A 72,089-nucleotide genomic window follows, 5' to 3' on the forward strand; every position below is an offset into this window, starting at 1 on the left:
ATTATGGGCCTGACTAATTATCATGGGTCTTTGTGATGGGTTTTGATACATAAAATAGATAGTTTTTCATAAAAACTGGCAACGGAAGCTATAAAATTTTTAAGTATATAACAAAACCAAAACCATCATGGATCCTTTTAAAGAGGTTAGAATGATATAAAACAACCATAGGGTGTTTAGAAATGACAACCTTTGAAGACTTTGGACCCTCTTGGATTTGGGGTGTTAAAGTAGATGGAAAGAACAAGAAGCTTGATCTTCTCTACAAGTATTCCACCAACAAAGATAAGGTACCCAAAATGCTAGTTTTCTTCTTGTGTGACTTTGTTCTTTAAACCTTAAGTGTTTAAACAATTAAGCACTAAAAGGAAGACACAAAGTAAACTTCAAAAGCCAACTAACAGCTTCAAAGGATGGAAGAGTCTCTTCTTATGGTACTCACGACTTTTTGAGAGAAAAGATAAGAAGTTGAAGGCCAAAAAAACTACTTCCTTTTTCATGCATAAGACCCTTTTTATATATCCCACGCAAAGTAAAGCCTTTCCAATAAAATACTCTAAATTATTAGCTAGAAAGAGAGGCATGGAGGACAAGAGGATGAAGGTTGACAAGCAACCTTCATCCCCTTAAAAGTTTCGGCCATATGGCTTAATGGAGACAAAAAATGTTTGCTAGTCTTTTAACTATTTTAGAGTAAGTCATTTATTTAAACATGGTTAACTAAAGTGTCCAAAACGTTGTACATGACTTATTATATGATACCATATAATATAATGACTAGTTTTCTACTTCTTATAATATTGTTTTCATAAAACAATAACTTTTTTCTAATTAAATATAGGAGTTTAATTTATTTATTAATAACCAATTACTTAATAAATATCCAATAAGTACCAACTTGATTAAGGTGTAACCCTATAAGTGTTAGATTAGGTGTCTAAGCCCATAACTATAATTGGTATGTACTTGACCCTGTAGTAGCATGGTCCTTTTGGGTTGCCTTCATCGGAGCAATTTGATAGGATGGACATTTGAGAAAGAAGTTATTTGTGATTTATTAATATATTATATGAATAATATATTAATTGAGAAATCATATTATTTAATTGGTATTCATCAAGAATTAATTTGGAATTAATTTAGTGATAAAAAGTGACTGATTAAATTTGCAGAGACTGATTAGGTAAGTCAGTAATACTTATAGTTTGGGCTAATGATCCATGTTGATTAAGGGATGGGCTAAATATATGTGAGAGTCCATGAAGAGTTAGTCCAAAGGACCTATCAAATGGATCATTGGAATACCTAAAAGGTTTAGGTAAATTAGGGTTTTGTGTATGAAACCCTAGGAATTCCATAATATAAATACTAACCCTTGCACTCCAAAATCGGCACTTGTCTTCTAAGAAGAAACCCTAGCCATTTTTGGTGCTTCCTAACCTCTCTCTCATATTCCTCTATTTTCTTTTGGTGTTTGTAACTTATTAGAGGTATCACACTTTAGGTACTAAGCTCTTCAAAGGCCAAGAACTACAAGCTATAACAAAGAGGTATTCATCTAACTAGTTTTTATGTTGTATGTAACGCCCGTGTTTCTAGGCTAGGCATTAATGATGATGTAATAGGCTAGGTTAACCTTTGTAACATGTTTTGAAATAATAAAAATGTATTATTTGAGTATTATATGTTTTATGCTTAATTGTTGTGATTTAAATGAATTATGAATAAAAATAAGCGTCGAAAAATAAGCGTTAAATAAACCCGATATCTATGAAGAAAGTTGTAGTGGTCGTGACAAGGATTCCGAATATATAAAGAATGCCGAAATCCGAGTTATAACGAAGGAGTTATATGACCTGTCGAAGTTTTGCGACAGATGCGGCACGACACTGCGTGACGTAAACAGTGAATTTACGATAGAACGATTTTTAGCCCTAGTAATCTAAACGAAAGTCGTAGAGTGCTTTAATCCGAGAGTGTGCATAAAAAGAACGCCCAAATCTGACTTCGTATGAGGAAGTTATGATTTTTCTAAATTTCAACTTAGCAGTATGCAGCCCAAAACTCGAAATTTAGATCAAGTGATTTTTAGCCGAAACAACCTAAACGAGAATCGAAGATCTTGTTGATAGTAATTCAACAGTAAAACGACAGACGAAAACGAACGTCAGATGAAGAAGTTATGAATTTTTAACGAACTTTTCATGTCTCGGCCCGTTAAAAATATAATATTAAAAATAAAGTCAAAATTAGCCAATGGAGTCTAAAAGAAAGTTGTAGAGCATAATTTCACCTACGCGTGGATATAAAGAACGTCAAAAACGGAGTTCATATGCGAAAGATATGAATTTCTGAAGTTTAGAGCCAAACTTCGAGACCTGACTGCGTTCACGACGTGAACTCAATGAACGACACCTTTCGAGCCTAGAAGACACACGACAAGCCTAGGGGATGACCAAGATCAAAAGTCATGTCACACCCCCGAACCAGACGGCGGAAACGTCTGAGGGCTCGCGCGTGACTTCATCTTGAAATATCATTACAGTGAATATAAATGAAACATAACATCATCATCATCACACATGTAATATAACAACATTCATGGTTTACATTGAGTATTATATTTGAATATTACATGCCAAAATAGTAAGAGTTTGATGAAACAAAATATAACACAATATCCATTAGTTTGTTTCGTTCATCCTGCTTCAACGGTTTTCTGAGAATACAAGTTATTTTGAAAAACGTCAACATATATAATGTTGGTGAGTTCATAAGCATGTTTGTGAAAATGATTTGTATAACTTTGAAAACCACCAGAAAATCCGATATTTTCTGCAAACTGTTTAGTGTGTTTGTGTCAGATCTTGTATTAATGCATGTATGTTTTTGTTTATTTGACTAAAAGGGGTAAAGAGAATGTAAAGACCATGTAAAGAGAATGTTCCCAGACAACCCGATGTTGTCTGTAAAAGAGAAAGCTGCCATACCAACCCTCGAGGTTGAGTACCAGTACAAGAATGTTTCCGAGTGATCCAAAAGAAAAGAGAAGGGTCTTCCGTAAACTTCATGACGTTAATTCCTCTAAGTGAGCCGTCATAACCATACTAAATAATGACAATTTCGCCTGTCTTGGCGTTGTTGGACGCCGGTTTTGATTTTTGATTATAAGGTTTTCGTCACCCTAGACTGAGTTATGCTAACTGTAGCAAACAGCTCAGGTATGGGGTGTCATCCCCGTATAGATCTATACACAAATCCCCGCTCTCCCTCCAAGAGACTCTGGTTATAACTACAGGCTACGATCGTACATTTAATAGGTGCCAACCGACATAACTCACTAGATCCTTAATCGAATTTACGCGAAGAAAGGTATAATGTCATTTCCAGACCCAATGAACCATGTAAGTGAACCACTAAGGCATCGCTAAACATGTAAATCATTTAAAGGCCCAAATTGGAAGGAAATTTTATAACATAGGCCCGAAATATATATATATATATATATATATATATATATATATATATATATATATATATATATATATATATATATATATATATATATATATATATATATGAAAGGACAACTAAAGCCCATTTCACATGTAAGGTATTTACAGGCCCAAATAACACACAAATGGTATCCAAGGTCCGTCGCACATGTTAACGGGTCAATGAGGCCCAATAAACATGTAAATAGTATACAGGACCTATCACACATAAAAATGGGCCCCTAAGGCCCCATAATCTAGAAAATGATCAAAATAATCCGTTTGTTAGTTATCGTTGGTTTTGGTTCAAGTGTTCACTAAAATAGCAAAAGAAAGAAGAACACATATAAAACTCATTCTCAGGCCCAATAAACATGTAAGTGGACCACTAAGGCCCACTATACGTGTCTATTATTTTCAGGCTCAAAGGAATATGAATGTCTATCCTAAGCCCAATATACATGTAAAAGGACACTAAGGCCCACAACATGCATATTATTTCCAGGCCCAATAAGGATATGAATATCGTTTTTAACCCGTTTGCTATTGTTTTGTTTATTTTAGCTTGATTATTTACAAAGTTGATATAAAAAGCCCACCTTTTTGTAAAAATGACGTTCTTGGCCCAATAAGCCAAAAATTTACAATTAAGGCCCAATTTTTGTAAGAATAACACTTTAGTCTCCATTTTGTTCAAAACTTGTGATGATGACTAGTTTGTGGTAAAAATAACATTTTAAACCCATTTTTGTCAAAATATCAAGTTTGGCTTGATTTTTGTGGAAATACACATTTTTCTGGTTTTGGGCTTTTCCGACCTAGTTGTTGAAAAATTCGTAGAAAAATCATCGTAAGTCGAAATTTGGATCCGTAAATTCTGGAAGTTTGGAAAATTTGTCTACTTTGTTCGCAATTTTTCTCATAATTTTTAATCGCTTCTAACAAGTGTGAAATTTCTCGCCTTCACAGGCTGGTCTGAAATTATTTCAAATCTGATAGACAGTTTTGTAAAATTCGCCAAAAATTGTAGAAAAATCGTATGAAAATGTGAGAATAGTCATTTTAAAGGTATAAATCTGAACTTTAGCCATGTAAAACAGTTTTGAAAAATACTTCCATTAAGAGGGTCAAAACAGTCCGAGATTAGACCAAAACTTTTCTGTCAAGGGCTGTTTTATGAGTTTAATTTATAGATCTTAGAACACAACACTCATTTTTGCTATTTAAAGTGTATAAATCCCAGATCTACTAGTCTATATGTAATATATGTGATAAAACATACTTTTCTCAAAGTTCTTAACATATTTTTAGATTAATGAAGTAATCAACACATAATCACCAAATAATTCATGGAAAACACACATAGCCATGCATATACACATAGATCTACACAAAGCAACTTGTATTCTCCCCCAAAAACAAGTAAAAACCAAAACAAGGGGGGTATGAACTCACTTTTGCTTTGATGTTTCGGTTTTGAAGAAGTGATGAAGATATTTTTGGTTCCTAGCACCACCTTGATGAGGATTTCGAGTTTATGAAGTTTCTAAGGAGTATGATCACCAAAAGCTTGTTTAGAAGGAGTAATCTAACATGAGAAAGAAGTTATATAACTTGGATATGTAGAGACTTACCAAGAATGAGGATTTTTGGTGCTGAAGACCTTGTTGAAGATGCTCAAAATCTCGAAAATTTGAGGGGAAAGGAAGAGTTGTTTTCTTGAGAGTGTTTGAGAGTTTATTGGAGAGAATTTCAAATGAAGTGTGTGTGTTTGCGATTCTCGGCCAAGGGATAAGGAGAAGAGGGAGTGATATGATTTTGCAAGGAAACATGAGATGACTTAGTTGTGTGAGGTGTAATATGCTTGGTTGTCCATGTCACACCCCAAAACCATGAATGGCGGAAACATTCTGGGGCGGAGGACGTCATGTACAGTATCACAACAATGAATAGTAGTAAACAAGCAACAACATCATCCATTGCATTAATAATATAATTTCATACATGTGTATTCTGTCAAAGTTATAGACACCAAAAATATACATATCAAAATAAAAGATGAGTCTTGTACGAACTCCATCTTCTCAAAAGTCTGGCACCTGTACCTGTCTAGTGGTGACCTGAGAATACAAGTTATTTTGAAAGCGAGTATCAGCTTTAGAGATGGTGAGATCATAAGTATATTAGTGTCTTAGTTTGTATGAAAGCATTTGTAAGATGTAATGTATAAGTTTTGTAAAGTTTGTGTTTATTTGAACTATCCTAGAAAACCGTATGTTTCCTACTAAGAGTAGCCTTCTACCAAGGCATCTAGTAACTGTGTGTGTGTCTCTTGTAAGAGTGTGTATTTTCCTAAATCTGACTATCATTAACCAAAAATATAGTTTTTACATTACCGTACATCGTGTGAATGTTCACGAAGTGAATGTAATGGGATAAATATTATAGTACTGTAGTGTTGTATTAAGTAACTACCGCTATACCAACTACCTTAAACCAATTGTTATTTAAAGTACCATGTGATCAGCCTATACCCTGCTACTGACTCAATAGTAAAACGACGATGTAAGACGCTGTAAGAAATGACATTTGGCACCTGTAGACTTGCAAGTCCCACTGTAGCGAGCAGCAAGGTGTAGGATAGTCAATCCAGTATAGATCTATATGCAAACTCATACGCTCCCCGATTAAGGAGATTCTGGATACAAAAACTGTCATGGCAGGTAGTGCCATGACCCGTTTAATGGCTCACATAACTGAATGTAATGTATATGTAATGTATGTGCTAGCTGTATTGTGTGTTCTTCCTCTGTCTAGCCTGTATGTTTGTTTCTCATCACTATGTATTCTGTTTGTTTCTCATTAGTATGTATAATGTTTGTTTCTCATCACTATGTATTCTGTTTGTTTCTCATTACTATGTATAATGTCTGTTTCTCATCACTATGTGTTATGTTTTCTTCTCATCACTATGTATAATGTTTGTTTCTCATTACTATGTATAATGTTTGTTTCTCATTACTATTTATAATGTTTGTTTCTCATTACTATGTATAATGTTTGTTTCTCATCACTATGTATTATGACTCATGTATGAACTGTCTCTTGGTATGATTCATTGTTCTTGTATTAGTATTAGTAAAACCCTAAACTACGCCTATTGTAGTTTACTAGTAATATAACTTGTACGTATGAACATGGAAGTACACCCTTGCTACCCAAGGGTATTGAATTTACTGGAAAGACCTTTTATGACTATATATGTACACATGTTATATAACTAATATTTAAACGGCCTTCGGACGGACGCCCGATACCCCACCAGACCACATCTTAACGGCGAAAAGGAAATAAGGCAGGCAGGCCTTCCTAAGCCTTTTAAACATTTCTTATATAACTATACATACATGGACATGCAATTGATAATAAGTATAACCGAGTTTAAGTAAAACAGTTTGAAGTAAACAGTTTGATAAACAGTTTGAACAGTAAGAAAATCACTGGTTTTGTAGTTATTAATCACATGTGATTGATGTAATAACTATAAGTATTCAACTTGTATCCCCCCCATAAAAGCATTTAAAAACATTTAGATCACTGATTAGGGGTATGAACTCACCTGTAGTGAGTGGTACGGTGTAGGATTGCTAGGTGTCAAGTGAAGTCTTGAACACACTCTATGATCCTAGTTAACATATAATCACACGTATATGTATCCAATTAGCTTTAAACTACTAATTGAACATGTTTAGACCTCCTAGAACATGTTAAACACCTATAATAAGTGTTATTAGCCCTAAGGATTGCATCTAAGTTGTTGTAGGAGACGGCTAGTGAGTTTAGGTTTCCAAAGGACCCCATTCTTGAGTTTACTCTCCAAGAATCATCACACAATGAATTTACGGTCGTAAACCCTTGATTTTACGGCCGTAAGCTCCTAAGCCTTAGGTTATTTGGTGTTTTGAAGTTCTAAATGTTCCCTAGAAGCATTCCTACTTGGTGGTTTAGTCCGTGGAAGAGATCAGGGCACCTTTCAACTCCTTAGAGGATTTCTGTCACACCCCAAAACCGATAACGGCGGAATACGTTTCGGGGTGGATGACGTAGTGTACGATATCATCACAATTACATAATAGTAAAAACAAGAAACATACAACCATTGCACTTACATAGTGAATTTAATTACAAGTGTGTTTTGTAATGGTTAACAATCACCCAAAAGTAAATCAAAAATAAGAGATGGGTCTTGTGTGCTCCACCTTCTCCAAAAATGTTGCGTCTGTACCTGTCTATCTTTGACCTGAAGATACAAGTTATTTTGAAAACGAATATCAGCATAAAGCTGGTGAGTTCATAAGAGTTTAGTGTGAGTTTTTGTATACAAAGCATTAGTGCGAAAAATGTGTCATTTATATTCATAAGTAGTAGAAACCTAGAAAATCCCATATTTTCCAAAAAATACATTGTAAGTGAAAATCTGTTAAAAGTATGCATTCTTCCTTTTTGAAAACAGTTTATTGTAAAAGTATATTAGCAATTCTCCAAATAGTAATGTGATAGAATAGGTTGAGCCTGTAATCATTGATAGAGGTGCAAGCTTCCTTTTAGTGATAGATACTTACTTACTTCGGGGTGTAGTTTAGCGTTTAGTGTAATATTTTAGTGTAGTTATAGCGTATTCCTTGTATATTACTAATAGTGAGGATAATAGAGGATCCCATGACCTTCCCAGTCATGCACAGTATAGTGAAGTAGTGGCATCCCTGGGCCTGCACGGCGCAGACTGAAATTAACAGTCGGGATGTAATAGCGTCTGCCCCGTATAGATCTATACATGTAGCGTCGTCTTCCTGCCGGAAAACTCCGGGCGTAGTGGGTAGCGAATAGAGTATCTCGTAGTGGGTTAGTGTATTATTGTTTGTTTAGTGTTTTCTCTTCTGTTATAGTGTAGTAATCTTTTAGTATGATCATAGTGTATTCTCTTACTAGTGTATTGTCTGGTAATAGTGAGTATTATAGTGTAGAGAGTAGTGACTTTAGCGAGTAGTAGCAGCAGCAACATTAACTATACCTATTATAGTTATCGTAGTGTGGATGGTTCTTGACATGTTAGTGACTTTAGTATTTTAGTGAAAAGAGAATTATTCGTATCCCATACTAATATACAAGTTATATAACTAAGAAATCAACGACAGTCGGACAGATAACTACTACCCTAAGCCCACAATCAAACAAGAACAGGAAATAAGGCGAGATATCGGTCCTAAGTCCTCCAAGTCTTACTTATATAAATATATCAGAGTGGTTACATTTTATAAGTAAATTGATTTAATAAAAGTATTTTCCAAAAGAACATTTAAAATCTGGCTTGCTGTCTAAAAATAGTTTTGAAAATGTATAAACTTGTTTATAAGGCATAGTGATAAATCACATGTGATTTGAACTAAGGATAGTGAATCACATGTGATTAATCCTTGTAACGTGGAAAATCGTTCTGTAAAACTTTCCATAAACATCTATAAGCAGCTTGTATCTCCCCCCTAAAACATTTAAAACATTTGAAAGGTTCATTAAAGGGGTATGAACTCACCTGAATTCGCGTAAATCAGGTGAATCGGGTAAATCGGGTAAAAGTGTCGGTTGAGCGTTTTGTTCCAAACGATGACTTGTACACCTTTTAGGACCCTAATGTCATATGAAAATATGTATTTTACAAGAAATTAATCATTTTATGCTTTCCGTTTAAGTATTGAGGCATTCTAGCATCAATTCGGGGTTTTAGGGCCTAGAAGGGGTTCCCGAGAGTGGTTTAAGGCTACGAATGATTTACGGGAGGGTCCATGAGCTCACTCCCTTGGAGTTTACGGCCCAAAGGCCACTCCTTGGGAGTTTATGGCCGTAAGCCCCCTAGGCTTGGCCGTAAACTCATGTGGTCCTCCAAATTTTATGTTTAAGGCCTTATTTCACTTCCTTACTTTAATGGTATGAGTCTTGGACCAATATGGAGGGATTAAACTCTTATTTTTGTGACATTTTGGGGAGTTTACGGCCAAGGCTTGTTCTTAGGCCGTAAACTCCATTTAATCCATCAAAATGGGTGTTTAAATGGTACAACATGTTCTCATTCACCTTAGATAAATCCTAGAAGGCCTTAAAATGAGTTTTGGGACAATTTGGCATGAAAATTGGGGAGTTTACGGCCCAAGAATATCCTTGGCCATAAACTCTTCATTTGGCCTCAAAATGGGAAGTTTAATGGTACAACACACATCCAAGGGCCTTAGCTAAATTCCTTACATGCATTAGAGAAGTTTTGGGACTTGTTTGACACAAAAACTTGGGTGTTTAAGGCCCAAGCTTAGCCTTGGCTGTAAACTCCTCTTTTTGTCTTTAAATGATGTTGTTTGATGCATTTAAACCTTCCTTAGTGTCAAGTCTAAATCACCAAACACCTTAGATGAGTTTTTGGGGCCTTAAACAAGGATTTTTGGGGTTTTTGGGGTGTTTACGGCCTAAGCACAAACTTGGGCTGTAAACTCCTTTTTAAGCTTCAATTCCTTGTGTTTTAGTGTCCAAAATCTCCTAGGTATATGCCTTAATTAGTCCATAAGCTTAAAGGAAGGGAAAATGAGGTTTTTGGCAAGTTTCTAGGGGTTTACGGCCTAAGGGGCTTCTTAGGCCGTAAACTCCTTTTTGGTCCTTGATTTCTATGATTTTGGCCTCTAAATACAGTGAAGTATGTCTAGATTAAGATAGGGAATGAGTCCTTACGTTTGGAAGCCGGAAATTCGCGAATTTGGGGTCGATTTCGGGTCTAGAGAGAGAAAGTAGTGAGAGAGAGTGAATGTGTGGTAAAAGAATGTTCAAATGTTGTTTACACTCATTTCATATGCCTCGGGTATCGTACCCGATACACGGCTACCCGATGCTTAAAGTTTAACAGAGTTAAAACTTTTTACCCGGGTGAAGTGGTTGAAAAAGTAATATAACTCTATTAGGTTAAACGGGGTTAACACATACAAGTTATATTCACTTATGATAATATCAAGACATGCATATAACTAGATATTCGGTTATTGACGATTCCAAATATTACAGAAAATAGCGTATAGTGACGCATTTCGTTTGCTTGACCTCTCGGTCCATGATCTTTACTGATTCCTCCACGAAGTTGAGGCTATCGATGATCTCGATCTCGTCGAGTGGAATATCAAGAGTCTCTTCGGACAGACACTTTTTCAAGTTCGATACGTGGAAGGTAGAGTGTACGTTACTAAGTTCGCGCGGTAAGTTAAGTTTGTAAGCTATAGGGCCGATTCTTGCGAGAATCTCAAAAGGCCCAATGTACCTTGGATTTAGCTTTCCACGCTTTCCGAAGCTTATCAAGCCCTTCCAGGGTGAGACCTTCAATAGAACACGGTCACCCACCTGGATTTCCAACGGTTTCCTACGTTTATCAGCGTAGCTTTTCTGTCGGTCTCTGGAGGCTTTCAATCGTTAATGGATTTGAACGATCTTCTCCGTTGTTTCCCGTATGATCTCCGGACCTGTAAGAGTGCTTTCAAGAACTTGTCCTTTAGCTAACTGAGTATCACCCACCTCAGCCCATCACAGAGGGGATTTGCACTTTCGGCCATAAAGGGCCTCGAATGGAGCAGCCTTTATGCTCATGTGATAATTGTTGTTGTAGGAAAATTCGACAAGGGGTAAATGAGTATCCCATGCTTTCCCGAAGTCTATCACACAGGCTCGCAAAATATCTTCCAAGGTTTGGATAGTTCTCTCACTTTGCTCGTCGGTCTGTGGATGGTAGGCTGTACTCATGTCCAGCCTAGTTCCTAGGGAACTTTGTAACGACTGCCAGAACCTCGAAGTGAATCTACTATCTCTGTCCGAGATAATGGATAAGGGAACACTGTGCAGTCTTACAATCTACCTAATGTAGGTTCTTGTAAGTTTCTCCATCTTGTCTGTTTCTTTGATCAGCAAGAAGTGTGCAGACTTGGTCAGTCTATCGACGATGACCCATATGGAATCAAGTCCACCCGTAGTCTTGGGCAACTTGGTTATGAAATCCATAGTTATCCGCTCCCACTTCCATTCTGGTATCGCAGGCTGTTGTAGATGACCGGAGGGTTTCTGGTATTCGACCTTGACCTTTGCGCAAGTAAGGCATTTACTCACGAAGGTAGGAATCTCTGCTTTCATGTTAGGCCACCAGTATAACTTTTTGAGGTCCAGATACATCTTATCTGATCCCGGGTGCACGGAATAACGAGTGTTGTGCGCCTCGTTGATGAACAAGTCTCTGAAACCACTGATTTTCGGGGTCCAGATCCGGTCCATGAAATAATAAGCTCCGCCACCCCTAACCTCCAAGTTCTTATCCATCCCTCTTAGGGATTCACCCGCCACATTTTCAGGTTTCAAAGTGTCAAGCTGAGCTGCCTTTATTTGTGTGGACAAGTGTGAATGGATAGTCATAGTCAATGATTTGACTCTACGACCAAAATATTCCTTCCGACTCAGGGCGTCCGCTACTACGTTGGCTTTACCCGGATGATAACGAATTTTGCATTCGTAATCACCGAGTAGCTCGACCTACCGTTGTTGTCTCATGTTGAGCTCCTTCTGGTCGAAGATGTGTTGTAAGCTCTTGTGGTCTGTAAAGATAGTGCTTTTTGTTCCGTACAAGTAATGTCTCCAGATCTTCAGAGCAAACACAACTGCTCTTAGTTCAAGATCGTGGGTCGTGTAGTTGACCTCATGTGTCTTCAGCTGTCTCGAGGCATAGGCGATGACCTTACCTCGCTGCATCAGAACACATCCGAGTCCTTGATTCGATGCATCGCAATAGACAACAAAGTCTTCTATTCCTTCGGGAAGGGATAGTATTGGTGTGGTGCACAAGGCTCGTTTGAGCGTTTGGAATGCTCTCTCCTGCTTCTCTTCCCAGTCAAAGGCCACGCCCTTCTGGGCCAGTGTTGTAAGAGGTTTCACTATGCGGGAGAAGTTCTGAATGAACCTGCGATAATAGCCAGCGAGGCCTAGAAATTGACGAATTTCTGTAGGCGTCTTCGGTGCTGACCAGTTCTCAATGGCCTTGATTTTGGAAGAGTCCACGTGTATACCTTCTTCGCTAACCACGTGCCCTAGGAATTCGACTCGTTGAATCCAAAATTCGCATTTCGAGAACTTCACGTAGAGCTTCTCCGAACGTAATGTTTCGAGGACTTGACGCGGATGTTGACTATGCTCCTCCTTACTTCGAGAGTAGATAAGTATGTCATCGATGAAGACGATGACGAACTGATCCAAGTAAGGACGACACACTCTATTCATTAAGTCCATGAATACAGCAGGCGTGTTTGTCAATCTGAACGGCATCACTACGAATTTGTAGTGCGCATAACGAGTTCGGAAGGCTGTCTTTGGAACATCCTCCCCTAGCACTCGTAGTTGGTGATATCCAGATCTCAAGTCGATTTTTGAAAAGAAGTTCGCCCCTTGGAGTTGGTCAAACAAATCATCGATCCGAGGCAAAGGATAACAATTTTTGACTGTCAGCTTGTTGAGCTCCCTATAGTCGATGCACATACGAAACGATCCGTCTTTCTTCTTGACGAACAAGACTGGAGCTCCCCAGGGTGAGAAGCTTGGTATTATAAAGCCCTTGCTGAGCAGTTCGTTAAGTTGACAGGACAATTCTTGCATCTCTGCAGGTGCTAGACGATAGGGCATTTTGGCTACGGGGGTAGCCCCTGGAACTAAGTCGATTCGGAATTCGACTTGACGTTGCGGAGGTAATCCTAGGAGATCTTCTGGAAAGATGTCGGGAAAGTCGCGTACTACTGGAATGTTCTGAATGTCCTTCGTTTCTTGGCTCACATCGACCACATGAGCAAGGAATGGACGACATTCCTTCTGCAAGAATTTCCGAGCTTGGATGCTCGAGATGATACGAAGGTTCGTGTCGGGTTTGTTGCCATAAACTATTAAGGTTTCGCCAGACGGTAGATTTAGGCGAACAGCCTTTTCATAACACATGATATCGACACGTGAAGACTCAACAATCCATGCCAAAAATGACGTCGAAAATTTTAATTGAGACCGACATGAGATCGATAGAAAGTGAATGGTTATCTAAAGTTAGGGTACACCCTATGAATATACAGCTAGTGCTCTATGTCTTCCCATTAGCCATTTCTACAGTGAACGTTTCATTAAGTGCTCATGATTTTTGCTTAATTAAATGAGCAAATTTTTGGTTCACGAAACTCCTCTCCGCTCCACTATCAAATAGAAGGCATGCATATGCATTATCTAGGAGGAGCGTACCAGTGACCACTGTGGGGTCGGCAACCACTTCCTTATGGCCTATGGCCAGAACTCTTGCCACTGCACCGGCAATCCCTGCCTTCGGGCAGTTCCTTTTGTAGTGGCCTACTTCGCCACATCCGTAGCAAGCTTGGCCACTTCTGCCCCAGGGACTTGGTTGATTGGCTTCGCCGGAGCTTTACAAAAACGGGCAGTGTACCCCTTCCTATTGCAGTTCATACACTGCATTTCCCGGAAGGCGCCGACATGATGGAAGTTGCATTTGTTGCACTTGGGCAAACTTTCAGAATACTGCTTTACTGGAGCAGCAACGGCAGGTGCTATCGCAGCATGCACTGCCACAACCTGCTGCATTTTGGCAGCCTTAGCTTTCTTCTTGTCATCCCAGAACTTCCGCTTGGAGTCAGCGGTTCTACGACGGACAGGGTAGTTGTTGTTGTGGCCGGGGTACGAACCCCATGGTCTATGAGCCGCTGTGCCAATCGCTTGGCACTATCAAATGTAGTGGGGTGTGATGCCAAGACATTTCCCTGGTACGGTGGCACCAGTCCCCATATGTAACGCTCAATATTCTTTCCCTCTGTATGAAGCATGTTGGGACAGAGAGCCACCAGTTCGCAGAATCTGGCGGTATAAGCGGTTACGTTGGAGCCTTTCATGGTTAGGCTCCATAGCTCTTCCTCCAGCTTTTGGATTTCGCCCGTCGGGCAGTACTCCTCAATCATGAGGTCTTTCAAAGTATCCCAACCCATAGCATTAGCCACTATAAGAGATAGTGACTTAACATGGCCGTTCCACCATGTTAGGGCTTTAGTTTCGAAGGTGCAAGCAGCGAACTTCAGACAAGAGCATATTTTGAAAACCGATTCGGTTTTCTCGAACCATTGCGAGAGGGAAATGACTCCGCCAGTCCCCTTGAAGGACAAAGGCTTACAGTTCGTGAAGTCCTTATAGGAGCACTCTCTCGAGCGCACAGGAGTTTCAACCTGAACAGACTGAACAGGGGTTCCTCCTCCAACGAAACCAGATGATTGATACTGAGCCATGGTTGTAGCCATAGCTGCAGCTACATCAGCATTTAAGGCTGCAGTGTCGAACTGAGGAGTAGGTGGTGTTTTGTTATTGAGGTTTCTCCGCGGATTTCTGCGAGGCGGCATCTTTGATCTATAGATTATGAAGATGAAAATAATGATAAGAATTTAATGGAAGAATTGATGAGAATGACTCATGGACTAACTCTCCATAGTCCAACGATACGACTGAATGGAAATCTAGAACTAATAAGTGATCACATTTGGATATAAATTCCCATAAGATTAGGTACCTGCCAATATTACTGGAATTACAGATGTAACAAGTTCGGGAAAAACGGCCAACAGAAATAGGCCTTACATCAACCAAAATGGGAAAATTCTGACAGAATTACAACCTACTAAGACCTAACAGGTCTACGATTTACAAAGATAGGGAATTTGACTTGAGTTTTACATAACTAGTTTATATCCAAAAGAGAGAAGTTGATGAGAATCTATCGGTGACGAGAACTACCAGAGTGAGTTCTTGATCTCGACAGAAGACGTTCTATGTCCCTCATGCGCATGTCAGCTCTTGCTTGCTGAGCTCGAAGTTCTCTGACTTCAGCTCGCGTTTCAGTGAGTTCTCTCTGAAGAGCTGCATTGTGAACCAGATCCCTTTCATGAGTAGACTCTAGTTGGCGAATGTGGACAATGTTAACACCAGTGTTGGCATCAATCTCCAAGATTCGATTGATAGATGATTGACCCAGTATCGTGTTCCGAGACATCCTACTAACCATGATGGGTAAGACTCTATCAGCAGAACCTCCATTAGTGAGGTTGTAGAAACTTCTGTCTCCATTGTAGGGAATGGGTTGGCCCTGTTCATGGCTCTAGGTATTTAAGTTTGTTTCCCATAGAGGTGTGGGTCCTTGGAATGCAGATCGGGGGTTGTTATTCGGAGCCTGACCTACTTGAGGTAGGTTGTTGACTTCATGCTCGGAGTCAGATCCATTCGAGAAGCCTTCAGCTTGATGATCATCCAAAGGGATTTGATGCTCATCATCGGACTCTACTTCAAGCCATCCAACATTGCCGTTGGGTGGAAAGTACGGGTCGTCATGATGATGAAATCCAACCATTATATCTATGCGAGAAAAGGGGTAAGGAAATAATTAATAGACGGTTTAACTAGATAATTATAAGGTGATCTCTATCAGTTACCCCAATACTTGACTTGGGCTTACTAATAAAGACCTTTAGTTCTCAGGTAAATAATCATAGTAACACAGAATACTCCTATAGTATTTAAAGTTTAATGTTATGTTCTACTGTTCTTATTGTGGTAGTGTTGGTAAGTTTTTAGACTTGTTGCAACCTCACAACCATCATTAGGCACATGCTAGTCACCCCTCAGATGATGTAGTTGATCAGGCTACATCTTCCCAGGATTGACCATATGTCTCTAATTCTACTTGTGTTGCCCAACAATGATAATACTTTTGTACTGTCTTAGTGACATTGATTTTAGTATGAATGCAGGCACGTATACTTAATTAAATATTTTAAATATTTAAAGTATAAACTCTTAGTCAGAGTATTTTAATCCCAATGTATTTATAGTTAGTATATCTTTTATGGGTTGATATACTCAATTCACTATAAACAATGCTCTGATACCAATCTGTCACACCCCAAAACCAAGAATGGCAGAAACATTCTGCGGCGGAGGACGTCATGTACAGTATCACAACAATGAATAGTAGTAAACAAGCAACAACATTATCCATTGCATTAATAATATAATTTCATACATGTGTGTTCTGTCAAAGTTATAGACACCAAAAATATACATATCAAAATAAAAGATGAGTCTTATACGAACTCCGTCTTCTCAAAAGTCTGGCACTTGTACCTGTCTAGTGGTGACCTGAGAATACAAGTTATTTTGAAAGCGAGTATCAGCTTTAGAGCTGGTGAGATCATAAGTATATTAGTGTCTTAGTTTGTATGAAAGCATTTGTAAGATGTAATGTATAAGTTTTGTAAAGTTTGTGTTTGTTTGAACTATCCTAGAAAACCGTATGTTTCCTACTAAGAGTAGCCTTCTACCAAGGCATCTAGTAACTATGTGTGTGTCACTTGTAAGAGTGTGTATTTTCCCAAATCCGACTATCATTAACCAAAAATATAGTTTTTACATTACCGTGCATCGTGTGAATGTTCACGAAGTGAATGTAATGGGATAAATATTATAGTACTATAGTGTTGTATTAAGTAACTACTGCTGTACTAACTACCTTAAACCAATTTTTATTTAAAGTACCATGTGATCGGCCTGTACCCTGCTACTGACTCAATAGTAAAACGACGATGTAAGACGCCATAAGAAATGAAGATGGAAAGTTTGTATATGCTCACATATTGGAGATGAAGTTGCATATTGACAGACTGGGAATGTTGGGTGTCGCTTTTCCGAGGAAGTTAACTGTTGACTTGGTTCTTCAGTCACTTCCCGAGTCGTATGGTCAGTTTGTTAAAGACTACTATATGACAGATCACGACGTGACCCTTATTGATCTTACATATTTACTAATTACTTCTGAATCAGCAATGATTTGGCGCACTGGTCAAGCGAATTTGATTGGAAGATCTACATCCCAAATTGCCATGGACATAGGCAATGCCATAGACATCCCAAAAATGATTCCTTCTCCTAAGGGAAAGGAATTGGCCATGGTCAAAAGATTTGACCATAAGAGAAAATCCAATTCTAAGATAGTTTCATGTGCGAATGCCAAAGAGTCCATTTGTTTCTACTGCCATTTAAAGGGACATTGGAATCAAAGCTGCCCTGACTACCTGAGATATCTAAGAGAGGGTAAAATCAAATTATATGGTTCTACTTCAGATAAGTCCACTATCTAACTCTATTAAGTTCCTATTTATAGATTTTTAATACATGATGTGATAAGATTACATTTTGATGTTCTATAGGATCGAAGAAAAGAAAGGAAGCTTAAAGGAAAAGTGAGTTGAGTCTGGTCGCGAAGAGATGGATCTCGATCGCATGGTTCGATGATCAAATTTTTGAGTTGCTGTTTTGGAGTTATGATAGATTGCTTAAGAATATTTAGAAACATAGTTTTCATATGTATTTGCATTGTAAGGACAAGTTTTCCGCATTTTATAAATAAATAAAATTTTGATTTTATCTTATTTTATATTTGCTTGCAATGACAAAATTGGTGTTTATATATTTTTTAGCAATAGATTTTATTCTATCGTCAGTGGTAATGTCATAATTTACCAAATAAGGACAGGTTCTTGTCACCCAAGTTTCAATTTGATTCTATCGTTAGTGGTGATGTATGAGAATCTTCATCTTTGGGAAATTAAGACTAATTCCTTGTCCACATGTAGATGTGAGTCAAGTGAAAGACTTAAGGATCAAGTGCACATTTATGTGTACTAATCAGATCTACCACAAGAGTGATAAAGACTATTCGTCATGATTTACTAATGGTTCAGTAAATATGGTTATGCTTACAAGTTTAAGTATAATTCTAATACCTTGAAAAGTTTCAAAGTATAAGCAGAATGAATAAGAAGAATCAATTAGAGTAACAACCTAAAAATACGATCCAAAATTTTCATTTTAAAATCATTTAAGAAAGCCATAATCCATCAAACATCACAATAAAAATCATAAGTTATGTGTCTCAATTCATCATACAAAATGCTATGTCAAAATCATTCCTCAAAATATCAGAGTATAAACACCCCAGGCTGAACAAATGGTGTGTGCACAGTAATCAGCCCGAGCTCTTCCCCTTGCTATCGAAAGTACCTGAAACCAAAACTGAAAACTATAAGCACAAAGCTTAGTGAGTCTCTCCAAACTAACACATACCGTATGTATAACATGCAACTAGGAGATACGGGCCCCGCCCACTCTCATGGAGATTCGGGCCCTGCCCACTCTCTGCTGTCTAGGAGATTCGGGTCCCGCCCACACTCTGATGGCTTTGAGATTCGGGCCTACCCCACACTCCGCTGACTATGAGATTCGAGCCCTACCCACACTAAACTACTATCATACATGCAAGTATCACGCAGACAAAAAGTTTCTCTATCTCTATCAAGAAATCATATAACTATACTCAAACAATGCTACAAGATTCGGGCCCCGTCCACACTCGGCTACGAAAATATCACATATACGGGCCGGCCTTGGTGCCTTTGACCCGTTCCTACTGAAAGGAAACTCACCTCTCAAACTGGGTGCTGAACTCTCGTGTGAGGAATCTCTGCTGGCTACTCCCATGACTCCCCCACTATAAATTCAGAATGAACACTGAATCAAAAACTAAAAATCCTTTTAAGGATAAAATGAACATTTTACCCTGGTCAAAGTCAACGGTCTATTCAAAGTCAAAGTCAAGGTCAAATTCCAGTTGAATTAACTCGTCAAGTTACCTTCCAACTCATCGAGTTCCTATGCTACTCAGATTCGTGATGAACCGAGTCAACTTGTCGAGTCCCTTTATAGACTCGTCGAGTCCCACCTGATATAGAATCAGGACAAATTGACTCAACTCGTCGAGTCTCCCTCTATACTCGTCGAGTCCCCTCGTCTGTTTGGGCCATCTTGTTGGATTAAGCCCCTACATTTCAGATCCAAGCTTTATGCTTCACATAAACCTCGAAAAATGTCATTTTAAGGGTAAAGTTTCCAACTTTACCCGTTAATACCTCTCTTTAATGCGTCTAGCTCAAACCATAACTTCTTGGGGATCTAAAACTAGATTCTTAAGCCATCCAAACACCAAACTAGAACTTACGACCACAGATCTAAGCCCCTAGCACTACTTGGACACGTAAAGCTCCCATCTTTCTCTTCATGCATGGCTTTTTTTAGCTAAAGAGGACAAAATAACACTCTATGGCTTGCAAGGGGACTCCTATGGCATAAAGTTTGCACCTTTATGCCATATTAGTCCTTCAAGATACTAGACCTGGAATAGTACCCACTTGGGTCGTCCATTCTTCACATACTAGCTTACTTGGACCAAAACCCTCATAAAGATGAAAAGAAAAGATTAAAGAAACCATTGAGCAAGGTTGGAACTTTCTTACTCGGAAATGTAGAAAATGATGAGTAGTTTCTGGATCTACTTTTCCCCTATTGAGCCCTCTAGCTTTCTCTTCTTCCACACGCTTCAAAACACATAAGAATCACTCAAAAAGGCTCACAATCTCAAGCATAGCACTAGGGTTTCATAGATTAGGGTTTTGGGACTTGGAGGATGTAAATGAAGTTGAGGGGTGTAGATTAAGATGCTTAAATAGGGTGCAAAACCCCGAAATTAGGGTTTCATCCTGGCAGGCCTACTCGCCGAGTTGAGGGCTCTCAACTCATCAAGTAGATGGCTTTAAACCCGTGTCTAATCGTGCTTCTACTCGACGATTCCGGGGCTCCCAACTCATCGAGCAGCTCTACAAAATAAATAAAATACAATTTAAATGTGTACCAGGAATGAGGCGTTATAATTAGGCAGAAAGATAAAAGTTTCTCCAATCTGAAAGGAAAGGAGAGTACTTTAGTATCATGTTTTATGATCATCCTAATGATTATGGAACCATGTCACAATTGATCCTCTAAGGACACCTTAGTGCATATGCATGACTAAGAAGAGGAATCGGAAATTGTTGAAATGGTTGAATAAAAAAGGGTGAGTTATACTTCGTTCCAAAATCAAGTCTTAGAGTCATACTCCAAGATTGTGTCTTGAGTGATATATCCTTAGTAGGTTTATAACACATCATGAAATGTGGAGTAGAAAAGTTTTCTTACTCATGCACATTTGAGATTAGTAGTTGTGATGTTTTGGATAAAATAAAAGACCAAACTAAGACCGATTGTATGAAGTGTTTTTCTTGATAAGAACCCACACTAACTCTTAAATATTTGTTTGTCAAGGAATGTTTCTTGACAAGAGAATCTTATATGTAAAGAGGTCAGTAGGAGTCTTAATGATCTTGAATAGTTTCAAGAACTAATTAACAATAAACCTATTGTTTATTACTAGCACGCGACTTGAGGTTGGTAACCTATCGTGTTGACATATTCTTTTTTCTGTGTCATTCCTATTCAGTTAACTATGCATATGAGTCCTATGAATTCTCACTTGACTGTGTAAGGCAAAGCACCTTGATCAGTGAAAATTTCATTGGTTAATGAGGGTGAGCTGCTCAATAACTTGGAAGCAATGGTAGGTTGTTGCGCTATCAAATGGAAAGGAATTAAGATAAGAAAGTTCAGTCCATATGAGTTTGGATTTTTCATAAACCTTGTCGTATGACAGTGGTTGGAAATGACAAATTTACATGGATAGGAAAACATACACCTTAAAAATCTAAGTGGTAAGAGGTTTCTCTCTACTTCATGAAAATGATTGTGAGGAAACACTTACACGAGTAGATTTTAAAGGATTAGAGTAAGCAGTTGTGATAATTGCGTTCTCAAATTCGAGTATGATTACGATATCCCTCTTCATAGTTCGAATTATGAGAAACGGAAAAGATCTTCGTGTTGGATTAGGTGTCTAAGCCCATAAATTTATTTGGTATGTACTTGACCCAAGAGTAGCATGGTCCATATCGGGTTGCATATCACCAGGACAATTTGATAGGATGGATACTTGAGTAAGAGGTTACTTATGATTTATTAATATATTATAAGTTCTAATATATTAATATGAAATCATATTATTTAACTAGTATTGATCAAGAATTAATTTGGAATTAATTATGTGATCAAAAGAGACTAATTAAATATATGGGGATTGATTTGGTAAATCAATGATTGTTATAGTGTTGGTCAATTGTTATTTAGGATGGGCTAAACCATTATGGTAGTACATGGATAGTCCATGGAGTTTTAACCAATGGGGCCTAAGTAATATGAAAGGTCATGGGCATTAGGGTTTGCATAGATGTAACCCTAGACTTTTCCACACTATAAAAGGACTCCCTTAGCACCCAAAATCGGGCACTAGAGTTCTTGGAGTTCATTAGAGCCGATTTTGGAGCTAGCAACATCTCTCCGAAGTTCTCCTTTGTCCTAGGTGTGTTGTGAACCATTTGAGGCATAAAACTTGAGGTGCTAAGTTCTTAAAGTCCAAATGCAACAACTAGTATTTTATGTTGTTTATGTCAATTGTATGCTAGTTGTAGGCTTAATGCTTTGGAAACAATATTGCATATATAATTAGAGAAAACATAGATCCAAAGCATTTAGGATTGTATGTGCACCATAAGATGTTGTAGTATACTAAAACCCAACAGTGGTATCAGAGACTAGGATTGTTTTCTATTATATTTGATGCAAATGTTTGATTTTCAGAGTTGAAAAGAAAACATGAAGTTTGTCAAATTTTAAGATAATTACTTGATTTTATGAAAAACTAATTATTTGTAAAATTTGAGTCATTTTACTACAAGAGTTGAATTAGGTTAATTTATTAAAAGATAGAATGATATGATTAATTTATTTGTTTTAAAAGTTTGATCTAAATGTTTTTAAGGTGTTACAAATTTTGTCATAAAATTTTGGAACTCAAAAGTCTTTTTTAAAAGTTATGATCTTAAGAGTTTTGAAACTTCCATAAGTTATGGATGTGAAAAGTCTCATTCATTAACTCTTTAAGTTATGAATTCCAAGAGTCTTCAAAGGTTACAAAATTTTTTATAAATGACTTTGAAGAGTTTCATAACTTGCCCTTAAGTTATGGAACTTGGAAAGTCTCTTTTATGGAATTCTAAAAGTTTTCAAGAGTTACAAAACTTTCCCTCAGGTTTTGGAATTTGAAAAGTTTTTTTTATGAGATATTGAATTCTAAAACTAAAGTTATTTGAAAAGTTTTCAAAAGTGTAACTCATGGGTTCATAACTTAATAATAAATTAAATAGTTTTAATTTTGTTTTAGCATCTTGATGTTTTGGATAATTCATATTACATCTTTATGGACTTTATTAGTAGTTAATTAAAGTGTTTAATTAAAAGAAAATTAATAATTTCATAATGACATGGTTTAAGTTTAATTAAATTACGAGTATAGTTTAATTAATAGATTATACCACTTAGTATTTTAAAAGTTTAAAATACACCCTTATACTATTATAATATTAAAAGTTTAATATATTATATGTATAAGTAAAAAGTCGGTCTTAACGTTAGTAGGCCTCATTCACGAAGTCGGTCTATAAGGGGGTATAAGGTTACTGCCTATAAACTGGCGGTTTAATGGGTGTCCACTCTCACCCACCGCTTCCCTGACTGGTGGAGGGTTGTTAGCCGAACGAGTATGATAGGACATTAATTCTCATTAAAAGTATAATGAAAATACCAAGTAAGTAAACACTTATAAATTCCCAATCTTAGTTACTTAGGAAAAATGTGAATTTGGTGCTAACCCATGAAATTGCACTGTGAACCTTTTTAAGCCGTTAGTGGAGCACGTGTGGTTAACCGACACACTAATCTGGGACTGACAGTGTGTAGCAAATGGTAGCTTGATGTTAATCATAGATTAATGGAGCGTGCGTGGTTAACCGGCACATTGATTAGGAGATCTGTAACATTAAGTGTACCAAGCTAATTTGAATGGTTATTCACACCTTGTTTGTGATCCTCGACATCCCAGTCACAAACTTGAAGGGCACAATTAAGATTTAAAAATTCCATTGAAAAGTTCAATGAATCTCAAAGGATCTAGTATTTTCAAACCAATTAAAACTTAATGATCAATTTCGTTTTTCATGATGGAAATTGGTAAATCGTCATTTACCTACCTTCAAATATTTTACAACTGGATTATGGCATCCCTCTTCCGAATTGTAAAATATTGTGTTTGGTCCTAGCCTTAATATTTCATTTGGGTGTTTTATTAAGGAATTAAATCAACTAACTTGAATTTCTCCCTTGTAGATGTCTAGTTCAGACAACTATGGTCTTCCCAAATCTTTTGGAATAATCTTTCCTCTTGAAGACGATGTTCCACGATTGGATCGTGGAAGTGGAAATCATACTTCACTTCCTCCACATCCTCCAATTATTCTCAATGACACACAAGCTCGAAGACTTGAAAAGTTTAAGATCACTCAATCCTTATTGGCTAGTAAACACAAAGATGGAAAGTCTATATATGCTCATGTCTCGGACATGAAGTTGCATATTGACAAGCTCGGAATGTTGGGTGTCACATTCCCAAGGAAGTTGGCTATTGACTTGGTTCTTCAGTCACTTCCCAATTCATATAGTGAGTTCGTTAAAGACTACTATGTGACAGATCACGCCATCACCCTTATTGATCTTACCTATTTGCTAATTGTTGCTGAATCACTAATGATTTGGCGCAATGGTCAAGCAAATTTGATTGGAAGATCCACATCTCAAACTGACATGGACATCCCAGAAATGATTCCTTCTCCTAAAGGAAAGGAATTGGCCATGGTCAAAAGTTTGATCATAAGGCTATGTGGACGCGGATGCGGAGAGGCGTACGCCCAATGTACGTTCAGAATGCGCAAAACCTAATTTTAGGGTTAATCCCTATATAAAGAGCCTTATGTCTCGAAGGCCAGCCTCCATTTTGACCCTAAAAGAGCTACCACAAAACCCTAATCCATATTTGTGTGTTATTGGAGCTTAGAAGGCCTCTAGAGAGAATTTTGGTGTTGTGGGTCCACTTTCCAAACAAGAAAGGAGCAAAGCAAGGTGGTGGTTCAAAGGAGAGGTTATAGATTGGGGATTGTGGCTTCATTTTTGACCATTTCAAGGTATAAAGATCTAAACTTGGTGATTACTTCCTTAGATCTCTTAGGTTGAGTTTTTGGACCATTTTTGTGACATCCTCAAATTCACGGTCATTTTAAAAATTTTAATTATGATTATTTTAAAATTAGAGTAACCTTTTAAAGAAAAATGTTGTGGAATTTGTTCCCAGAAAAACACGATAAATATGTTATTAAAGCATTTCTGAAGAAATGTATTTTATTCATTTTAAAACTTTGGGATGTCATTGTCAATACAGAAACATAAGCATAAACTGAACTTACATTCGTTTACACTAGTGTCTACACCTCTTTAATCTCTCGGTGTAGTGTAGCTTTATATCGACACCTGTGATACAAATAAACTGAGTGGGTCAGGTTAGAAAACATGGTGAGTACATAGGGTTTTCAACCCATAATAATATAGTTATGTTTAATCATTAAACAATCAACCCAATTACCCATCCCCATTATCTTCTTTATTTCTTAAGGATCTACCCTAAGAATCATTTATCATTCACTCATTCAGTCCTAAGGAGTCTCCTAATGAGTAGGCACGAAGTCCATCATTGCCAATGACATAACTTTCAGTATTATCTATCAAGCCCAGGTGCCAATATTATCATTTAGGTGCAGCTGCCGGAATTGTGACATTCTCTATTAGGCGTAGCTGCCAATTTTATAATGTTCTCTATTAGGCGCAACTGCCGATACTATCCTTAGAGCGCAACTGCTAGGATGTTTAGAGTACATCATATATCAAAACATCTACAGGTTGTGGCATATCTGCCAATGCTCATCTATAGGGTACTAGGTCCATTGCTGTCAATGTTCACCTATAGGGGACTATGTCCATACTGCTAATGTTCCTCTATATCAGCTTTCATCCCTCCTCATTCATCTACCCATGTTTTACCTAACATATTTTGTAGATATAAAATACATATACAATTTAAATCATTTAAAACATGTATAAAATCATTCATCCAGCATAAATAGCAAGTATACAGATAATATGCACACATAGCACGTAATTTATATAAAATATTTCATATTTATGTGTAAGATAAAAGTAACTATGCACTCACTTTTTACAGTGACGACTCGAAATTCGAGCAGCGCTTTGCTTCTTAACAATATGATTTCCTTCGACAAAACCTAGTACTATTACCACTAGATTTTAGTCTAATATTTATTGTGACTAATTATTAATCTAGATTCATCATTAACTCAGAGTCTACTTCATGATCTATCAGGTAAGGATCAGCCAGGCAGGATAGTTTGGGAGGCAGAACCATTTCGGCATATAGCTTTTCTGAAATCCAACAACAAACCCAACGTGACCATTCTAGACACCTCTCCCTTATGTAGTTTAATCAGTATAATAAATTTAAATCACTGATAAATCTTATCTATATGTTCATAATAACGATATTATATTTATATATAAGCTATATTTAAAGTATGGTAGACGTATCTTACTTACAACGGGTTTTTATAAAAACTTAGGCTTCGCTGGAGCAGCATTTCTGAGCCGAAAGCTCTTCTTTTCGGAGTCATCGGGAGCTTCGGGGCTTCCTTATCGTGCTAGGGAGTTACCTTAGACTTTGGGAGGCTAGAGAGAGAAAGAAAGGATGAAAGGTGTGAGAAATGTGCTTGCCCCACACTTCTATTTATATGATGTGAAATAGCCCAACTCGTCGAGTTGTGACTCCAACTCGTCGAGTCCATGTGAGATGTCATCATCTGGTGGTTAGCCTTAGGGAGGAAGCAACGGCCATGATTTCGTCACGTCACCCGATTTCGTACAGCTCATACACGACTTAGAAAATTCACAACTTTCACATACGGGCTCCATTTTTGACGTTCTTTAGATCCACACGTAGGTGAGATTATACTCTACAACTTTCGTTTAGACTCTGCTCGCTAATTTTGATTTAATTTTTAAAGTTATATTTTTAACATGTTGGGACAGGAAAAGTCCGTTAAAAATTTATAACTTCTTCATACGACGTCCATTTTCATCTATATTTTTACCGTTGTGCTACTAATAATGAGATCTTCAATTCTCATTTAGGTTGCGTTGGCCAAAAACCGCTCGATCTAAAATTCGAATTATGGGCTGTGCACCGCTATGCCAAATCTGAGAAAAATCATAACTTCCTCATACGAAGTCAGATTTGAGCGTTCTTTTTATGCAGGCTCTAGGTTTAGTGTATACTATGACTTTCATTTAGATCTCTAAGGCTAAAAAGTAGTTTATCAAAAAAACCATTTTTACGATTCCCGGTGTCGTGCCGGTTTTGCCGTAAAACTTCGATAAGTCATAACTTCTTCGTTATAACTCGGATTTCGGCGTTCTTTATATGTACGGAACCCTTGTGACATATAGTATAACTTGGATAAGATTATTTATTATAAATTATATTTTATTAAAGATTCATTTTTGAAGCTTATTTTCTCTAAATTGACTAGCCCGAATCTGCGGGCGTTACAATTTTGGTCCAAAGGATGGAGCTTTATGGCTCAAATCTAATCCCTAGACTTGGACTTGCCACTCAAAGTACTAAATGAGTCCCTAAGATAGAAATTTGCTATCTTGGATGTCCTATTGGGGTCATACATGAGTTAAGATCACTTTTATGAGAATAGAATGCCATTTTGGAGCTTTAGCTTATTAGGGTCATGTTAAGTCACCAAGTCAGTGACTTTTTTGATTAAGATGTTGAAGAGGACGTGGATCCATGTTTATAACCGTTGGAATAGAGTATGGAGTGCTTAATGGAAAAGTGACTTAATAGGGAAGTACGTTGGCGTACATGCAGGTACGCGCAACGTACTCACCATGTAGCTGGTACGCTTAGCGTACAGAGGTGTACACCCCGCATACTCATCAAATATGGGATTGGTATGTTTTGGGCCTTGGATTGGGCCATGTAGTGGATTTTGGTTCCTTGGGCCTTAGTGGGCCATCAAAAGTTAGATCATTTGGGCCAAAAATATGTTTGGGCCTAGGGTAAAGCCTATTAGATGGATTGGGCCCAATTTAGAAAATTAGGCCATTAGTGGGCCACATATGGGCTTGGGAAGCGTACCTAGTGTTGGGCCTTTTATATTATGTTTTGGGCTTTAGTTATGGACCATGTTAGACTAGGGGTAAAATGGTCATTTTACCCTAAGGAAAGTTATTGGTTTAGACTAATTGTTATTTTGGGATTATGGTAGATCAGGGAGCCGAGAGGTCAGCAGTTCGGGAATCTGTCAGCTAGCAGCGATGAGTTATTCGTAGGATTCTACAGTTAACTTGTGAGGTGAGTTTTCTCCAATAGGAACGGGTCGAAGGCACCAATGCCAACCCATTTATATATGTGAGTGTATACTGGATTTAGACTCGATGTCGGGGTTATCCTGATACAGTTATATGTTCCGGATTTCGGTCCGATGTCGGGCGAGGCCCGAGGAAGATTTATATGTATGTTTCTGAAGTATGGTTCGATGTCGGGTGGTACCTGAGGTAGTAGTGCACATTTAGTTATACTTGTTGTCTTTGTGATACTTGTATGTGCCTGGTAGAGAGATGAGTGTGGGTGGGGGCCCATACCTCATCACTAGTTGAGTGTGGAGGGGCTTCCATATCTCATTAGTAGCATAGTAGGGGCAGGGCCCAAGATAGGCAGGGTCTTGAGACTAGTAGTTATAGTATAGTGATTGTTTGTTATGTGTTATCATGATTATATGTTACTGTTTGTATGTGTATAGTGGGCGGGGCCCGAGGTAGCGGGCTAGGCCCAATGTTTGCAATATGTGGCTATGTGTATGGTATGTGGTAGTATGCGGAGACTCACTAAGCTTCGTGCTTACAGTTTTCAGTTTTGGTTTCAGGTACTTCTGGTAGCGGAGAGAAGAGCTCGGGATGACTACATCGCACACACCAAGATGTTTTAGCCTGGATGTTTACTCTGATATTTTGAAACTCTGATAACAATGTTTGAGATGATATAACTTATGTTTTGATGAAATTGATTGATAACTGTGGTTTTACTATTAAATTAAAATGAAAATTTTGGACCGTATTTTTGAGATGTTTCAGGAAGCTTAAAGGAAGAGTATGTTGAGTCTTATCGCGAATAGATGGATTTTGATTGCATGGATCAATGATCAGATTTTTGTGCTGCTGCTTAAGAGTTATGATAGATTGCTTAGAAATATTTTGGAACATAGTTTTCATTTGTAACTGCATTGTAAGGAAATGTTTTTTCCGCGCTTTACAAATAAATAAAGTTATGATTTTATCTTGTTTTATATTTCCTTGCAATGACATTTGTGAGAAATTGATGTTTGTATGTTTCTGTTGTTAGCAATGTTGGAAAATGGATTTGATTATTTCGTTTGTGCTAGTGTCAAAATTTACCAAATAAGGAAAGATTCTCGTCACCCAAGTTTCAACTGGACAGAAACTTGGAATCATGCGACTTGTATTGTGTGATGAATGAGAACCTTCGTCTTTGGGAAATTAAGACTAATTCCTTGTTCACATATATATATGAGTCAAGTGAAGGACTCGGGGATGAGGTACACTTGGTTGTGCATTGATCATGTCCACCACAAAGAACGATAATACTAATCATTATGATTTACTAAAAGTTTAGTACACATGGTTATACTTACAAGATTAAGTGTAATTCTGAATCATTGGAAAAGTTTCAATGTGTGGTAGAACGAATAAGAAGAATCAAATTAGGTAGAAAGATGAAAGTTTCTTCAATCAGAAAGGAAGGGGGAGTACCTGAGTATCGTCTTTCATGATCATCTTAGTGATTATGGAACCATATCTTAATTGATCCTCTAAGGACATCTTAGTGCACTTATATGGCTAAGAAGAGGAATCGTGAATTGTTGAAAAGGTTAAATCAAGAAGATGAGTCATACTTCGTTCCAAAGTCAAGTCTTAGAGTCATACGCCAAGATCGAGCCTTGAGTGACATAATCTTAAGAAAGGTTTATAACACATATCAAATCTATAGTAAAATGTTTCTTACTCTTGTAAATTTGAATTTGGTAAGTTGTGATGTCTTGGATAAGACAAAGACCAACTAAAACCAATTGTGTGAAGTGTTTATCTTGATAAGAATCTGTACTAACTCTTGAATATTTTTTTTGTCAATGGTTCATGACAAGAGAATCTTATATGTCAAGAGGGCAGTGGGAGTCTTAAATATCTTAAAAAAGTTTCAAGAACTAATCAAGAATAAAACCTATTGTTTAACTCTAGCACACAACTTGAGGGTTTGAAAAGTTGTTTTGCTATCATTAAGGGAGAGGAATTCATTGATTAGTATGCGTGAGCTGCTTAACAACATGGAAGACATGGTAGGCCCTTGTGCTACCAAGTGGCAGGAAATTAAGATTAAACAAGTTCAGTCCATATGAGTTTGGATTTGTCACAAACCTTGTCTTATGATTATGGTTTGACAAATTCACATGGATAGCAACACATACACCATAAAATCTAAGTGTCATAATGTTTATCTCCGTATCATGAAAATGATTGTGAGAAAATGCTTTCACTAAGTAGATTCTAAGGAGATAGCAATTGTAGTACTTGCATTCTCAAATTCAATTATGATTACGACATCCCTCTTCATAGTTCGAATTGTGAGAAAGGGAAAAGGTCTAAACATCTAAGACTTATTGTTGTAAGTTTTAAAATTGTTTAAACACACATGTGATCTATCTAAGGAAAGGTGTATGAGTTTGAGAAGCCTAGATAAAGTCTTATCGAAGCATCTCGTATCAGAAATCTAACATTTGGTAATGAAAGTCAATAAGTATTGATTTCTAAAGGTCCAACTGATTTCTGGGTACATGTCAAAGCTAGTGGGAGCATAAGTGTTATGCAAATAAGAATATAATTATTATGCTAGTGGGAGCGTAATTATTATGGTAAGTGTTGGAAGTTAGCAATATTAATTATAGAAAACAAAAGTATCAAATTGCACAGTTGCAGGGTTTGAAAAGTTGTTTTGCTATCATTAAGAGAGAGGAATTCATACTTCATTTCAAATCTAAAAGCTTAGATTGAGATTTTAATCAAATTTAGTCAAGAACATATATGGATGTTATGTTGAAATGGTTCAACATAAGGAAATTCTATATGTGGAAATATTGTAGCAAGATACTGGTAAAGTATCACGTTTTTATGTGAGACATTATGAATCGTATACCATATGCTTTGGGTATAGGATCGATTGCACATGCTATAATATTGAAGTGTTCCATTTTCAAATGCCTAGGGCATTAAGAGGGAAAAGGACTAGAATTGGATATGACTAAAATGATTAAGCAATTGTCAAGGACAATCTGAGGTTTACCAAAGATTAATTGCTCATGGCAGTTGGAAGTATATTAATGGATGGACCATATTGACATTATTATGAATAGACAAGATTCTATTGATAATGAATTGTCATATGGAGAATATGGAAGTGTTTCCATATTGGGAGTTGGATATTAAGAATCTATATGTTGGTTAGAAACTTTTATGCAAAAAGGATGTTCAAAGGAATATACTTTGAATTTGAGACTTCATTTCCATGGAATTGCTCTCCATTGGAATACTTTGTAAGGTATGTTTCCAAGTCTCTGTGACTCTTGTGCATAGTCATTACAAGATGATCATTGCATATAAGTTTAGAATCTAACAAATTATAGTAAATGGAAAGAATTTGGTATTCTTACATTTACTGTAAGGATTTGGAACTGTGAAATGAGTTTCATTGAAGATATGTGCAATTGATCTATTTCAAAAACGAAGGACCATAGGCAAACATAGTGTGCATGCTTGGAGCATGGCATAACTGTTGTTTTAATTCAAGTATTAAGTTGATTAATCAAAACATTATACAATGAATAATGTGTAATCAATATGGTGATTAAATAAAAGGTGTTTTATTTATATTCATAAGTTCTGAGACCATATTGGATTCGATTATTCTTGTGTTTCATTTTGCATATTTTAACTTCCCGAATAATAAGATTATTCAAACTATCCACAGTCGATCATACTTTGAAAGTAAGTATTGATGCAAGATTGTCATGAATGGGTTTGTAAGATTGTCTAAAGTGTTAGACATAGCACAAGTTTGCTACAATATTCATGAGTACTCCTGTAATAAGATTTGAGTATTGGATTCAACCCACGCTCATTTGAATCACTTCATGGATTTTATCACGAGTGATTATGAGATGATAACATCTTATATTCTTGAAACCAAGACATGTGAGTTGTAATTTACTAATCGGTTGCACATTGACATATGTAAACGCACCAGTAACTTGGTGGTATAAAACATATTGTTGTGTGCGATTTGATGAGTAAGTACAAGCAAGCATATGATTCAAAGTTTATCCATTCCTTTTACCCTTAGAGGGATAAAAGCGATATTTGTGGGCCCCTCGATGATTTAGTAATGACAACCCTAAGTGCTTGGCTAAGCCTGGACTGATTTGATTTGTTCAATTAGTCGGTCGTCATAAATCGGAAATCAAAAAACAATAGATGGATAGAGAGAATGATTATAATCCATGTCTCATGTCCATATGATATCTAGAATGGAGGAATATATGATCCCTTATCTAATGGACGCGTCATTGACTAGGTCATATTTCGACAACGGCTTTTAAAAGCTATGATTGCTAGTCAGGATTTTGGATTAGTGCTTGCAATAATAGTTATTAGACTTATCCAAATGGGAGACTGTTGGATTAGGCGTCTAACCCCATAACTATAATTGGTATGTACTTGACCCAAGAGTAGCATGGTCCATTTCGGATTGCATATCATCAGGACAATTTGATAGGATGGATACTTGAGTAAGAGGTTACTTATGATTTATTAATATATTATAAGTTCTAATATATTAATATGAAATGATATTATTTAATTATTATTGATCAAGAATTAATTTGGAATTAATTATTTGATCAAAAGAGACTAATTAAATATATGGGTGTTGATTTCGTAAATCATTGATTCTTATAGTGTGGGCCAATTGTTATTCAGGATGGGCTAAACCAATATGGTAGTCCATAGAGGTTTAACCCATGGAGCCTAAGTAATATGAAAGGTCATGGGCATTTGGGTTTGCATGGATGTAACCCTAGACTTTGCCACACTATAAAAGGACTCCCTTAGCACCCAAAATCGGGCACTAGAGTTCTTGGAGTTCATTAGAGCTGATTTTGGAGCTAGCAACATCTCTCTCAAGTTATCTTTTGTCCTAGGTGTGTTGTGAACCGTTTGAGGCATCACACTTGAGGTGCTAAAATCTTAAAGGCCAAATACAACAAGTTATACAAGCTACATAAAGAGGTAAACTCCTAACTAGTATTTTATGTTATTTATGTTAATTGTATGCTAGTTGTAGGCTTAATGCTTTGGAAACAATATTACATGTATAATTAGAGAAAACATAGATACAAAGCATTTAGGGTTGTATGTGCACCATAGGATGTTGTAGTATACTAAAACCTAACAGTTTGAACATTTGGGACTTATCACTATAAGTTCTGAAAAGGTTTAGACACACATGTGAGTTGTCTAATGAATGGCGTATAAACTTGAGAAGCGTAGATAAAGGCTTATCGAATCATCTCGTATCAGAAATCTGAACTTTGGCAAGAAAGTCAATAAGTATTGATTTCTAGAAGTCCTGCTGATTTCTAGGTATATGTCGAAGCTAGTGGGAGCATAAGTGTTATGCTTGAAAGTATGTAATCATTATACTAGTAGGAGCACAATTATAACATTGAGTGTTGCAAGTTAGCAATGCAATATATATAGGAAACAAAGTTTTAATTTGCAAAGTTGCAGAGTTTGAAAAGTTGTCTCGCTATAATAGGATTTAAGGGAGAAGATACGCGTACTTCATTTCAAATCTAAAAACTTAGATTGGAATTTTAATAGAACTTAGTCATGGATATATGTGAATGTTGTGTTGAAATGTTTCAACATTTGAAATTCCATATATAGAAATATTATAGCAAGAGACTGGTCTAGTATCATGTCTTTTTGTGAGACATTATGAATCGTATCCCATATGCTTCGGGTATAGGATTGATTGCATATGATATAATATTCACCTGTTCTGATTTTTCCAAATGCCTGGCGCATTAAGAGGGAAAAAGGACCAGAACTTGATATGAATAAAGTTGTTAAACAATTGTCAAGGACAATCTGAGGTTCACCGAAGATTGGTTGCTTGTGAACAGTTAGAGGTATAGTAATTGATGGACCATATTAATATAATTCAGAATAGATAGGATTCTGTTTAGAATAGATAGTTATATGCAATTATGGAAATGTTTCCATAATGGGAGTTGCATATTAATAATCTTTGTGTGAGTTAGAAACTTTAATGCAAGAAGGATGTTCAAGGAATGCTCTTTGAATGTGAGATTTCAATTCTAGGGAATTGTCTTGTAACATTCTCAAATGGAATAATTTGTAATATCATTTCTCAGTGACTTTTGTGCCTAGACATTACAAAAGGATCAATGCATGTAAGTTTAGACTTGAACAGATTCTAGTAGTGGCAAGAATCTGGTATTCTTACATTGTGATCAGGATTAGGGAAATGTGAAATGAGCCTCATTGGAAATATGTTCAATTGATCTGTTTCATAAAGGAAAGGACCATAGATGAACATAGTATGCATGCTTGGAGCATGTGATAACTATTGTTTTAATTCAATTATTAAGTTGATTGTTCGAAAATGAGTAAGTTCTAATAAATATGGTGATTAAATAATAAGTGTTTTATTTATATTCAAAAGTTTTGAGACCATATTTGATTGTTTTATTCTTGTGTTTCACTTCGCATGTTTTACTTCCCGAATAATAAGATTATTCAAACATCCACAGTCGATCATACTATGGAAGTAAGTAATGAGGCAAGACTGTCATGAATCCGACTGTAGATTTTCTAAGTGCTTAGAGATGTCACAAGTTTGCTGCAATGTTCATGAGTACTCTACGCTCATTTGAATCACTTCATGGATTTTATCACGAGTGATTGTGAGATGATAATATCATATATTCTTGAAACTGAGAGATATGAGTTGTTGTTTACAAGTCGGTTGCACATTGATAATACGTAAACGCATCAGTAAATTTATGTTATAAAACGTATTGTTGTGTGTGATTTGATGAGTAAATAGTACAAGCATATGAGGAGAAGTTTATTCGTTCCTTTTATCCTAAGAGGATAAAAGCGATATATGTGGTCCCCTCAAGGATTTAGTGATGACACCTGAAGCGCTTGGCCAAGCCTAAACTAAGTTCATGTGTTCAATTATAGTCAATCATCATAAATCAGAAATCGGGAAATAACACATGGACAGAGAGAATGATTATAAATCCATGTCTCATGTCTAAATTATATCTTGTAGAATGGAGGAATATTTGATCCCTTATCTAAAGGACGCGTTATTGATAAGATCAGAGTTCGATAGAGACTTTTGAGAGTTATGATTGATAATCAGATTTTGAAGTTACATTGGCAGTTATAGTTATTAGACTTATCCAAGTGGGAGACTTTTGGATTAGGTGTCTAAGCCCATAACTATAATTGGTATGTACTTGACCCTATAGTAGCATCGTCCTTTTGGTTTGCCTTCACCGGAGCAATTTGATAGGATGGAAATTTGAGAAAGAAGTTATTTGTAATTTATTAATATATTATATGAATAATATATTAATTGAGAAACCGTATTATTTAATTGGTATTGATCAAGAATTAATTTGGAATTAATTTAGTGATCAAAAGAGACTGATTAAATTTACAGGGACTGATTAGGTAAATCAACAATACTTATAGTTTGGGCTAATGATCCATGTTGATTAAGGGATGGGCTAAATCTATGTGAGATTCCATGAAGAGTTAGTCCAAAGGGCCTATCATATGGATCATTGGAATACCTAAAGGTTTAGGTAAATTAGGGTTTTATGTATGAAACAGTAGGAATTCCACACTATAAATAGTAACCCTTGCACTCCAAAATCGGCACTTGTGTTTTAAGAAGAAACCCTAGCAATTTTTTATGCTTCCTAATCTCTCTCTCATATTCCTATATTTGCTTTTGGTGTTTGTAACTTATTAGAGGTATCACACTTGAGGTACTAAGCTCTTGAAATGCCAAGAACTACAAGCTATAACAAAGAGGTATTCATCTAACTATTTTTTATGTTGTATATCTCCAATTGCATGCTAGCTAGGGTATATGATTTGGATAAAATGAAATTGCATGTATAACTTGAGAAAACTTAGATCCAAAGCATTAGGGTTGTATGTGCACCATAGGGATGTTATAGTGCTCAAAACCCAACAATAAGATCATGTCATTAGCAATATCACTTAATAATGATTCTTGAGAATATAGATCCAAAAATATCCCACTTGCATAAGATTCATTAAATACTCACATAAACAGTAGTTGGTGTCTAGTAACGGGCTACTGACCCTAACAACACACAAAAGGTGCAATCAGTCAACATCTAATTCTAGGACTTTACTAGCTACAATTGACGTACGGGGTGAGTGTATCAATATTCTTTTTGCTACACATATCATGTTGGATATCAGACATAGAACGTGATCATTCTCAATTACCATGCAAATTTTAAGTAAGGTGCCTTATATGTCTAAATTTCAACATATAAGAGGAACATATCCCATCTTGACTACAAACAGCCTCTCATATAGTTCATGTTACACCCAACAAAAGCTTTTATGACTACACATTTACGAACAACGTTTAACCATGTCAAATTATAACAATCTCCGTACTTGAGCTCTCTAATATGTATCTCAGGTCGAAAAGACATAAATATATTTACATGTGTTCAACATTCACTTATGATAAAGATAATTCTTTTTTTACACACGTCATGTTGGATATGAGACATGAAACATGATCATAGTCATTTGACATTCAATTTTTAAGTAAGGCGCCTTAGATGTCTAACTTTCAACCTATAAGAGGAACAAATCCCATCTTGACTACGTATACACTCTCATACATTTCATGTTACACCTACCAAAAGCTTTTATGATTGCATAGTTACGAGCAACGTTTAACTGTGTCAAAGTATAACAATATCCATACTTGAGCTCTCCAATATGTATCTCAGGTCGAAAAGACATAAAGATATTTACATGTGTTCAAGATTCACTTATGATAACGATCCATGAAGTGATTCTTGACATGGGTCATATCCAATAGTTTTTCTCTAACATGTACATATGAATTTGGATGCAACACTTTGCTATTTCATTGCTTGAAATCAACCAAGCCAATTCATATTAGTCTTAATTCACATTTGCTCCCACAATAGTGACTGATTACGGACAATTTTGAATAAGTACATTATTCAATTATTAAATAACATGCTAACATAGAATCATAATAATATCAAATATAAAAGAGATTACATATCATTGCTACATAGTTCTAAATATCAAGACATTTGTAACACCTGGTTCCTGGTATGTATTTAAACTTATAAATTATTCAATTTTGTAGAGCAACTCGACGAGTTGATAGCCCCAACTCATCGTGTTGAAAGGTTGTGGACCGCGTGTTTTAAGTGATAAACTCGATGATTTGGGAGGTCTCAACTCGACGAGTTGGCTGGAAGGAATGAAACCCTAATTCCGGGGTTTTGCACCCTATTTAAACAACTTAAGCCCCATAAGTTGGCCTCATTTCCAGCCTCCACTGTCCTGAACCCTAACCTCGAAACCCTAAGGCATCTTTGAGTGATTGTAAGCCATTTTTGAGTACGTGGTGTGTGTTTGAAGCCATTGGAAGAAAGGGGAGCTTGAAGATACAAGAAGGAGCTTCTAGATCTAGAATCCTTGCTTCATTTTCGACATCTTTCTAGTAAAAGTCTCATCCTTGCTTTGTGGTTACTTAGATCTTCATCCTAGTGTTCTTTTGCTTTTTTTCGTCCAAATGAAGTGGTCATTGGGAGTTGGACGTCCCATTTGGACAAACCCTTTCAGATCCACAGTCTTAAGGAGCTTTCATGGCATAGACTTGCCAACCTTATGGCCCTAAGATCTCCATGCACTTTCTAAGCCCTTGTTTTGGCCTCTTAAGCTTCTTTTGGTCATGCATTTGAGTAAAGTTGATGACTTTACCTGACCTTTTAGCCTTTAAGGTCTAAGTCTATGTTCATAACCTCTATCTTGAATATATGGTGATTTTTAGATTAAGATATAAGCCTTTTTGGATTAGTGTTTGAGCTTAATGCCTTTAGGGTGGTTCTTCATGGGTAAAAGTTGGAAACTTTACCCTTCTAGATGGATTATCAGTCTTGATCTGGAAGATAGGGATTTGGTTTGAATAATAGTTGCTTAATGCATTAAGTGGGTTGGCTGATCGAAGAACTCGACGAGTTCTTAAGGGAACTTAGCAAGTTGGGTTGGGGTTGTCCCAATTGTGTTGAAAAAGGAGGAATTCGACGAGTTAAAGGAACACTCTGCGAGTTGGATCGAAATATCACGATTCTGTGCTTGTTGGAGACTCAATAAGTTATGGAATAACTCGACGAGTTGATTCAACTCGGAGCATTGACTTTGGCTTTGACTTTGACTTTGGCCAAGTTTAAGCTTTTATGGGTTTTGAAGTATGGATCGGTATCTAAGGAATTGTTTCTGTTTAGGGGTTGAGTAGAGTTGTTTTTGGGGCCGGGGATTTATCCAGTTATCTATTAGATTTCGAGGTGAGTTTCCTTACCGCGTTTAGAGGGTTGAAGGCACCAAGGCCGACCCATGTTTACATTATGTTGGTAGTATGCTAGTTGTCTCCGTGACTCATGCATATGCTATATTTATATGTTATTCCGGGTCAAGGCCTGATGCCGGGAGGGGCCCGATGGATATTTGTATGCTATGTATGAGACAACTCGATACTTTCCAAGCCAAAAAATGTTAATTCTATTAAATAAAATTTCGAAATATATTTATTCCGTTAAGTTCGTAAGGGTTAGAAAAAAATCTAAATTATAGAAATAAAATTTATAAGTGTCTAAAATAAAATGACTCAAAAAATATAGTTTTCCCTCGAAAAACAACTAAAACTTGTTCAGCCCCTAGTTTGCGGCTGAAAACCCTTGGGCCGTAAACAGCTCTCGACCGAGAACCCATCTCCGACCGAAAACCCAACCGGTATAAAGGTTTTTCATCCAAAAAATCCTCATTTCTCATTCTTTTTATTCGAAAACTATTCCATTTCTCTCCCTCGGATCATCTAAGAACACTCTCATCTTCAAGAAGGAGTCTTCAAAGTTTCATATTTTTCCTCAAGAACACCAAGAACAACCTTCATATCTTCAAGGAGCCGAAAACACCAGCAGAACCGAACACCTGATTTCGGCTGAAAACAGTTTCTGATCGAAAAACCCTTTGAACCGAGAATCCTGTTCTCGAGTTGAGCTTGACCAAAAACCCTTCCTTCCGTTTCAAGCGATTTTCAGTTACCGTTAATTCTGCATACTTCAACTCGAGGGTCATCTTCCCCATCTCACTGTCAAGCACGCGCACATAACCAAATTTAAGTTCATACTATAGAGGTTGAAGTTAGTTGTAAGATGTCGAAACTTTGTAATGTTCGTTATTTTGTGTAATGTTATTTACAAAGGCATTTTAGTTTCGAAATTGTAATGCTTAGTCCTTTGTATTTTTTGTAGGCTTTTCTGTTCTCCTATAAATAGGAGTTAGTACTTAGAGTTAGATAAGAGCTTTCCCATTATATCTGTCTAAACACTCTTTGTACTCAGAAGCATAATTGAGCTGAAACCAAATATTATTTACTCCCTGTGTTCTTAATTGATTGATAACTTTGATTTCATTTTCATTACTCGATTAAATTGCTTCTACAATTGGTATCAAAGCAGGAATCATTTTTTTGTGATCTGATTTTCACTATGGATTTTGAATCACTTTTTGGATTCAAAACTTCCGCATCCTTTTTTTTTTTATTGATAATCATCTTAGATTTACAGTTGTGATTCGATTATGTAACTGAGTTGTTTGATCGAGTATTCTGTTTGAAAATTCTAATTGTTTCATCCGATTGTTTTCAAAATTACTGAAATTTTTCTGACAATCACATATGTATATTCATGGCAAACTTCAACATGAACACCATGACATCGTTTTCTCATCTACTAGGATCTTCAACGAAGATTCCTATGCTTATCGTTGATTACTATGATCAATGGGCAGATCACATGCAAGACTACTTAAATGGAATAGATGAAGAGCTATGGGATTGCATTGAAGGAAACAATCTTCCACCACGAAATGTTCAAAACATTGGCTCATCTGCATCACCTCCAATAGTTACTGATCAGACTGAAAAACTGAAGAAGAAAGAGAAAAGATGTATGAGAGATTTTCTTGGTGCATTGCCTCTGGTTGTTTACAACTATGTCAGGAGTTGTAAATCTGTTAAGGAAATCTGGAATACTCTCAAAGAAAAATTTCAAGGAAATGAAAAGATGAAGATTAATTTAGTGAAGCACTGTTTGATTGAGTTAAAAGAGTTCAAACAGAAGGATGGTGAATCCATTGAAGGCTATTATGATCTGTTGAATGAACTTATCTACAAGTGTAACCGTTATGGAATCACAAGATCAAACATGGAGTTCAATCTCACTTTCATCATGGGTTTACGCAAAGAGTGGAGGAATGTTAGTTTGATGGTTAAAACACAACAGAGTTTCGACACTTCAACACTAAATGACTTGTACAATCTGCTAAAAAGTCATGAAGGTGATGTTAATGAAATTGCTGAAGAGTCGAAAATGAGTCTTGGAGGTCCATTATCCTTGATTTCGAAAGCTACTGAGAAGGAGATATTTGAGAAGGAAGATTTTGAAGAATAAGGATTTTGGTGAATTCTGATGATGAAGCTTTTGCATTTTACTCGAATAATAGAGTAAAGAAGTTCTTTAAGAAACCATTTAATCCAAAATCAAAATCTGGTGATGGAAAATGAAATTTCATGACTAAAGTTGGAGGAGAGGAGAAGAAAAAAAGTGAGAAGATTGAGGTGAAAGTCGAAGAGATGAAGATCGAAAAGAAACTTAAAGAAGACTCTGGAATCGATTGTCACTATTGTGATGGAGCTAATCACATGGTAAGTGACTGTATGCTCAGGAAGAAGGAAGAAAAGAAAAACAAAGTAAAAGATGAAGCATACTATGTCGAACGTCTGGAGGAAGTGAGGGAAAAAGAAAAAGGAATGTCTCTGGTGGCAAAATGGGAAGATGAAGATGAAGGGGCTTATCAAATTTGGTTGTTCGGTTCTGATGACGAAGAGATGCGTAATCCTACGCATGGGGCAATGTATGCTAAGTTCGAGGTAGATGATGAAGAGGAAGTGAGTGGTGGATGTTTCATGACCAAAAGTGGAGACAAATCACCGTGTTCATTGTGTGTTCTTTAATTCCACATACCAAACCAATGACAACGAAGGTATGTTCTATTCTTCAATCTTTCAATATTCCTTTAAGTGCTTATGATTCTGAACTAATTGCTTTTGATGATACTGTTGCTTATTTTGATACATTGGTTAAATGAAGCTAAGAAATCTAGTACTCAATTACTAGAGGTTCAGAAGTAGTTATATTCAAAGAAAATAAATATCGAATATCTAGAGACGCAGATTACAAATTTGATGTGTGATAGAGATTCATTAAATAGTGATGTCAAATTGTTGTTAGCTCAAAGAAACATCTATTGTAATTATGCTAAACGACTTTATGCTAAATTGACTGCTTTGCATCATTCTTCTGATATAAGCAAAGAACAACATAGGAAGTTGTTACCATTCTTATCTTTTGAAAGAGAAAAGATAGATAGCATATCCTATGATTGTGAAAAGACCATAGCTAAATTTGATAAAATTCCAAATAATAGGTTTGTTTATGGAGTTGTGAAAATTGATGAATATTTAGATGCAGATGAGTTGGTTAACATAGTGAATGAAACTTTAATAAAAAATGAACAAATCAAGATTTTGAAAAGAACCGAGACTTTAAAATCCGACTCTCAATCTTATTTTTCTGATCTTGAAGATAATTATGATAATATCAGTTAAATCAGTGAAATTGAGGAAGAGGAAGAAATTGATTGTTCTTTGTTGTCTGTCATTAATGTCACTTCAAAGGTTAAAGGTAAAGAAAAATACAAAGATTCGGAAGTTAAAATTGACATTGACCAACCTTCAACTTCGAAAACTTGTGACTATGATCATGTAACTGTTGAAGATAGCCAAACTGATAGTGATGTTGATGATGAAATGTCCCAAGAAACAAAAGTTCCTAAAGTTTCAAAAGAAACAACGATACCTCGAAAAAGTGATGATCAAGTGTATGGTGACAGAAACAAATTTGACAAAGTGATGAAAGAGAAAGGTGCTCATTATCTCGAAACAAATACAGTTCTGTACCCCAATTTCAAATGCACAGATGATGTCATCTTTCCAAATCAAGTGTTTGTTACATCTGGAAATGCTGACACAATCAAACCTGAATTTACCAAATTAGTTGAAGAAGATAACAAGAGAATGTCTAATGAAGGGTTCTTTTCGAATCAAAGTACAGTGGAAAATAATCTTACCAAAAATTCGACCACCTTCCGAAGACAAAAACCAAGTCGAAACCGGTTTGATAAATCAACAAGTGTTAACAAAGAATCCAAAAAGACTGGAAACACAAAACAAGTTTGGATTGTAAAAACAGAGAAAGAAAAAGATGTTTCTAAGAAAGATGAGGGTGTTGTTCAAAAAGTCAAAATCAATTCACAAGAGTTTAAAGATCAAATTGATAAAGTTCCGAAAGATAATAATATTTCAAAACGAAAAGCTCGCACAAAAGTGTTTTGGAATAACTTTAAGTCTTCAAAGAAGTCAAATGTTTTACCTAACAAATCTTCTGAACAACAAAAGACTAAATATGCTCAGACATCTTTTAAAAAGTAACAAGTGAACAGGGCAAATCATGATTTCAAATCAACGAATTCGTTTTCACAAAAATCACAAAAAGCATCTTTTGACAAAAAGGAGGATGTTTCAAAGACAAAGAATTTGTATTCTCAAAAATTCACTTCCAATTCTCAAGATCAGACATCTTTTCATGAGAATTATGTGAAAACCAAGCCTTTTCATAAAAATCAATCCAATCAAAGGTTTTCTTCAAATAATTTTCAAAGGAAAGTTTTTCATTCGAATATTTCACCAAAGTTTCAAAGAAATAATGTTGGTTATCAAAATCGTTTTCACAACCGCTTTAATAAATATATATCAACATGAAAACCAACAAGAAACTTTGAGAAGTTACATGTACAAGGACAAAAATGCGTATCTTTCAAACCAACTTCAACTTCATTTCCAAATCCACCATCAAAACAGCCAGTCAAATCTTCATTTGTTAAAGGAACAACAAGTGTGAAGAATATCAATCATTGGTTGGAAGGAAAAGGAAAGAAATTTCAATCTTCGAAATTTTCACAAGAAATGATTAAAGAAAAGTATGAAAAATACTTGGATGACTAATCGAAAGCTAGTTCTTCTTCACAAGAGTTGAATGTTTCTGTTAAAAAGTGGAAAGTTGTGTCACCAAAACCGGTTGTTGAAAAACAAGCTACGAAGGAAAAGGAAAATGTCAATATTGATTTTAAATCAAATAATAATTACTTTTCTGCACCTTCGACTAATGACGTAGACTTAGTTGATAGTCTCAAGTCGAAAGTTCGTAGTTGGATTATAGGTTCTTCATGTCAACATATTTTTCAAACTAATAATCACGGACTGAAACAGCCTCAGGAACCTAAATTTTTTCATTAATTGCAAGTTTTGTGTGACGAGCAATATGATGATAAGTGGTATATCGATAGTGGATGCTCTCATCACATGACTGGTCGAAATGATAATCTTCATGATTATTGGACTTTAGAGAATGCTGGGGATGTCAAGTTTGGAAATAATCACAAATGTCATGTTCGAGGCTATGGGAAGATCACAAATGGGACTTTTACAGTCAAGAAAGTAGCATATGTCGAAGGTCTTCAACATAACTTGATCAGTGTTTCACAACTTGTGGGCACTAGAAATCAAGTGGTGTTTAACGAAGAAGGTAGTGTGATCTCGAACATTCAGACAAAGGAAGTTTTGCTCAAATCAAAAGAAAAGGCGACATGTTTACTTTTGACTCCAGTCCTATTGTTGGGAAATCCTTAGTATGCTTACTTTCGAAAGCTTCTTCAGATATTAGCTGGCTTTGTCATCAAAGGCTTTCACATTTGAACTTTCGATACCTGAACAAGTTGGTGGTACAAGATCTGGTAAGAGGTTTACCTATTTTAAAGTTTGATAATGATACTTTGTGTGCAACTTGTTAATAGGGGAAGCAGCATAGAGAAGGTCATCCAATTATCATTGATTCCAAGATTGTTGAACCATTGGAATTACTTCATATTGACCTTTCTGGACCATCAACTATTGGAACTCTCAACAAGAAATGGTACATTTTGGTTATTGTTGATGATTTTTCTTGATTTACTTGGGTTCACTTTCTCAGGTTAAAATTAGAAGTTTCTCAAGTGATGATTGATTTTATTACGAAATTCAAAATGAGTTTGAAGAAGAAAGTTCGAATGATTAAAAGTGATAATGGTTCTGAGTTTAAGAATCATGTTCTTGATTCATTTTTAACTGACAAGGGGATTTCACATAATTTTATTCACCTTACACACCTCAAAAAAACGGTGTTGTTGAAAGGCGAAACCGATCTCTTTGTGAAACTGCACGCACAATGCTCATCTATGTAAATCTTCCTCAATATCTTTAGGCAGAAGCTGTCTCAACTGCGTGTTTTACACAAAATCGATCATTTATTCATTGAAGATTCAATATTACTCCTTATGAAATCATCAATAACCAAAAGCCTAATGTCAAATTCTTTCATGTTTTTGGTTGCAGGTGTTTTATCATGAATCTCAAGGATAATCTTTCGAAATTTCAGTCCAAAGCTAATGAAGGAATTTTCTTGGGTTATTCTCATAATTTGGTTGCATATCGAGTATTGAATCGTTGAACACGGAAAATTGAAGAGACATTCAACTTAACCTTCAATGATTATTACATTAAACAAGTTGAAAAATGTTTTGAACAAAAACCAATTATTACTGAATCAAAAGATGAAATTGATAATCTTGATTCATCTGACTTTGATTATGATTTAATTTTTGGTATTCCAGATAGAGCTGCTGATGCTGAAGTAAATGTTGAAGATAATCAAGTACCTTAATCAACAAAACATTATGATTCTTCAACTCTTACTCAAGATGTTGTAGATCAAAATTCAACATTACATTCTTCAGAAAATAGTGAAAGTATGCCAGATGATAAAATGGAGGGGGAGCACTTACATTCGACTTCTCATGTTGAGGGGTAGAATTCTTTCAAGGGGGAGAATAAAAGACTGGATGATAATGTTGAGGGGGAGCAACATCAAACTGAAATTGTTGAGGGGGAGCTAAATATGTGAAATAAGAATCCGGATAAAACTTTTCATGATCTAACTGATAATATTTCTGTTGCAGGTTCCGAAACTGAAGAAATGTTTGAGGATGCACCATTAGATTTTGATCCAACATATCCTCCAATGGATAAACCGGTTAAAAATCATCCTAAAGAACAAGTGATAGGAAATCCACATGAAGGAGTCCAGACAAGAGCTTAAATACGTGCAAAGAATGAGGTACTCAATACTCATCAAGAGTTTTGTAGGTTTAATGTTTTTATTTCGAAAATTGAACCAAAGTCAGTTAAGGCTACAATGGAACACTCTGATTGGGTTGTTGCAATGCAATCTAAATTGGCTGAATTTGAAAGAAACAAGGTTTGGAGATTAATTCCTAAACCAAAAGATGTTTCAATTGTCAGGTTAAAATGGATTTTCAAAAATAAAACTGACAAAGATGGTAATATTGTTTGAAACAAAGATTGGCTTATTGTAAAAGGTTATTCACAACAAAAAGGTATCGATTATAAAGAAACATTTGCCCCTGTTGCAAGACTTGAGGCTATTCGAATATTTTTAGCCTATGCAGCTCATAAAGACTTTGATGTATATCAAATGGATGTTAAATGTGCATTTCTTAATGGTGAACTTAAAGAGACGGTATATGTGGAACAACCTATAGGTTTTATAAATGAAGAATTTCCTGATCACTATTATATACTAGATAAATCCGTTTATGGCTTAAAACAAGCACCACAAGCATGGTATGCAACTTCGACCAACTTTTTGAAACTTTCGAAATTTAAGCAAGGATCTGTTGATCCCACTCTTTTCAGAAAGAAGGTAAGAAATAATTTAATGTTTGTTCAGATTTATGTTGATGATATTATTTTTGGCTCAACTGACCCTGACTTGTCTAGTGAATTCGAAAATTTAATGAAGAGCAAATTCGAAATGAGCATGATGGGTAAAATAAACAATTTCTTGGGTTTAAACATTCGGCAGAGCAGAGAAGGTATTTTCATAAATCAACAGAAGTATACTCGAAATATTCTTGAGAAATTTGGCATGACGAATGGCAATTGGAGCGAAGCTTAGTTCCTCATTAGATAAACCTGCTGTGGATATCACATTGTATAGAAGCATGATAGGTTCATTACTTTATCTTACTGCTAGTCGACCTGATATCATGTTTTCTGTGTGCAATTGTGCCAGGTACCAATCAAATCCAAGAGAACCACATCTCACAGTTTTTAAGAATATCTTTCGATATCTGAAAGGAAAATTTTTGCTAGGATTATGGTATCCTTCGAAAAACAAATTCTTTATTCAAGCCTTTTTAGATGCTGAATTGGGGGTTGTAATTTGGATCGAAAAAGCACACACGGATGTTGCCAATTACTTGATGGGAAGCTTGTGAGCTGGCAATTGAAGAAACATACGTGTATCTCGATTTCAACAGCAGAAGCAGAATATGTGGTTACTGTAGCTTGCACTTCTCAAATCATTTGGATTCATAACTGCGTGATTATGCTATAAATATGAAGAAAATCCCTCTGTATTGCGATTCACAAAGTGTTATACGTATTTGTCATAATCCAGTGCAACATTCGAAAACTAAGCATATAGCTCTTCGTTATCATTTCATTAAAGATCATCTCAAAGATGGGAATGTTGAAGTTCACTTTGTAAAAACAACTGATCAGCTTGCTGATATTTTTACAAAACGTTTAGATGAAAAATCATTTGTTCGAATTTTGGTAGGATTAGGAATGATTGAAGGAAGTTTAGTACCTAAATCTGATTCAAAAGAATGCTAAGGTGAAAATGGAGGACAACTGTCGGAGTCATCGAGTACTATTCATAGTCAACGCTTCGATATGCTTCTCTTTCGACATCATGATGGATGGACTAAATGAAAACTCTTCGCAAGTTTGGTACATTTACTTTTCTTGTTTTCGAATTTTTTTTCATAAAAATCAAAAATATCAAAAAGATTTTACTTTTGTTTTGTTTGTTCTTTTTGAAAAATCAAAAACACCAAAAATATTTTAATTTTGATTTGTCTGTAATTTTCGAAATATCAAAAAATCCAAAAAGATTTTCTTGTTTGTTTCTGTTTGTATTTGATTTGTGTTAATCTAGCTTTTAGCGAAGATCATCCATGGTTCATGCTTGCAGTTCTAGGGTCAGGTATATTTTCGAAAATCTTTGTACTAGTTAGGATGTCCCTAGAAGCATGTTGCAGCATGTTGACCCAAGCCTCCTTTTACTCAATGTGTGATTTTGAAGCCTTAATGAAGTTTTCATCACGAAAATTTCTACCCAATCAGGCTATATTCACATTAGTCCATGAGCTACCTTACTCTTCTCATTTGAGTTAAGAGTTTATTGCTTGGTCCATACATAGCAGAGGTACTTTCGAATCTTTATCCAAATCTTTTTCATCCAAAAGTTCTAACACTTACACACACAATGACATATGTCCAAGATATTTCTGGTATAAGCCAATCAACATCAAGATATATCAAAACTATGTGTTGATGATCTAATATCACGAGACCGTGATGGAAGTGAAACCCTGAAAGTCAAAATTTTTTAAGGAATCGATGGGGAACTTTGTTCCAGATTTAACGAAACATTTGTTTCTGTACCAACCTTCGATACTCCAAATCATATTCTGTTGTTTTGAGTGGTCTTGATCAAATGTTCGAATCCCACGACGTTTGTTACCCAACAAGACCCAACTAATATTTTGTTTTCTTGAATATGATTTCAGTAGGAGTATTATTTGTTGTTTGAGTCAATTACAAAAGTTTTTCCAAAGCCTACTTGTCACTGACTACACTGGTCAAACAGGTAACTTCGTGTACAAATTGACACTCTTATGTTTTGTAGTGCATTGTATCGAAATGTTAAGCCACCTTTAAAGTCGTGTAAAAAGAAGCCCTTCGATACTTATCAACAAGTATTTGATTCTAATTCATGGGAAACCACATAAGTAGTTAATCATCTCTCTTGATGATTAACGAAGTAATCTTTTCCCGGGATTTATCTGCTTTTTTGTCGAAATTTAGTTTTTCGACATCACATATCCATTTTTTTTAAAAATTTGCTTCTTATATTTTTCATTGGCACACTGCACTCACGAAATCCTTGAGGTCTGAGTATTACCAACTCAGGATGATGATTTCGACAGTATGACATATGACTTCGCTTTTTAACCCAAAAGTGAAAGAGCCTAACCTCCATTCCGAAGGTTTTTTACGGTTCTCATTCCATTGGGGAAATTTAACAGGGTGTATGATGTGACGTTTTGTATTTTGTTTGAGTTTCAAGGAGACGTGATGTTCACTTTATAACGCATGGCTATTTTATCAGCGTATGGATGCGATTTTCTAGGTGACACGTCATATGTCATTTAATGTTGATCCCGCTTCAAATTCAAATCTAAGGGTCACCTATAAAAAGTGTTTCAAGGGTTCATTACACGGTTACGCTTTCTGAAATCCCTAAATCAAAAAAGAAATCTTTTTCTTCTTCGTCTTTCTACAAACCCTAATCATGCCTAATCTTGCTACTGGTGCTGATCCATCTCAAACCACTAAAGATGTATCTTCTCAACCAATTATGAAGATCCAAAGTACTAAGTATCAAGTCGATAGTGATATTTCTATGTATCCAGATGAGTTTCAAATGTTGATCGTCGCTTTGCAACATTCTGTTTTGAAAACAACAATCTTTAGTTCTTTTGTTGTTCCAATGGTGTGGCTTTCACTTGCAGGTTCTACTGCCACCTATAGCAAAACAATGGATGCTATTACCTTCAACTTGGTAAATGTAAAAAAGTTTCGTCTATCCAAGAAGTTGTTATGTCAAATTCTGCAAATACCCAGTTCTCCACTTTTCTACAAGGTTACAAATGATCAAGTTCTGCATATGTTAAATGAGATGGGCTATCAACCCACTCTTACAAAGATTAGTGAGTTCAAGAAATCAGGCTTACCATGTATTTGGAATTTTCTATTTGGGATTTACCTTCAATGCCTCACAGGTCGAAGTGTTGGGTTAGATAAAGGAAGACTGGAGGTGTACGCTATGGTAGCTGGCATATATTACGATCTTGCAGTTGATTATGCAACACAAATATAGAAGGAATTCTTGAAGAGTGTTGAAGACACTAATGTGGTAGATGGGATTTCATGTGCACGGTATTGGAGTTTGATCCTTCGATTTGCGTATGAGAAAGAAGGTATTGTGGTACCCAATGATGAGTCCACAGCTGAGTTCTTGAAGTATAATTTTCCGAAAGTAATTAAAGATGATGTAGCAGTATTTCCGATCATTGCAAGGATTCCAGAGGCAATGCTCAAAAAGGTTGATCCTTTGAATTTCGTGTTACAGGCTTACTTGCAAACCATTAACCCATCAATCGAGACTGGTGTTTTGTTACCTCGATCTAATAAGGGTTCTTCCAAAAGATCTCAACAATCAAAGATGGTTGAGGAGAGTCCTTCAAAACCAGTCCAGGATAAGAAAAGCTCTAAGTCTCCAAATAAGAAACAAACTGGAGAGGTTGTTGTTTTGAAGCCTGTGGAAAATCCTGTTGAGCCGAAGTCTATGGAGCCTATTAAGGAAATTGTTCCTTCAAAATCTGGAGTATTCAAGCGTATCAAAAAGAAGGCTCATAAATCAAGACATTCTTCGGAAAGTTCTCCTAGCTTTTCTCCTTCTATGGTACGAAAGCCACATATTACACACAAATGTGTTATTCTTCGAGAAGTACCTATCCCAGTTTCTCCATCTGCAAAGAAATGAATGGCAGAAGATATAGCCAAACATCTTTCAAAGAAGCAGAAGAAGAAACTTCGCAAGTTGGTAATTAATGATAAGTCTACTGAAGAGGAAGTTATTCGGGATCCTCCTGTGCCAAACTCTCCAGAAAAAACAACTACTTAAACGAATGTTGTTTCTTCGCAAGTGTCTACACCAGCACCGATTGTAACACCCAGAATCAGAAAGACCAAGAAAGGAAAGGAAACCTAAGTCAAAAAGGGGTCAACACATCGAGTCTAGTGAAAAACTCGACGAGTCGGAGCGGGCTCCATGTCGTAGAATAAGTGGCCGACTCGGCAAGTCTGGTCTGGGTTGGGAAATCCCTAATTCCGAGTTGGTACCCTATTTAAGCATCTTAATATCTTCCCTAGGGTTCATTACAACCTCTCTCATCCAGAACCCCAAAACCCTAGCCACCCAACTTCATTCTTGAGCTTTTTGTGAATATTAAGGTCCATTGGAGTGGATTTTGAAGGCTTGGAAGAAAGGAGCAAGGAAGGAAGAGTAGATCTAGCCTCCATATTGACTTGGAAACTGTTAGGAGGTAAAAAGTCTGGACCTTGAGCTTTCAATTGATAGATCCCTTTTGTAGCTTGCCTTTTGGTCACATTTGGATAATTTCCATGGTTAATCCGAGTATTAAACCCTCGAGGATGGATTTGGACAACAAATCTGGATAGTCTTGAGCTTTTGAAGCTCAAAGTTGTTGGCTTTATCCAGCTGAGATCCCATTTCATGACGTAGACCTTCTTTCTAGCTTGGATTAAGAGTTTTGGCTTAATAACACCTTGCATGCACGTAAAGTTAGCAACTTTACGTGTAATTCTAGCATAAGGAGTCCATATCTATGAGTTTGAGGTGTTAGAATGGACTGGAATCGGCATAATAGAGTTGTCATAAGATGAAATCGACGAGTCAATTCATGGAATTGACGAGTCGGGTTACAAACCCAAACACTTTTGTTTATGAGTCGGATCAGTGTGTGGGGTTAGAGAAGGACTCAGCCAGTCTGTGTCCGTAATGGACATGAAAATCATGGTACTCGAGGAGTTCAAGGAGGAACTCGGTGAGTTCAAGGAAATCTCCTTAGCTTATGAAGATGGACTCGATGAGTTGTAGAACAACTCGGCGAGTCGGTTAAAGATGGTCCCGAATGTTTAGTTGAAGGAGAACACGTCGAGTTGTTGCTAGACTTGACGAGTAGAGTCGAGGTTGTTTCGGGATTTGAGGAGCATGGACTTGGCGAGCCGGCAGAACAACTCGACGAGTCGAGTCAACCAGAAGGTTGACTTTGACCAGGACTTTGACCTTGAGAAGGACTTTGACTAGAGTTGACTTCTTGTGGATAGTTAGGCTAAGTGTTGCTATTATTTGGTATTGGTAGCTCGAGGAGCTAGAGAAGCAGCGGTTCGAAGAGTTGTTGGATAGCAGCCAAAGGGTTATCAGCAGTTTCAGCAGTACGAGGTGTGTTTTCCCTTTTGTGTGGATGGGTATACGGCCACAATGCCGGACCATGTAGTTATGAGTAGGAAGACCCGGGGGTTAGCCCTAGGCAATGTATGCTAGTATGATATTCAGGACCAAGGTCTAATGTTAGCGGGCGGGTACCCAAGGAACTGTTTACATGATTGTTTATCCTTGTTGTCTTTGTGATACATGTATGTGCCTGGTAGGGAGGTGAGTGTGGGTGAGGTCCCGTATGTGACATCCCCATTTTCACGGCCAGAAAAGACCGATTTTGTTTATGCTTTTTAAAAATCAGAGTACCCTTTTTAATAAAAATGTTGCGGAATTTGTTCCCAGTAAAACATGATAAAGACGTTATCAAAGATTTTCCGAAGAAAAGTAGTTTTATTCATTTTAAAACATTTAGGATGTCATCGTCAATATAGAAACATAATGTCACACCCCCAAACCTGAACGGCGGAAACATTCGGGGGCGGATGACTTCATGTGGTAACGTAACAAATGAATACATAGTAAAGAAACCAATACAACCATCATATATATAATTGAAAGTTTACATTTGTCAAAAGTTACATGTTCAAAACTCAATTACAATATGATGCCAAAATACGAGATTAAACTGGCGCCGCAGCATCCCTTCATCAAAAAGCGAAATGAATACCTGAAATTACTGATTTCCTGGGACATACAAGTAATTTTGAAAGAGTAGATCAGCATTTAAGCTGGTGAATTTCATAAGTATTTAAGTGACAATGTTTGAATGAAATGAGATGTTTTATCTTTGTTTGTTTGTGTTTAGAAAATCCTATATTTTCTACTAGTATAAAAGTAGCCTTCACTCAAGACCAATATTTGTTTCCAAAATGTATGTAAATGTAAAATAACCAATGAGTTTGAAAACCTTGTAAATCAATGCATTTTTAATACCCCTCGTGAGTTTTATAACCATACTATTGACTCGGAATGCCTATACACAACGTTCTTCAGGCGTTGGAATGTTATGACGTTTGTCACCCCAAACGGTGGACCGCAGCTAACAGTCAGGGCGCGGGTTGTCAAGCCCGTATAGATCTATACACAAACACCATGCTCCCCCTCCAAGGGATTCGGGTATATAATACAGGACTTGAAATGTGTACTCGAACGTACATGAAGTTAGTGTCTCACAAAACCGTGGTATAAAAACAGATCTACTTGTTAAAATGTTACTTTTGTTCTTGTATACGAAAGTAAACTTCTTGGAATATATGTTTCTAGTACATAAGAGTTAGAAATCTGATCGTAAACTATACCTATTATAGTTTGCAAAAAGTGTGTCTTGCTTGTTTAGAAATATCTAGAAGAAGAATCACTTGTTTATAAAAGCATAGATTTTTGGTGTAGAGTCTAAGATAGACAAGAATAATCTAAGAACAATTTAGTTTATACATGCATTACAACAACTTTATAAAAAGATAGAATGCTATTGTAACATATGTTATATATATATAAGTTCCTTAAAGGTTTATAAATCGCATGTGATTTGAATATATAACAGTATATAAAAGAGTTTCTTTATGTAACACACGATAATACTCGTGTGTTTTACTTGTAATCCCCCCTTGAAAGTATATAAAAGCATTTAGAATAATTAAAAAGGTTGATTAGGGGGTATGAAACTCACTTGAAAGTTTTGGAGATAGCGAGATGGAAAACCGGGCAGAGTTTCGTCTCGGGAAATGGATTTTCCTCGGGATTCTCGGGAATCTCGGGAGTAAAATTGACCTTCGGGACTTGAGCCAAAAAGACCAGAGCTTCGGGTTTGAACGGACACGGAAAACGAGGCAAAGTTGTGAGAGAGAGGAGAGAAATGAGCCCTTTTCTTGGAAACCCTCGCATCCTATTTATAGTAAGGCTGGTCTGCCTCGGTACGCGGGGCGTACGCTCGTACGCAGCGCGTACGCGTACGTCATGCATGACCGAAGCCTCGATTGCCTCGGCTTCAGATGGGACGGGTTGCTGGGTACGCGCGTCGGATGGGACGGCGGGTCGGTTGGGACGGCGGGTCGGACGGGTCGGATTCTTCGGGTAGTGCGACGTGGACGATCAGAGGCCAATCCTCTCGGTTACGCAGGGCGTACAGGAGTACGCAGCACGTACCTCGGATGAGGACGCTGCCTCCCCTTCGGATAATATCCGAATTTTGATTAAAATAAATAATTAATTTATTTAATAAACTTCATAAGTTCATATCTTCTTCATACGAACTCCGTTTTCGATGGTCTTTATATCCACGCGTAGGTGAGACTACGCTCTACAACTTTCGTTTAGACTCCGTCGGCAAATTCCAAAATTATTTTTTTATTATTTATTAAAAACCCATCGTGTTTAAGGAATTTCTTTGAAAATTCATAACTTCTTTATCTGATGTCGGTTTTTGCCAGACTTTTTACCGCTGGAATACCATTGTCGAGACCTTCGATTCTCGTTTAGGTCATTCCGGCCAAAAGTCGCTCGATTTCCGATTCGAGTTTTTAGCTGTCTGTTGCTAAGCCGAACTTGGAAAAATCATAACTTCGCTATATGAAGTCGTATTTGGGCGTTCTTTTCACGTACGATCATGGTTCAAAGACATTTAATCATAGAAGGAAATTAAATAGAACTTATTTGTACATTTTATTATGAAAGTAAATTTTATTACTCAGAAGTGGTTACAATACTTGACCCATTTTGGTCGTTACAAAGAGTTGAAATATCGGGTTGTCACATCATCCCCCCGTTAGAGAGAATTTCGTCCCGAAATTTAAAGTAGTAAAGATACTAGTGAACATGAAAGAGATGAGGGTACTTTTGTTTCATCTGATCTTCGCGTTCCCATGTGAATTCGGGTCCCCGCTTGGCGTTCCAGCGAACCTTCACGATGGGTATGCGACTTTGTTTTGTTTGTTTGACCTCTCGGTCCATGATTTCTACTGGTTCTTCCAGAAAGTTGAGGCTCTCGTTGATTTCGATCTCGTCGAGTGGGATTACAAGAGTCTCGTTGGATAGACACTTTTTCAAGTTAGATACGTGGAATGTAGAATGTATGTTACGAAGTGCGTCTGGTAGTTGGAGTTTGTAAGCTACAGGGCCGACTCTTGCAAGAATCACGAAAGGCCCTATGTACCTAGGATTAAGCTTTCCACGCTTGCCGAAGCGTATCAAGCCCTTCCAGGGTGAGACTTTGAGGAGGACTCGGTCTCCCACCTGAAATTTCAAAGGTTTCCTTCGTTTATCAGCGTAGCTCTTTTGTCGGTCTCTAGAGGCTTTCAATCGTCCACAGATCTGAACGATTTTCTCTGTTGTTTCCCGAATGATCTCCGGACCGGTGAGAGTACTGTTGGAAGTTTGCCCCCTGGCTAATTGGGTATCACCCACCTTAGCCCAGCATAGAGGGGATCTGCACTTACGGCCGTAGAGAGCTTCAAATGGAGCAGCCTTGATGCTCGTCTGATAACTGTTATTATAGGAGAACTCGACAAGGGGTAAATGAGTATCCCATGCCTTCCCAAAGTCAATCACGCAGGCTCGCAACATATCTTCCAGAGTTTGGATGGTCCTCTCACTCTGTCCGTTGGTCTGAGGATGGTAGGCTGTGCTCATGTCCAGCCTTGTTCCTAGGGAATGTTGTAGTGATTGCCAAAATCTTGAGGTGAACCTACTATCTCTATCGGAGATAATGGACATAGGTACACCATGTAGCCGTACGATTTTCCTAATGTATGTTCTCGTAAGTTTCTCCATCTTGTCTGTTTCTTTGATAGGCAGGAAGTGTGCAGACTTGGTCAATCTATCAACGATGACCCATATGGTGTCAAGTCCACCTGTCGTCTTGGGCAACTTGGTTATGAAATCCATAGTGATCCGCTCCCACTTCCATTCCGGGATCTCTGGTTGTTGTAGTAAGCCAGAGGGATTCTGGTACTCGACCTTAACCTTTGCGCAAGTAAGGCATTTACTTACGAAGGTAGCAATTTCTGCTTTCATATTAGGCCACCAGTATAGCTTCTTAAGATCCAGATACATCTTATCTGAACCTGGGTGGACGGAATACCGAGTGTTGTGCGCCTCGGTCATGACCAAGTCTCGGAAACCACCGTGTTTCGGTGTCCAGATCCGGTTCATGAAATATAAGGCTCCGTCACCCTTGGCTTCTAAATTCTTCTCCATTCCTCGCAGGGATTCACCCGCCACATTTTCAGGTTGCAAAGCTTCCATTTGTGCTTCCTTAATTTGTGTGGATAGGTGGGAATGGATAGTCATGGTCAGAGATTTGACCCTCCGACCAGTGTATTCCTTTCGACTGAGGGCGTCGGCTACTACGTTGGCCTTGCCAGGATGATAACGAATTTCGCATTCGTAGTCATTCAGTAACTCAACCATCGTCGTTGTCGCATGTTGAGTTCCTTCTGATCGAAAATGTGTTGAAGGCTCTTGTGATCGGTGAATATAGTACTCTTTGTTCCGTATAAGTAGTGCCTCCAGATCTTCAGAGCAAATACCACTGCTCCTAACTCGAGATCATGTGTCGTATAGTTCACTTCGTGTGTCTTAAGCTGTCGGGAGGCATAAGCGATAACCTTCCCTCTCTGCATAAGAACACAACCAAGTCCTTGATTTGAAGCATCGCAATACACTACGAAGTCTTCTATCCCTTCGGGGAGGGATAGTATCGGTGCGGTGCACAAGGCCTGCTTTAGTGTCTGGAATGCCTTCTCTTGTTTTGCTTCCCAGTCAAAGGCCACACCTTTCTGGGTTAATGAAGTAAGGGGTTTCGCAATGCTCGAAAAGTTCTTTATGAATCTGCGATAGTAGCCAGCTAGACCTAGAAATTGACGAATTTCTGTAGGTGTCTTTGGTGCCGACCAGTTCTCAATAGCCTTAATTTTGGAGGGGTCCACGTGTATACCTTTCTCGCTAACAACGTGGCCTAAAAATTTGACTCTTCGAATCCAAAATTCGCATTTAGAGAACTTCGCATAGAGTTTCTCCATTCGCAGTGTTTCTAGGACTTTTCGTAGGTGCTGACTATGCTCTTCCTCACTTCGAGAGTAGATAAGTATATCATCGATAAAGACGATGACGAACTGATCCAAGTAAGGGCGGCATACCCTATTCATTAGGTCCATAAATACTGCTGGTGCATTGGTTAATCCGAACGGCATCACCACGAATTCGTAGTGTCCATAACGAGTTCGGAAGGCTGTCTTTGGAATGTCCCCCTCTAGAACTCGTAATTGGTGATATCTGGATCGCAGGTCTATTTTGGAGAAGTAGTTCGCCCCTTGAAGTTGATCGAATAGGTCGTCAATACGGGGTAGAGGATAGCGGTTCTTGACAGTAAGTTTGTTCAGCTCTCTGTAGTCGATGCACATACGGAACGATCCGTCTTTCTTCTTTACAAACAAGACCGGTGCTCCCCAAGGTGAGAAACTTGGTCTTATGAATCCTTTGCGAAGGAGTTCATTAAGTTGACTGGAAAGTTCTTGCATCTCTGCTCGTGCAAGACGATAAGGCGACTTCACTACTGGGGTAGCTCCTGGAATTAAGTCGATTCTGAACTCGACTTGGCGTTGCGGTGGTAATCCTGGTAGTTCTTCTGGAAAGATATCGGGAAAGTCGCGTACTACCGAGATGCTCTTGATGTCCTTCAGTTCTTGACTCGTATCAACGATGTGCGCTAGGAATGCTCGACAATCCTTCCGCAAGCACTTTCGAGCTTGGATGCACGAAATGATGCGAAGGTTTGCACTAGATTTGTCGCCGTAGATAACTAATGTTTCGTTGTTAGGGAGGTTAAGACGGACTGCTTTCTCAAAGCACATGATGTCGGCGCGAAGAAGACTCAACCAATCCATGCCGACTATAACGTCGAAACTTTTAATTTGAACCGGCATGAGATTGATTGGGAAAGAATGGCCGTCTAATGTTAACGTACAACCCATGTATATGCAATTTGTGTTTTCGGTTTTTCCATTGGCCATCTCTATAGTGAATGAATTTTCTAACTTGCTAGGTTTAGGTTTAAGTAAATGAATAAAGTTTTGACTCACGAAGCTTCTCTCCGCTCCACTATCGAATAATATGCATGCGTATGAATTATCGAGAAGGAACGTACCAACAACTATAGTTGGGTCAACTACAGCTTCGTCGTGGCCTATTGCCAAAACTCGTCCCACACCTCCGGTGCCTCCTGCCTTAGGACAGTTTCTCTTGTAGTGGCCCACCTCGCCACAACCGTAGCAAGCCTGCCCTACACCTGCACCGGGAACTTGAGTGATCGGCTTTGCGGGTTCCTTGCAGAAACGGGTTGTGTGCCCTTTCCTGCTGCAGTTGGCGCACTGCATATCTCGACAAGGTCCATGGTGGTGGTAATTGCATTTGGTGCATTTTGGGAGGTTACCTATATAAGGCTTTGTTGGGTAGGTATTTGTAGGGGCTGTAGCAGGTACAATGGCAGCATTTACTGAAACCAGTTGTTTCTTTGCGGATTCTTGGGAAGACCCACCCTTCCCTTTAATCCACGCTCTCTTCCTGCCATGGTTGTTGTTGTTGTTGTTGTTGTTGTTGTTGTTGTTGTTGTTGTCGTTGTTGTAGTTGTTGTTGTGGTTGTTTCCTTTCTGTGGCGCTGGTGCAGAAGTGGTTGAGTTCTGATGACCTCCGTAGTCGATCAGAGATTGTGCCAGTTCCTTAGCACTTTCAAAGGTGTCAGGTTTAGAAGCTAACACGCTTGACCGCATTTGGGGCGTCAGTCCCCAGATGTACCTTTCTATCTTCTTGCTCTCGGGAGCAATCATATCTGGACAAAGGATTGCCAGTTCGCAGAATCTGTTGGTATAAGTAGCGATGTCGGTACCCACCATTCCGAGAGTCCATAGCTCGTGCTCAAGCTTTTGAATTTCTCCCCGTGGGCAGTATTCTCTCATCATCATGGCCTTCAAGCTCTCCCAGCTTATGGAGTTTTCCACGATTAGGGTAAGTACTTTAACGTGGCCATTCCACCAAGTTAAAGCTTTATCGAGAAGGGTGAAAGTTGCAAATTTGAACTTGTTGTGCTCGGGACAGGAGCAGATTTCAAAGACTGCCTCCGTCCTTTCAATCCACTGCCTCAGGGCCATCACACCACCAGTACCATAAAACATCCGGGGCTTGGCATTAGTGAAGTCCTTATAGGTGCATTCTTGAGGTGGTCCATGACTCTCTCCATGGTTGGATGGGTGTGTGCCAGATCCCGAGCCATTAGGACTCGAGTTATTGATCTGTGACATGGCAGCTGCCACCGCTGCGGTGACTGCTGCTTGAAACATTACATCATCAAATTGGGGTGGTGGAGGTGGTGGTGGTATAGGTGCTTCCTCACCGTTGTTTCGCCTTGGATTCCTACGCGGAGGCATCCTTCAACTATAGTTTGAAAAGACAAGGATAAGAATTTCATAGAATGGAAAATGTATGTGTCTCATGAACTAAATCGCTATATTTCAACAACAGATGATAGTATGAGTCTTAAAATAGAAGAATGAAAGTTATTTGTAAGACTGAAGGTATGAAACAAGTATTTGGGTTCACAAAGACCATTCAAGGTTCGAACGAAATACTTAACATAGTAGTAATAGTGCCACTTATATTAATATAAAAGTTGTTACAACGATCATGAAAATTTGACCCCTATAAGGGTCTCCGATTACAAAGTTCGAGAAATTTAAAGACTTTTAGCCGAGGTCCTAAGCTATAACAAAATTGGAGTCCTTGACAAGCACTACTTGCGTCGAAGGTTGCGCTTGGAGCTTGATTCCGCATCTGATTGCTTTGACTCCATTAGACGCCTATCGAAAGCGGCTTGTTGTTCCTTTAGTTCGGCGAGGGCTGCAATCATTTGCGCTTGAAACGCTTCGGTTTGGAATTGAGCGTTGTCTTGCATCTTGTCCAGCCTACGGATGTCAGAAGTGTGAACCTGCACTTCCATGTTGATATCCCGGAGTCGACTAGCTTGTACTCCAGACTGATAGGACTGATTGGCTAACTTACCCACCATTACCGGGAGTGCTCGATCAGCCGAACCTCCGCCGCGGACATCATAGAAGTCCCGGCACATGCCGTAGGGAGGGCGTAGGTTTTGCTGTTGGCTCCAATGGTGGAGGTGACTTCCCCAGACGGGAGTCGGTCCTTGAAAGTTCCTTACGAAGACAGGAGGTTGAATGGGTGGTGGATCGATAACTTCCGGCTCTGAGTCGGTACCGGAGCCATCACCCACTTCTATGGGTTCCTCGTCCTCTTCGGGATCATCTTCGATCCATCCTCCGTTGCCTTGGTTGGGAAAGTAGGGGTCGCCAGGGTGGTGAAATCCAGCCATTTGACTGTACGAGAAATAGGGTTATAAGAATTGAATAAAGTCGGAACATGTAAAACATGTAAGTTAAACTAAATTAGATAGCAAATACTCCTATAGTATTTAAATTCTTGTGTTTGATTCTTGTAATAGTTTGGTAAGGTTTGACTTGTTGCTTACTACGATCATTCCTCGATATACGTTGGTCAAATCTTGGGCAAATATAGTTGATCACGCTATATTTGTCCAAAATCTGATTACATATATCGAGTCTCAATCGTAGTGTCAACTTGTCTAAATACTTGTATAGTTGTATAAGATGAAAATAGTTTGTGGTATGCATGTAATTGTACTTAAATGAACTATCAATTTAAGTTGAACGCAAAACTGCTTAAGCGTAAAAAGAAAATTTGTTTTGTCAGAGAGTATTAGTCCCTTAAGCATTTATAGTTTGTATACCTTATGTGGTTCGATATACTTAGTTCACTATAAACATTGCTCTGATACCAATCTGTCACACCCCCAAACCTGAACGGCGGAAACGTTCGGGGGCGGATGACTTTATGTGGTAACGTAACAAATGAATACATAGTAAAGAAAGCAATACAACCATCATATATATAATTGAAAGTTTACATTTGTCAAAAGTTACATGTTCAAAACTCAATTACAATATGATGCCAAAATACGAGATTAAACTGGCGCCGCAGCATCCCTTCATCAAAAAGCGAAATGAATACCTGAAATTACTGATTTCCTGGGACATACAAGTAATTTTGAAAGAGTAGATCAGCATTTAAGCTGGTGAATTTCATAAGTATTTAAGTGATAATGTTTGAATGAAATGAGATGTTTTATCTTTGTTTGTTTGTGTTTAGAAAATCCTATATTTTCTACTAGTATAAAAGTAGCCTTCACTCAAGACCAATATTTGTTTCCAAAATGTATGTAAATGTAAAATAACCAATGAGTTTGAAAACCTTGTAAATCAATGCATTTTTAATACCCCTCGTGAGTTTTATAACCATACTATTGACTCGGAATGCCTATACACAACGTTCTTCAGGCGTTGGAATGTTATGACGTTTGTCACCCCAAACGGTGGACCGCAGCTAACAGTCAGGGCGCGGGTTGTCAAGCCCGTATAGATCTATACACAAACACCATGCTCCCCCTCCAAGGGATTCGGGTATATAATACAGGACTTGAAATGTGTACTCGAACGTACATGAAGTTAGTGTCTCACAAAACCGTGGTATAAAAACAGATCTACTTGTTAAAATGTTACTTTTGTTCTTGTATACGAAAGTAAACTTCTTGGAATATATGTTTCTAGTACATAAGAGTTAGAAATCTGATCGTAAACTATACCTATTATAGTTTTCAAAAAGTGTGTCTTGCTTGTTTAGAAATATCTAGAAGAAGAATCACTTGTTTATGAAAGCATAGATTTTTGGTGTAGAGTCTAAGATAGACAAGAATAATCTAAGAACAGTTTAGTTTATACATGCATTACAACAACTTTATAAAAAGATAGAATGCTATTGTAACATATGTTATATATATATATATATATATATATATATATATATATATATATATATATATAAGTTCCTTAAAGGTTTATAAATCACATGTGATTTGAATATATAACAGTATATAAAAGAGTTTCTTTATGTAACACACGATAATACTCGTGTGTTTTACTTGTAATCCCCCCTTGAAAGTATATAAAAGCATTTAGAATAATTAAAAAGGTTGATTAGGGGGTATGAAACTCACTTGAAAGTTTTGGAGATAGCGAGATGGAAAACCGGGCAGAGTTTCATCTCGGGAAATGGATTTTCCTCGGGATTCTCGGGAATCTCGGGAGTAAAATTGACCTTCGGGACTTGAGCCAAAAAGACCAGAGCTTCGGGTTTGAACGGACACGGAAAACGAGGCAAAGTTGTGAGAGAGAGGAGAGAAATGAGCCCTTTTCTTGGAAACCCTCGCATCCTATTTATAGTAAGGCTGGTCTGCCTCGGTATGCGGGGCGTACGCTCGTACGCAGCGCGTACGCGTACGTCATGCATGACCGAAGCCTCGACTGCCTCGGCTTCGGATGGGACGGGTTGCTGGGTACGCGCGTCGGATGGGACGACGGGTCGGATGGGACGGCGGGTCGGACGGGTCGGAGCTTCGGACGGGTCGGACGGGTCGGATTCTTCGGATAGTGTGACGTGGACGATCAGAGGCCAATCCTCTCGGTTACGCAGGGCGTACAGGAGTACGCAGCGCGTACCTCGGATGAGGACGCTGCCTCCCCTTCGGATAACATCCGAATTTTGATTAAAATAAATAATTAATTTATTTAATAAACTTCATAAATTCATATCTTCTTCATACGAACTCCGTTTTTGATGGTCTTTATATCCACGCGTAGGTGAGACTACGCTCTACAACTTTCGTTTAGACTCCGTCGGCAAATTCCAAAATTATTTTTTTATTATTTATTAAAAACCCATCGTGTTTAAGGAATTTCTTTGAAAATTCATAACTTCTTTATCTGATGTCGGTTTTTGCCAGACTTTTTACCGCTGGAATACCATTGTCGAGACCTTCGATTCTCGTTTAGGTCATTCCGGCCAAAAGTCGCTCGATTTCTGATTCGAGTTTTTAGCTGTCTGTTGCTAAGCCGAACTTGGAAAAATCATAACTTCGCTATATGAAGTCGGATTTGGGCGTTCTTTTCACGTACGATCATGGTTCAAAGACATTTAATCATAGAAGGAAATTAAATAGAACTTATTTGTACATTTTATTATGAATGTAAATTTTATTACTCAGAAGTGGTTACAATACTTGACCCATTTTGGTCGTTACAAAGAGTTGAAATATCGGGTTGTCACACATAAGCATAAACAAAACTTACATTCATTTACACTAGTGATCTATATCTCCGTAATCTCTCAGTGTAATGTAACTTCACATCGTCACCTGTGATACAAGTAAACTGAGTGGGTCAGGTTCAGAAACCTGGTGAGTACATAGGGTTTTCAACCCACAAGAATATAATTATTATGTGTAATCATCAAACAATTAACCCAATTACCCATCCCCTTTCTCTTCTTTAATCTTAAGGATCTACCCTAAGAGTCTGCTATTCTTCATTCATTCATTCCTAAGGATTGTCCTAAGTAATAGGCATGAAGTCCATCGTTGCCTATGACACAACTGTCAAGCACATCTGCTAGTTCTATCACTTAGGCGCAACTGTAAGAATTGTGACATTCTCTATAAGGCACATCTGCCGGGGGTTATGAGGTTCCCTTTTAGGTGCAGCTGCCAATACTATCCTTAGAGTGCAGCTGCTAGGATGTTTATCATAGATCAACAACATCTATAGGTTGTGGCACAGCTGCTAGTGCTCATCTATAGGGTACTAGGTCCATTGCTGCCAATGTTCACATATAGGGCACTAGGTCCATACCACTAATATTCCTCTATCTCAACTTTCACCCCTTGTCCTTCATCTACCCATGTTTTACCCAATATATTTTGTAGATATAAAAATACATCTACAGTTTAAAACATTTAAAACATGTATAAAAATCTCTCACCCATCATAGACAACAAATATTCAGACAATATGCACACATAGCACGTAATTTATATTAAATACTTCATATCTATGTGTAAGATGAAAGTAACTATGCACTCACCTGGTAAGGTGGTGAGTCGGCACTCGGACAGCACTTCGCTACTCTTAAAACAATTATCCCTTGACGAAACCTAGTATTATTACCACTAGAGTTTAGTCTAACGTTTGACGAGACTAATTAATAGTCTAGCTATTGTTAATATTATATAAGCATTAAAAAAAATACTTATATAACCCATAATAATAGCCCAAATACTTCTTGTAAGGTCCTAATAACATTACTATATTGAAACATAAGCTATACTAAAGATAGGGTAGGCATAGCTTACTTACAACGGGTTTTCTTGAAACCGGGCTCCGCCGAAGCAGAGTTTTTGAGCCGAAGGCTCTTCTTTTTGAAGCCGTTGGGCGCTCCAGGGCTTACGCCTCGTGCTAGGGGATTCCTTAGGCTTTTTGGGGGGTTTGGGGCTTAGAGAGATGTTCTAGAGAGAGAAAGAATTGGGTAAAGGTGTAAGGAAAAGAGGCAGCCCCGAGCCTCTATTTATAGGCCTCCAGGAGCGTCACCATGTCATGGTTCCTCTCACCATGTTGTGGAGTTGCGTAGGCTCCAAGGTTTCGCCTGGTGCTGACACATGGCATCGCACACAGGGTGGAAATCAGCTGATTTTAGAAAATTCATAACTTTCGCATACGAGATCCGTATTCAACGTTCTTTACATCCACACATAGGTAAAAAAAGATATAGAACTTTCATTTAGACTCCATCGGCTAATTCTCAACCGATCTTAAATTTAACAGTAGGAGGAGATTAGACTGTTAAATAACCGCGAAGAATTCGTAACTCCTTCATAGAGACTACGTTTTCGTCAGTCTTTTTATCGTTGAGTTCCTATTAATGAGATATTCAACTCTCATTTAGGTCGCATAGGCCAAAAACCGCTCGAACTAAAATTCGAGTTTCGGGCCGTACACTGCTAAGCTGAAACTTCGAAAAATCATAACTTCGTCATATGAAGTCAAAATTGGGCGTTCTTTTTATTGATGCTCTCAGGTTAACAAATTCTATGACTTTCATTTAGATTACTAAGGCTAAAATTCGTTCTATCTTAAACTCACTATTTACATCTTGCCGGTGTCGTGCCGGTTCCGTTGCGAAACTTCGACTGGTCATAACTTCTTCGTTATAACTCGGATTTCGGCGCTCTTTATATGTACGGAACCCTTGAGATATATTCTACAACTTGGTTAAGATTATTTATTCTAAATAATCTTTTGTCAAAAAGTAGTTTTCGACCCCTATTATCTCTAAATTGGCTAACGCAGATCTACGGGCGTTACACCGTATCTCACCAATAGCAGAGTGTGGACGGTGTTTCATATCTCATTAACAGCAGAGTAGGGGCAAGGCCCAAGGTAGGAAGGGAGTGAGTGTGGGTTGGGACCGTATCTCACTATCAGTAGGAGCATGGACGGGGTTCCATGACCCGTTATTAGTAGGGCAGGGGCGGGGCCCAAGATAGGCGAGGCCTTAGAACAGGAATCCTGTAGTACATGTATAGTTGATGTGTTATGATATTATTGTATGTTAGTATATGTTAGCGGGCGGGGCCCAGAGACAGGTGGGGCCTAAGAGAAACAAATCTATACACCGAGCGGGGCTCGAAGCCAGGCAAGGTCTATTGTAGCGGCCGGGGCCCGAGGTAGAGGGCGAGGCCCAGTATTTTTTGTATGCGATTATGTGCATGGAATGTGGTAGGTTGGGGAACTCGCTAACCTTCATGCTTACAGTTGCAGTTTTGGTTTCAGGTACTTCTGGTGGCGGAGGGAAGAGCTCGGGGTGATCGCATGGCACACACCGTAGTTAGTCTGCCTGGGATGTTTACTCTGATAATAAGAACATGTTCTGAATTGAAACTCTGAATTTATGTTATGACTTATTTTATGGTTTTAAAAATATGGTTTTATTAATGTTTTTAAAGGAAATTTTTGGTTGCGATTTTTGGGTCGTTACAAGTTGGTATCAGAGCCTTGGTTTGACGGATTCGGATATACTTTCGGGTGCGTCTGGACTCAAACTGAGGAATTGGTATAGGAATTTTCAAAAGAAAATCAATTCGTAAAGATTAATTTTTGAGAAAAAAAGAGTTTTAGAAAAAGCGAAAGGAATTTTAGAAAGAAAAGAACTTTGAAAAGAGAAAAGGGTGTGGTGCATGCAATCAGTCGAGCTCAAGTAAGTTCTCCCAAAATACCCATACAAGTTATGTTATGATTATCAGTTAGTAGAACAACATGCTAGATTAGGACTAAGGAACTAGAGAGGATGCCTTATGTGCCTGTTATATGTGCTTTTGAGCTGCATGATAGTATTGGTTAGACAGTAGTAGGATAGCCTGTTTAGGTTATGCCTGAGTATATGAGCTTATGTCGCATGCTAGTACAGATTCTTGATATGTGAATATGATTGCTTGATTATGTTATGATTCGATTTTCCTTGTCAGAATGCTGCTTGCTTTGTGCTTTGTGGGATTTTGAGTGATGGGAGTTAGCTGTTAGGTGAATACGTTAAGTCCCATGTAACCAGGGTTGAATAATCTTAGACTATTGGATTTGAACCTATTGCGCAGCTCTCGTATGAGTCTAACCGTTGTAGGGATGAGTCCCTTACTCGAAGGATTATCCGAGCCTCGTTACATGTGATGTTATTTAGGTGATGGCTAATTTGCATCACGAGGAGACCTTCAGCAGCCGAGGACTGGTTGGGTCGGAGATTTCCCTAGGGTAAGCCTAGGATGAGTTTAGTGCTGGGAGCAGTAGTAGTAGTAAAAGGGACCTAGTGGAGTCGAAGCAGTTCTAGAGGAAAGTACGGATATATGTGGAAGGTAGTATGGGCCCGTACTACTGAAAGCAGAGGATACTCGATTCAAGAAAGGCCGAGATGAAACTGGGAAACTTATAGTGTGTGTATGTGTGATCCCACAGCAGTGGTGTGTATGTTGATAGTTATTGTGATATGTTTTCAGCATGGTGACATTGCGCGAGAGACCAGTGGGCGGATCAGGCGTCGGAGAGGGATCAGGCTCGGGTTCAGGGATCGAGCAGCTCGAGGAGCTGATGAGAGAGTTCGTATCAACTGAGATCACGTGCAATATCTTGGACCAGAGTCCTATGATCTTTGGCACAGTCAAGGAGGGTATACTAGAGATTTTGGACGAGTGGCTGGGAACCTTTCATGTAGAGATGATGGCTTTGATGGGAGCGCATACCTTGACATTCCGGGAGTTCAGAGCCTGTTGAGCTCCAGATTATCATGGGGCTAGGGATCTTATTGCTAGCAGCAAATGGTTGTCCGATGTTGCCAACACTTTTCGTACGAGCCGGTGTCCCGAGGTGGACAAGGTCCGACTTGCCTCCTGTCTTCTGAAGGACAGAGCACGAGATTGGTGGGAGGAGGTTGGACATGCCATTGGTGATGATGCCACGTTGGACGCGATGACATGGAGTGATTTCTTGGCTAGGTCCAGGACTGAGTTTGCACCAATTATTGAGGTGCAGCAGTTGGCACGGGAGTTCTAGGATCTTCAGCAGACGACTGAGACTGTGGCGCAGATCACTGCCAAGTTCAAAGAGAGGGATCTTCTTGTTCCATAATATGTTGCAAATGAGGAAATGAAGAAGGCCCGATATCACGAGATGCTGAGGAGTGACATCAGGGAGTTTGTGAGCAAGTCTAGCTGCAAGACGCTCGAGGACATGATTTCTCGGGCCCGAGAGAGGGAGATTGATCTGGAGCAGATCAGGAAGAGGAAGTCGGATGAGATTCAGGTAGCCATAGGTTCGGGAAAAAGGCCCAAGGTTTCAGATTTGAGATCGAGGGATTATCAGAGTCACAGCCGATGTAGGAAGAGTGGCAGGACACACGAGCGGGCGTGTAGGAGTGGTAGTGGTGGGGATTCTGGCTGCATCAAGTGCGGCCGGCCTGGTAAATTTAGCTGAGATTGTACTTCTACCACCAATCAGGGTTCAGACCTGATATGTTTTCATTGCAGTAAGCGGGGCCACAAGAAGGCCCACTATCCGAGTTTGGTTCTGGTAGGATTGGTGATAGCACCTGCCCCTGCGACCATTAGGATCAACGACGACCATCAGAGCCGAGCAGAGGCGCCTACGGTAGGAGGCAGAGCTTTTTAGTTGTCTACCGTGGAGACGCGAGCAGCACCAGACGTTGCAGGTGTGTATCTTTTATTTCCTTGTTAAATTTTACTCATGATTATATTGTTATCGTTTTGCATCAGTAAGGATGATGATATTTCAGAATTTTGTGGCCTGCTTGTGATTGAGTTATATGCCATCTGCATACCTTGGATTTTCGAATGATAGTTGAGGACATACCCTGTAGAGCAGGGTACTTCGGATACATTAACTGTAGCATGTATGTGCGAGACTCGGTAGTGTCTTTCAGTTTCAGGAAAGTGTCATTTGGGGATAGATTGGTTAAATCCCTAGCTTTGGTAAGCTTGGGGTGTTCAGCAGATCGGTCAGTGGATGATAGGAAGGATTGGGAATCCTTTTCAAGCACTGAGCCGGAGGTATTAGCAGGATCAAAGTGGGGGAGAACCCTTCAAGTATTTAGGGTCGGTAGCATGCTAGACTTATAATGATTAGTGACCTCCGAGAAGGAAGCGAAAGCAGTCCGAGGGGTGAATGGATTTAGGAGTTGGAAATTTTGGAAAACTTCCCAACGTCAGGTTCATGTATTTGAGATTACTGGGCGATTGGTTTGGGGAAATCAAACTGAAGATTTTCTCGACAAAATGCGAGTGTAGCATGGATGAAAGACTACAAGGTGGTTGTAGCATTTAATGACTGAGGGCTGGTTTTGGAAATCATGTTGGAGGATCGCTAGCAGGACTTGGGTGAGTCAGGATGCCCTCGGAATAGTAGTCAATAATAGAGACATCATGGATAGTGTAGTAGGACTGCGAGATAGCCGCAACTTTCCCTAGCAGCGAGTTAGTGAGGGAAGTGATGTAAGACTGCGGGTAAGTCGTAGCATTCATTAGCAGTTTAGTTAGCGGAGTGTGGGCGGAGGCCCCTATCTCCCAGTTAACAAGGTAGAGATCAGGAAAGGTTGATTCGTTGAGGTTTAGTATGGAGTTGGCCTGTATAGCCCGAGAAAGGTGAGACCTTGGGAGAGACCACTCCAGGATGCAGTTGGGTGAGACCAGTGGGCGAGGCCCGTGAGATTATAGCAGCACAAGTAGGACTTGGTAGGGACCTTAAAGTCAAGATAAGGGATCGAGGATCCCAGGACTTGTAGTACCAGAGTGGTAGAGTAGATGGAGCAGTTTAGATAGCCGAAGTATCCTCAGAAGTCGCTGGGAGCGCCTAAGAGATTGTTCTGGGTGTAGTAACCGGTGGGATTCTGATAACCCAGTTAACGACATGTTAGTTGGGACCAGGGTGGTATCGGTTTATCTAGGAGGCAGATAAAATGATAGTAGGGTTCTCAGTCAGAGGGAGTAATGATAAGAGGAGAGTGGTGCGAAACAGCTAGTTAACCGAGGAGTGCTACGCCTCTCACAACAGGGTTAAATAATCTTAGAGGGAAGGGTTTGGCCCTGTTGCATAGCTCTTGTATGAGTCTAACCGTTACAGGGATGAATCTTTAACTCGAAGGATTATCTGATCCATTCGCTGGGTTGGGTGCTCAGCACTAAGTTGTAGTAGCAAGAAGTATTCGATATGTATCTACAGTAGTGACCAACACTGGGAGTGGCTGGAGTAATGGATACCGTGAAGGATATGTCCTTCACAGTGGTAGAGGAGGTGGTTAGTAGTGAAAGGTTGCCTTGGGAAGGTCAGTAAACGCACAAGGAAAAAGCGGGAGAACCCCTAGGATGTCCAACATAAGTACTCGGGGACTACTGGAAGGATTGTCAGTTGAGTGAGTTGTGTGCTTAGGATTAACGAGATTAGAGTGCATTTGAGGATTGTTATCTACAAGGACTAGCTGTATTCTGAGTGACCAGGCGGAAGGTCAATGGAAGTGGTCGGCCGAAGTTGTATTCATCAGGCAAGGATGATGCGAGCGGATTGCATGATAGTTGACCGTAGCGGACTTCGAGGACGAAGTCTAGTTTAAGTGGGGGAGAGTTGTAACAGCTAGAATTAGAAAGACCAAGAAAGGAAAGGAAACCCTAAGCCAAAAAGGGGGTCCACACGTCGAGTCTAGTGAAAAACTCGACGAGTCGGAGCGGGCTCCGTGTCGCAGAATAAGTGGCCGACTCGGCGAGTTGGCGAGTGAACTCGGCGAGTCTTGTCTGGGTTGGGAAATCCCTAATTCCGAGACTTGGTACCCTATTTAAGCATCTTATTCTCTTCCCTAGGGTTCATTACAACCTCTCTCGTCCAGAACCCCAAAACCCTAGCCACCTAACTTCATTCTTGAGCTTTTTGTGAAGATTAAGGTCCATTGGAGTCGATTTTGAACGCTTTGAAGAAAGGAGCAAGGAAGGAAGAGTAGATCTAGCCTCCATATTGACTTGGCAACTGTTAGGAGGTAAAAAGTCTGGACCTTGAGCTTTCAATTGATAAATCCCCTTTTGTAGCTTGCCTTTTTGTCACATTTGGATAATTTCCAAGGTTAATCCGAGTATTAAACCCTCGAGGATGGATTTGGACAACAGATTTGGATACTCTTGTGCTTTAGAAGCTCAAAGTTGTTGGCTTTATCCCGCTGAGATCCCATTTCATGACCTAGACCTTCTTTCTAGCTTGGATTAAGCATTTTGGCTTCATAACACCTTGCATGCACGTAAAGTTAGCAACTTTATGTGCAATGCTAGCATAAGGAGTCCAGATCTATGAGTTTGAGGTGTTGGAATGGACTGGAATCGGCAGAATACAGTTGTCATAAGATGGACTCGGCGAGTCAGTTCATGGACTCGACAAGTTGGGTTGCAAACCCAAACCCTTCTGTTTATGAGTCAGATCAGTGTGTGGGGTTAGAGAAGGACTTAGCTAGTCTGTCTCTGTAATGGACATGAAGATCATTGTACTCGATGAGTTCAAGGAGGAATTCGGCGAGTCCAAGGAAATCTCCTTAGCTTATGAAGATGGGCTCGACGAGTTGTAGAACAACTCGGCGAGTCGGTTAAAGATGGTCCCAAATGTTTAGTTGGAGGAGAACCCGTCGATTTGTTGCTAGACTCGACGAGTAGAGTCGAGGTTGTTTTGGGATTTGAGGAGCATCGACTCGGCGAGTTGGCAGAACTACTCGACGAGTTGAGTCAAGCAGAAGGTTGACTTTGACCAGGACTTTGACCTTGAGAAGGAATTTGACCTGAGTTGACTTAGTTGACTTCTTGAGGACAGTTAGGATAAGTGTTGCTATTATTTGGTATTGGTAGCACGGGGAGCTAGAGGAGCAGCGGTTCGGTGAGTTGTTGGATAGCAGCCAGAGGGTTATCAACACTTTCTTCAGTACGAGGTGAGTTTTCCCTTTTGTGTGGATGGGTCTACGGCCACAATGTCGGCCCATGTAGTTATGAGTAGGAAGACCAGGGGGTTAGCCCTAGGCACTGTATGCTAGTATGATATTCGGGACCAAGGTCCAATGTTAGCGGGCGGGTGCCTAAGGAATTGTTTACATGATAGTTTATACTTGTTGTCTGTGTGATACACGTTTGTGCCTGGTGGGGAGGTGAGTGTGGGTGAGGTCTCGTATCTCACCAATAGCAGAGTGTGGATGGTGTTCCATATCTCATTAGTAGCAGAGCAGGGGCGAGGCCCAAGGTAGGAAGGGAGTGAGTGTGGGTCGGGCTCGCATCTCACAATCAATAGGAGCATGGACGGGGTTCGATGACCCATTAGTAGCAGGGCAGTGGCAGGGCCCAAGATAGGTGAGGCCTTAGAACAGGAATACAGTAGTATATGTCCAGTTTATGTGTTATGATATGACTGTATGTTAGTATATGTTAGCGGGCGGGGCCCAGAGACAGTCGGGGCCTAAGAGAAACAAATATGTACACCGAGCGGGGCTCGAAGCCAGGCGGGGCCCGAGGTAGAGGGAGAGGCCCAGTATTTGCAGTATGCGATTATGTGCATGTTATGTGGTAGGTTGGGGAACTCACTAATCTTCGTGCTTACAATTGCGGTTTTGGTTTCAGGTACTTCTGGTGGCGGAGGGAAGAGCTCGGGGTGACCGCGTAGCACACACCATAGTTACTCTGTCTGGGATGTTTACTCTAATAATAAGAACATGTTCTGAATTGATACTATGAATTTATGTTATGACTTATGTTATGGTTTTATAAATATGTTTTAGTAATGTTTTTAAAGGAAATTTTTGGTTGCGATTTTTGGGTCGTTACACCAATTATTGTTTCTCTACCTTTGATGTGCACTGTTGAAACTTCACATAATCAAGGTAAAATTATCATTGTTTCTTTTACGTTCGAAACTTCCACTATTGACACTTCCACAATCTTACCTCCATTTGTTTCTAATCCAACTGCTACCCA

The sequence above is a fragment of the Lactuca serriola genome, chromosome 3 (assembly GCF_051521515.1).
Source record: "Lactuca serriola cultivar US96UC23 chromosome 3, Lser_US96UC23_V15, whole genome shotgun sequence".
NCBI classification, from domain to species: Eukaryota; Viridiplantae; Streptophyta; class Magnoliopsida; order Asterales; family Asteraceae; genus Lactuca; species Lactuca serriola.